Here is a 72,089-nt window from a genome sequence, read left to right on the forward strand (position 1 = left end):
GAATAAGCAAATCATGTTTTTCTTTTTTTTTCCGGACGAAAAAGAGGTGACTGGTTTCTGAGTTACAAATAACGAATTCGATTAAAGTGTAATTTTTTTTAAAAAAAAACAATATAATGTTAATGAAAATAGGTTAATATGCATTTTGATACTTTGAAAACGTTTTAAAATTATATTATTATTAATATTGTTAAATGAATTTTGCTACTTGTATTGTTTTGTTTACCATTTCATTGATAGATGTTGAGCTGACGACAAGTAAATTAAATTGAATGTAGAAAGTAAATGTATTGAAATAAAATTCACATTTAATCTAGAAATTAAATGAAATTTAAATTTAATGCAAAAGTAATACGAAAGTAATTCAAATTACATTTAGAGCTTGTTTGAGAATGATTTTGAGAGTTAATTTGTTGATCGTTAGGAGAAAAGTGGGGTCCACTTGTGAGAGAAGAAGTCAAATATAACGGCTGGAATAGTGAAATAACGATCAAAAAATCAATTTTTTTGGGAGGAAAAATCGCTCCCAAACAGGCCCTTAATCCGCAACGATCTTAAAATTTTTGATGTCATAATCCATGTAAATTTTCTAATAAAATGAGGTAAATTTTATTGAAAAATTTATCGTGTAAAAATAATAAACATTAATGAAATAATTGAAATTTTTAAAGAAAATACGAGTTAGACACCTCTTTTAAAACATATGTTTGACATATATTTGACTATTGTAAATATCCGTTTGGATCATTCAATATGATTACGATATAGTTCTCGAAACGAGCTTCTAGATGACGTAGGCAATTTGTGAATTCGGATAGTATACTGGTGCGAAAGCGTTTATAAAATTCTTGTAATAAGAATTATCTAATAAACTAAGAAAAATATTGGAATAACTTGTTTACATATTGATTTAATAATGATTGAATATATGAAAAGTGTACAATACCCTTATATTTATAGGCAAGATTATTTCCTACTTCTAATAGTATTAGGAAATTGAAGCTATAATTCTAATTAAATAAAAGAAAAAAGTCATGTCACAACTATAATGGAATACTAAAAAGATAAATTCCTAGAAAAAATAAAACATAATTACAGTAGGAAACTATTAATTGTAGTTGTGATGTACAACACTAAACTTGTCCTCGAGTCAGATTGAAGAAAAAGATAATTAATCAACTGGGAGGAAAATACTCAAAAATCTTTGTCACAATCACTGTGTGTGCAAGTGACAATGAAAAGTTTTGACTTTTGGGATTGCTAGTCCCAGTTTGCATATTCTAGGAACCAATTGAAACATTAAAAAATCATTCCTGCCTTGAAAACTCTGTCATTTTTTGCATTAAGGTTCAACCCTGATTCGCGAAACTCCAAACCAAAGCCTGTATGTGTAGATTTTGTCAGGTTTGGAACCAGCTTGGGAGCATCTCTCTCCACCACAACATCTAAACCCTCAACGAAATATGAGTTCTCATCATTTAATACACACAGATTTCATATGGAATCCCCAGCATTGTTAATCTCCTTAAATACGACAACCAATAACTTTTCATCACCAATACTTCCAGTTAACAGTTCACCAGAATCATAATCTTCTGTGTTCATTCTTGAATCCACATAATCCTCAATATTTGACCCAAATTTGTTTGCAATAGTCCCTCCATATCAATTGACCAAATTATCGTGTTCTAGATACTAGAATAAATATCCGACAAAGTAGAAACATCTCTATCGAGATAACAGACCCAAATATCAGATTTCAAAGTTGCCTCCTCATCAGTAACACCACTACCTAATGTTAAACGTTCCAAAACACACCGCAAACTGAATGCATAATTGGCAAATTCTTGTAATTCACCTTCAAATCTGGTTCTCTCTAATGTACTTAGATCTTTAAAAAGATCTGCAATGCTAGAATTATCAAGTGTTCGCTTCATACAATGTGATAACATGAGATTTAAGACATTTGATTTCTTGAGTGGAAAGTTTAATTTCCTCCTTTTTTTGTTGGAAATTTCTGAACTTCAACTTGTTCATCATCGAATTGTAGCTCGATCTTGGAGTTTTCTATTGCAGTTTCTGTTAGAAGTGTGACTCAAATAGGAGTCTAAATTACATTAGATTTCTTACCTTTTTTGGGACTCTTTTAAAATTAGATTTCATACTATAAATACAGGGCTCCTCTTTCAGTATTGTTAAAGCCATTATTGTTGTAATTCTCTCCTTTCATAGATTGAATAAAATAACATTGTTCCTATGCCAATTCTTTTATTTCTTTATTTTAATCTTATTCTTGGGTTATTTGTGATCTTGTTCAATACTTCAATTACAACAAGTGGAATTCATTAAATCTCAATTCCTGCATTATTGGTCAATCGGTCTCAACAAGTGGTATCAGAGCGGGGTTGTTGGTGGATTTTTGGCCTGAAACTGATCGGAAAATCATCTGAAAATTACCAAAAAATCAAAAAACGAATCTATCCAATTTTTCGATTTTCTATCGGATCTATTTTTGCGTTTTCTGGTCAAACCAAAAAGAATTTAGAGAAACGAACACCACCAATGGACTCAGCAGGCAGAAACGGTCCAGAAAAGGTCACGGGTTGCCAGCGCGTTTTCGACCGGTCATCAAGGGTGTAACCCGACGAGGAGAGTGGCGGCGCGTGCGGAGGTTTTCGACGACGGTGTCTTCAGGCAGTTTTCTCCGGACGACGAGACAGACCTTGTGGTGGTGTCCAATTTCAGTTTTGGGCAAAATTGTGGTTCTGGACTATTTTGCCCCTTGCACGTTCGATAGTTTTCAGTTTTTGGTGTTGCAGGTTGCAAGTTCTTCCTGGTTTGATTGAGATTTTTTAGAGATGAATTCGTTGAAGTATGAAATTCCACTATTGGATCGCAATACAAGATTTTCGTTGTGGCAAGTAAAGGTGAGAGTTGTGTTGACGCAGATGGATCTTGATGATACTTTGCTGGGTTTTGATAGGATGCCAGCAAGCTTGTCTATGAAGGAGAAAAAATGGAAGGATCGGAAGGCTTTAGCGCAAATCCAACTTCATTTATCCAACAATTTGCTGCAAGATATTTTAAAGGAAAAGACAGCGGCTGCTTTGTGGCTCAAGTTGGAGCAGTTGTGCATGACGAGCAAACTGACTCTAGAGCAGATGTTGTATTCTCATCGCATGGCGGAAGGAGGGTCACTGCAGGACCACCTTGCTGTGTTCAAGGAGATCGTTGCAGATTTGGAGACGTTGGAGGTAAAATATGATGAAGAGAATCTAGCCTTGGTCCTGTTGTGTTCGCTACCCATTTTTTTCGTTATTTTGTGATACTATTCTGTATAGTCGTGACACGTTATCCATTGAGGAGGTATACGACACCCTGTTCTCAAAAGAGAAGATGGAGTTGTTGGTTGGAGATCTTGTATCTAGGAGTGGGGATGCTCTTGTTACTCATGGTGATCGACGGAGGGGTAGATCGAAGGTGAAGTACAACAATGTGTATTGTTATTACTGCAAAAGGAAAGGACACATCAAGAAAGATTGCGACAAGTTGCAAGGTAAAGGTGATTTACATGCAAATCATGCGGGGCAATCAAGTAATTCGAACGAGACTAATATTGCTGAAAATTTTTGTGATGATGGAGATGTGATGTTGGATGTATCTAACGGGAAATCCAAACCTGAGGAGTGGATTCTGGATTCTGCTTGCTCGTATCATATGTGTCCCAATAGGGCTTTGTTTCAAATATATGAGACGGTGAAGCAAGGTGGAGTTGTCATGGGAAATAACCAATCTTGCCGAGTTGCAGGAATCGGTCGAGTTAGATTGAAACTACAGGATGGAACAGTGATGACACTTGATTAGGTTCGCCATATTCCAGACTTGACAAAGAATCTCATATCACTTAATACCTTGGATGAAAAAGGGTACAAATTTTCTAGTGGAGGTGGAGTCTTGAAGGTTCGAAGGGGTGTCCGGGTTGTACTGGAGGGACGGAGGAAATCCCAGTTGTACATCTTGCAGGGGAGCGCAGAACCAGTTTAGAGACATTTGGACAAGTTTAGTACCGCGGTGGACATTCAATTTGGTACAGTACCTCTTAGGTTTGGCTCTAGGTCAATTAAGAACTTTGCTCAAGGGAGTGTTGGTGATTTCGCTTTGCCACCAATTTTAGCGGGTACACTGTGTTCTTGTAATGCCAATGGACTCATGGAGCATAGGTACAGTTTTGGAGATATCTGTAATGCTTTAGAAATCATTGAAGGTGACAATATTGGCGAGGGACCTTCTGATTGTGCATTTGGTGTGGTTTGTGCTATAGGGTGTGCTTCGACACTGTCCAATGATTTTTAATTCCAAGAGGAATTTTGGGAACCCGGGTTTGGGTTCGAGTGTCGCTTGTGGACGCCGGGCGGGGGAACGTGTTATCGTGGAGAGTTTGGTTATTACGTTGAGGAGATTGGTCAGTTCATTCTGATGCAGACAGATTATTTCTCAAGGTGGAGAAATTTTGGAGCTTTGTTCGTTGCACCGGAATTTGAGTTAAGGTGGAGATTGTTAGAAGTGTGACTCAAATAGGAATCTAAATTGCATTAGATTTCTTACCTTTTTTGGGACTCTTTTAGGGTTAGATTTTATACTATAAATACAGGGCTCCTCTTTCAGTATTGTTAAAGCTATTATTGTTGTAATTCTCTCCTTTCATAGATTAAATAAAATAACATCGTTCCTCTACCAGTTCTTTTGTTACTTTACTTTAATCTTGTTCTTGGGTTATTTGTGATCTTGTTCAATACTTCAATTACAACAAGTGGAATTCATTAAATCTCAATTCCTGCATTATTGGTCAATCGGTCTCAATAGTTTCCACATTCAATGAATTAACAGGTCTCGAATTTTCAACTTGCACATGCTTTTCTTTTTCTGTTTTAGTACCATGGACGATAACATCTTGATTATTTTGAATTACATCTTTTTGAACCTCATCATATGTGTTATGGATCTTTTTCTCTTTGTTTACAGTAGTACTCACAAATTGCTCATCACATGACACCAAAACAATCTTCTTATCGTACCACCAAAACATATACTTGTTATCTCGACTTTTGTAAGGGGCATCTATATTACAATACCATGGTTGTTCGCAAAGTACACGACAATCGTTCATCTCTATCACATTATATATAATCTCATCTTTGTAATATTTTCCCAAAGAGAGTGAAATTTTGCATACATCCATGTTTTGAATTTTTTGCCCGCTTTAAACATGTGAAATTTGATAGGAAGATGAATATTTTTCAATTTTCAAATTTAAAGCTTTCACCAATGCTTTGGACCAAATTCTCATTACTTTCATGATTACTTATCACCTTGTATACTTTATTATTGATGGTGCATCGTGTTCTAAAAATCTTCTTGCACTTCAAATTGGACTCTTTTACATCTTCTCCATAAACTTTCATAGAAACCTTAATAACTTGCATGTATTCAAACTTAGACGGGACTCGAAGAAACTCTCTAGTCACCTGTTGTCGTGTTTTAAGCTTGTTGAAGCAACCAACATTCATAATAGTTAGAGTTTGCAAATTCTTGTCATCTTGCTTCCCCATTGGCTAGTGATTTCTTTCAAGACTTAACGCAGTTAGCATCTGCGTGATGTTGTGAAGAGTTTTGTCGATCCCTTCAATTCATTGTTCAAGTTTGCAGAGCTTCCATTCTTTGTTGACGGTTCGACTGCCATCAGGACCATCGTAGTCATCAGATTAAGGCAATTTCCTTGTTCTGATACCAATTTTGGTGCGAAAGCGTTTATAAAATTCTTGTAATAAGAATTATGTAATAAACTAAGAAGAATATTGGAAAAATATTTTTGATATTAACTGAATAATGATTGATTATATGAAAAGTGTACAAGACCTCTATATTTATAGACAAGATTATTCCCTACTTCTAATAGTATTAGGAAATTGAAACTATAATCCCAGTTAAATAAAAGATAAAAGTCATGTCACAACTATACCAGAAAACTAAAAAGATAAAAAGATACTCCTGAAAAAGATAAAATATAATTGTAATAGGAAACTATTAATTGTAGTTGTAATGCACAACATCATATACGATGACCGACAAATTTTTAAAGTTTAGGTAATATAAAAATTCTCGAAATACTAGTTTGGAACGACTTACTTTGATGCGTTGCAGATTTTGCTATGATTAATCATTTCGCACGCCATTAATGGATGAACAACTAAGCCATGAGCATTTCAAAATGGGTACGTCAAAGTAGGTCGTAAAAGGGTTAAAAACAATTACTTTTCTTGGAAAAAAAAAAAACCCCAAAAATGTAGGGTCATTTGAGCCCGGTCCACCTGTGGGCATGAGGGTTCATAAGTTTTGCCATTTGGGGTCTACTTTGCAGTGGGGTACACCGTTGCCGCCAGAAAGCGGGGAAGACAAGGTTTGGAATCTTTGTGTAAGGTGCACCTTGGAAGAAGCAATAAGAGATTCTATTGCTTTCTTCCTGGGAGTGACGTATTCAAAGGAACTTCCCAAGGTTGCCATGGTGGTCTGTGGATCTTGAGTAACAGGCAGAGGCAATGTTATTATAGAACCTAGGCAAGACTATCTATCTTTGACAATACATGAGCCTTACTTACTGTTTGTGCTAAGCAGTAAGCACAAGCAAAGCTCTCTGAGTACGAGAATGAATGTACCCGTCTTTGTTCTTTCTGGTCATGAAATCAATCGACCTCGTTCATAGCTTTTAAAATGCACATGGAGTGAGCGCCGAATATGACAGTGACTCTTCTACTTCCATCAGTTTATATAGACACTTTCTAAATCATATGCTGTGAAAGAAAGGAGATTCACTTTTGATAATGCTTTCAAGCGTTCTAACTGCCCCTTTGGCTTCCAAGCCCTTGATAGTTTCATATAACGCATTTAATGGAGACATAGGTATTGAATTCCGGTCTTGTCATTCTCAATAATTAAGAATGGTTCTTCTCTACTTGCTGCATCAAAAATCAAATCACAAGCCTTGGATAACAAAAAAGTAGTTCAAGTATGAATTGTAATGTACCTTTAACGGATTTTATGTAAAAAAGAATTTATCCACTAATGTTTCTATGCTCGATCTCTACTTCCTGAAAGGTTGCTCTCTACTGAGCAATCTCCATTCATGCCCAACCAATTGCACACAAGAGAGCCCTTCACACCTCTGTCAAACCAACATTTCATTCTAGGGTGGTCTAGTGATAGCAAATTATTAAGCAATAATGTGCCTACATTTGTTGATACACTTTGTTCACTCGTGATGTAAGCAAGGTACCTTGGGATTAACAATGCCACTAGGAGTCTCTCGACTTTTCTGGTAGAAGGAGAAGTAGAGTGATAATAAGTAGGTGGAAGAGCGCGAAGGGTGGAAGAGCGCGAAGGATGAAAGAGCAGTGTAAGCCCTTAAGGCATGATGGATGAAAAATGCGGTAAAGAATACAAAGAGGAGGAAGGGAGGCTTCTTTCTATTTCTATATTGGTTCATAGGCAGGACAACAAGCCAAGATCTCAATTGACAAATCCATTCCATGTAACTTAGCAAAAGAGAGAGAGACGATGGCAACACACCTCACAGTTTTTCCAATGCCACTTGAGACACTTATCCCCAATTAAGACTTCATCCCAGTCCAGCTAATACGCAAAACAAAACTTAAGGCCATTCTTAGAAAAATCCCGGTTATGTTTGCCTTCACAGCACTGCTGATAAATAGAGACAAATGGTCCAATTCATTCTTGTCTTAGGCATGCCACTTCTCTGGACTTATTAAACGGTAGCACCATCAAAAGGAAAGCCCCTATTAAATTACAGGAAATCTAAACCTTTCTTCTTTACTAAAACGAAAGCCAATAGTCTGTTTCCTGACAGACTAGCAAAAATTATGACAGCCTTCTTTTGACAACGATCCATTATGTTTGTGGAATATATCATTTTAAGGGCTGGAGAAAGGTTTGAGTCAAATAGCATAGAAATAACTTTCCACTTTGGGCATTTCCTTTCCTGCCTGGATCGTTGACACAAGATTATCACACATACTTATAGGAATATATAGTACTTAAATTTAATTTGGTTCTTGCAAACGAATAATCCTCGAGTCCTCTTATTTACCAACCACACAGACAGAACCTTCAACAATCAAACTAAACCATTCGACCAATATTTCTATAATTAATTTATTTCTCTTCCATCTCCACTTGTCTATTTCACCATGAGGATTCCATGACAAGTATTTGGATCCATTATGACATAGTCATCAGGCGCTCGATGGACCTCTTTTATCTTATAAAACCTTTTTTTAGCTTCAAAGATATACTCCCCTAAAAAGCATCAAAGAAGCCACTTTTGAGCTCAATCATATATTAAATGAACAAGAATTATATCCGATACAACATTTTTCTCTTCTTTATAATAAAAAATAAATTAAGATTACAATGTTTACTCTCTGAATTTTATGACACACAAAGCTTTTAAAATGTACTTAAAGTTCCAAATTTTTTTCAGACCATTGATCGCAAATTTGCTACAAATGAGAACATAGACACATTAAGCACATAAACCATTGATCTTGATCCGCACTGTGCTTCAAATAGCATCTTTCTTATGGCAGCTTATTCAACGTCAATACCACAATTTATCTGCGGGATGAATTGCCAGGTGCAATTCAGTTCTCACAGGATGTTAATCACCTTCGCTCGGGTTGAATAGCCTACAGAGCATTTCTTTCAAGTTAATGTCCCCTAGTATTCTACCCTTGGGCCTTGATTGACAACGTTAACACATTTGTCAATAAAGATGTTTTTTAAAAGAGTGGTCGAAAATGGATGGAGAAAGTTTGGCAACACATTGACAAATTGAGAGCCTAAGTTTACGATAGTTTTAATTACAATCAAAATGAATCTCTTTATTGAACACCACAATGTTGGAAAAAATAGTTATGAAATGGGTCAACTTTGAGCCCAAATTTCAGTGGGACCCACCTTTTAATTAATACGGGACCTAGCATATTCACATTCTACTCCGCGAGATGATTAACGTGATATATTTATTTATCGAAAACCATTTAAAATTGAATGAAATATTAAGTGTTAAATTAACCCACATAAACTAAGGATTATGGAAGAATTTGATTTTCCAAACACTTATCCCACATAGGAAAGATAGGAAACTTTGGTGTGATTTATAAGGTGGAAGTTTGGAATTGGGTTTGGGTACCAATAGTCTTTGGAAGGGGGAAGACCTATATCCTATTGGGTTCGGTCATAAACCCACACGCGCGCACTGCCGTCAGGCACGGCACGGCACTGTTGTAAATAATCAAATTCTTGGGTACAATATGAAATTTAAATTTTTGCTTATTCCGGATGTTTTATTTTTTGTTAACGGTCGACTATTAATCGACTTTTTAGAACAGTATGTCTGTTCGGATTTTTGAGGCTTGTCTGAAATGTGATGACTGTTCGAATGGCCACGAACAAGTCTATAAATAGCCAGCCTCTCTACCAAAAAATTTACACCATTTTCATTGCAAACTTTCTGTGCTTTGAATCTCATTTCCCTCTCTCTCGTTCTGATATTGTCTCGAAGTAAAACACACTTCGTTGAGTTCGTTGGAACTCCTACAGATTGCAGTGCTGCTTCCGTAGGAGACGAAAATTCGTTCTATTCTGGGAAACGATTGCTGGACGCCTTTAGCACCATTGAAGGCAGCAAATTCGTTTTAAGGAAATATCGTGAAATCGGTGAGCTCGAATTACCGTTTAGATCCTGTTGATCAATTCTTACATTCAGGTGATTCTGTCGGATTGTTTTCGAAGGAGTAACTTCAAACTCTAGAAACAACAATCTTAAAATGAATTTTTTCTATTATTATTTTGTTTCTGTTTCTACTTCTTCTTACTGTTGATCTTTTGATTGTGTTTCACAAATGGCAACTTCTGGTACCACACTCCCGAATACGACCGGGGAAAAATCAGAAAAGTTTAATGGGTCAGATTTCAAGCTTGGCAACAAAAAATGCTTTTTTATCTGACGACATTAAATCTGGCTAAATTTCTCAAAGAAAACGCGCTTTCATATACCGAGCAAGACAGTGATGCTGAAAAATTGGCTGCGGTTGATGCATGAAAGCATTCTGATTTCTTATACAAAAATTATGTACTTAATGGACTGGATAACACATTATATAATGTGTACTGCAATGCTAAGTTCACAAAAGAATTGTGGGAATCTTTGGACACAAAGTACAAAACCGAGGATGCCGGCACGAAGAAATTTATTGTCGGTCGTTTTTTGGATTATAAAATGGTTGACAACAAGACTGTCATATCCCAAATTCAAGAACTTCAGATTATACTTAGCGACATCCATGCCGAAGGAATGAAACTAAGTGAATCATTTCAAGTTGCTGCACTAATTGAGAAATTACCACCTTCATGGAAGAATTTCAAGAATTACCTAAAGCACAAGCGGAAGGAAATGAAACTTGAAGATATCATTGTCCGATTGAGAATAGAAGAAGACAATCGCAAAACTGAAAAAAGGAATGGTGCATCTAATTCGATGGAATCAAAAGCCAACATTGTAGAAGGAGGCTTCAAGACAAGCAAAAAGAGGAAGCACAATGGGGAAGGACAAATTGGTTCTTCAAAAACAAGTTTAAAGGCAACTGTTACAATTGTGGCAAGGCAGGACATCGATCCAAGGATTGTCGAAAGCCAAAAAATGTGAAGGGAAAAACTAACTAGGTCAATATAACAGAACATGAGAACCTCACTGATAAGGTACAAGACATGAATCTTTCTACGGTCGTCTCTAAATGCAACTTAATTGGAAACACTAAGGAGTGGTGGGTAGATACTGGAGCTACTCGTCACATATGCTCAAACCGCGGGATGTTCTCTACCTACAAAGCAATGGATCATGATGAACATCTTTACATGGGAAACTCGTCATCTTCCAAGGTAGAAGGACATGGGAAGATAGTGCTGAAAATGACAAGTAGAAAAGAGCTCACTCTGAGTGATGTTCTTCATGTGCCCGATATTAGGAAAAACTTAGTATCTGGTTCTCTACTAAGTAAGAACGGGTTTAAGCTAATATTTGTCTCGGACAAATTTGTACTCTCAAAGAATGAAATGTTTGTAGGAAAAGGCTACCTGAATGAGGGGCTCTTTAAATTGAATGTAATGACTGTTGTACCTCCAATTATGAATAAGAATACATCTTCTTCTTACTTTCTTGAGTCATTTAACATTTGGCATGAACGATTAAGACAAACAAGTTATAACACTTTGCGTAGACTAATCAAATTAGATTTATTACCAAAGTGTGATTTAAATCCTAATCACAAATGCGATATATGTGTAGAAGCCAAAATGTCACGTCTACCATTTCGTTCTGTTGAAAGAAGTACCGAACCCCTAGATTTAATTCACACCGACATATGTGATTTAAAATTTGTTCAAACTAGAGGAGGTAATAAGTACTTTATCACTTTTATCGATGATTGTACTCGATATTCTTATGTGTATTTGTTCAAAAGCAAAGACGAAGTAATTGAAGTGTTTAAACACTACAAGTTAGAAGTTGAAAATCAACTTAGCAAAAAGATTAAGGTCATAAGAAGTGATAGAGGTGGTGAATATGATTTACCATTTGAGAAATTCTGTTCGGAACATGGAATTATTTATCAAACTACCGCGCCTTATTCTCCTCAATCTAATGGTATTGCTGAACGCAAGAATGGAACATTGAAGGAGATGATGAATGCTATGTTAATAAGTTCTGGATTACCGCAGAACTTGTGGGGGGAAGCCTTGCTTTCTGCCAACTATATACTTAACAAACTACCACATCAAAAAACGCAAAAGATACCTTATGAAGTATGGAAAGGTCACAAACCTAATTATAAATACTTGAAGGTATGGGGATGTTTGGCTAAGGTAGTAGTTCCTAAACCTAAAAGGGTTAAGATAGGACCTAAAACCATTGATTGTGTATTCATTGGTTATGCCTACCATAGTAATGCGTACAGATTTATGGTATATAAGTCTGAAATACCTGATATGCATGTTAATACAATTATTGAATCAATGGATGCTACATTTTTCGAAAATACTTTTCCTTATAACATGCAAGGTGAATCAAATTCACAAAAGAGATCTCGTGAAAACAAAGAGACTATAGATCAAGAATCTATAAATAAACAACCTAAATGAAGTAAAAGGGCTAGGACGTCAACCTCCTTTGGGCCTGATTTTCTAACATATTTGTTAGAAAATGAACCTCAAAGTTTTAAGAAGGCTATGTCATCAACCGAAGTTTCATATTGGAAAGAAACTGTTCATAGTGAAATTGAATCCATACTACAAAATCATACTTGGGAATTAGTAGACCTCCCTCCCGATAATAAGCCTTTGGGATGTAAATGGATTTTCAAAAGGAAAATGAAAGCAGATGGATCAATTGACAAATATAAAGCAAGACTTGTCGCTAAAGGCTACAAGCAAAAAGAAGGTCTTGATTATTTCGATATCTATTCTCCTGTGACAAGAATCACATCCATACGTATGCTTATTGCAATAGTAGCATTGAATGGTTTGGATATACATCAAATGGATGTTAAAACGGCATTTTTGAATGGGGAATTGGATGAAGAAATTTATATGGAGCAACATGAAGGATTTGTGGCCTCAGGACAAGAAAAGAAAGTGTGTCGACTTGTTAAATCATTGTATGGATTAAAGTAAGCTCCTAAAAAATGGCATGAAAAATTTGACATGGTTATGATGTCAAATGATTTCAAAATTAAAGAGTGTGACAAACGTGTTTATATCAGGAACACTCCAAATGGATATGTCATGATATATTTATATATAGATGACATGTTGATTATGGGTAACAATGATATCATAATTCAAACTACAAAAAGGATGCTAACAAATAAATTTGAAATGAAGGATTTAGGTGTACCCGATGTTATATTAGGAATTAAAATTTTTATAACATCTGATGGTCTCATATTGTCTCAATCACACTACATTGAGAATATTCTTGATAAATTCAAGAAATATAATATTATTCCTATGAAAACACCTATGGATGTTAGTATGCATCTTGTTTCCAATACTGGTGATAATAAGTCTCAATTGGAATACTCTCGTATTATTGGCAGTTTAATGTATGTCATGAATTGCACTCGACTTGATATTACCTATTCAATTAGTAAGCTAAGTCGATATACAAGTAATCTAAGCACTGATCATTGGAAGGCTATTGTTAGAGTTTTAGGGTATTTAAAACATACCCAAAATTTTGGATTGCACTATTCGAGATATCCAGCAGTATTTGAAGGATACTGTGATGCAAATTGGATATCAGATACTAAAAACTCCAAATCAACAAGTGGATATGTCTTTACACTTGGAGGTGCTGCAATATTATGAAAATCTTCAAAACAGACATGTATAGCTAGATCAACAATGAAATCTGAATTCATTGCATTAGACAAAGCCGGAGAAGAAGCCGAATGGTTACGAAACTTTCTAGAAGATATTCCATGTTGGATAAAACCTGTGCCTGCTATATGTATCCATTGCGATAGTCAATCAGCAATTGGTAGGGCACAAAATGCAATGTACAACGGTAAATCTCGACATATACGTCGTAGACACAATACTATTAGACAATTGCTCTCTACAGGCATTATCTCTATAGAGTATGTGAAATCAAAAGAGAATATTGCGGATCCGCTAACTAAAAGTTTAACAAGAGAGCAAGTCAAAAATTCATCGAAGGGGATGGGATTAAAACTAATAAAATAATCAAAAGTTTCCATGGTGGCAACCCAGCCTAGTTGACTGGAGATCCCAAGATCTAGATTCAATGGGACAACCGAACTGTGAAAAACTTAGTATGCACTGGGAAGATTTTACTTCTACCCATTCCTATGATGAGCCAGTGCCCAGCTGCCGCGAAATAGGTTAAGATACGCTTTTAATGATTTCTATATCTTGATTCGTTCAACTAGAGTATAGCAGAATACTCTTTATGGAAATCACCTATGTGAGTGAGAAGGGGCCGCTTCTAAGAAAATTAGGTGAAGATGAATTCTCTAAAAATCACTCATGAACCAGGAGGTGTCCAAGGCCAAAATGGACACAAACATGAGAACCAACTGTGTTCGAAGAAAACTGTGTGACTTCTATTGTCTAGGTTTCCATAAACGGCTGACTGTTCAAAGCAACTTGCTACTGATTGGCTAAGGAAATCCGATAGATTTTACTAGGGAAAGTTCAAAGTCATTGACTACTTATCCCGATGCAGTCTTCTTCAATTTTTTCTTTGAAAAACATATAAGATGTTATCGTTTGAAATAAGACCAACATATTTCATTCATGTGGGGGATTGTTGGAAAAAATGGTTATGAAATGGGTCAACTTTGAACCCAAATTTCAGTGGGACCCACCTTTTAATTAATACAGGACCTAGCATATTCACGTTCTACTCCGCGAGATGATTAATGTGTTATATTTATTTATCGAAAATCATTTAAAATTGAATGAAATATTAAGTGTTAAAGTAACCCACATAAACTAAGGATTATGGAAGAATTTGATTTTCCAAACACTTATCCAACATAGGAAAGTTAGGAAACTTTGGTGTGGTTTATAAGGTGGAAGTTTGGAATTGTGTTTGGGCCCCAAGGGGTACCAATAGTCTTTGGAAGGGGGAAGACCTATATCCTATTGGGTTCGGTCATAAACCCACATGCGCGCACCGCCGCCACTGTCCGTCCGACCGGTCGGCCGACTCGGCTCGGCTCCGCTCGACAGGCCGACTCGGCTCGGCTCGGCTCGACACGGCACGAGCACGAGCACGTGCCCGTGTCCGAGTCCGATCCGGTTCAGTGCGGGTATGGGTGGACCTTTACATTATATTAACTTTTTGGACAAAATTTATTTAAAATTTTGGGCCAAATTGTAAATAATCAAATTCTTGGGTACAATATGAAATTTAAATTTTGGCTTATTCCACGTGTTTTATTTTCTGTTAACAGTCGACTGTGTAAGTCGACTGTTTACCAACCAAACAGTCGACTGTTAGCCGACTTAACAGACACGACTTTTTAGAATAGTATGTCTGTTCAGATTTTTGAGGCTTGTCTGAAAGGTGATGACTGTTCGAATGGCCACGAACAAGTCTATAAATAGCCAGCCTCTCTACCAAAAAATTTACACCATTTTCATTGCAAACTTTCTGTGCTTTAAATCTCATTTCCCTCTCTCTCGTTCTGATATTGTCTCGAAGTAAAACACACTTCGTTGAGTTCGTTGGAACTCCTACAGATTGCAGTGCTGCTTCTGTAGGAGACGAAAATTCGTTCTATCCTAGGAAACGATTGCTGGACGCCTTTAGCACCATTGAAGGCAGCAAATTCGTTTTAAGGAAATATCGTGAAATCGGTGGGCTCGAATTACCGTTTAGATCCTGTTGATCAATTCTTACATTCAGGTGATTTTGTCGGATTGTTTTCGTAAGAGTAACTTCAAACTCTAGAAACAATACACAAAACTACCTATCCAGCAATACTAATTATTACGTACTTCTAAAGGATAAATAGACAAAAAACTACTTGCAATGCTAATGTCATGGGTAGACCGTATATTCCACAATTCAGGAAATCAGATCGATCAAGCTACCAACAATCTTGAGAATTCAAAAGGTAGAACAAGAAAGGAGGATTGTTAAAGATCTTAAAGGGACACTAGTGTGGTACCGACCGAAGACCCTCCGATGGTCAAGTCAGTAAAGTTTGTCAAGAGTTTTTTGAATACTAGATGGAAAGTAAGAAAAAATAGTCCAGAGTAGTATAGATAACCATGTAGGCAGGATTGGCGAGAATTCTACAAGATTTTCTTGTTGGTTGGAGCCGAATCTTATCAGAACTATTCAGTTGAGATATTAATACAGTTTATTGATAACCCCTACTTGATTTGGCAAATCATAGTATGATTGATCTTAAAGATAAATTATTGGAGGTTTCTAATAAACCTGTGGGTCTTGGACTGTGATTCTGATCGATTGGCATAATAAATTGGGCCAAAGGTGGCACATTTGTTAAGTGGATAATTCGTGAGCTGACTTAGGCCGCTTGGGCTAGTGGAATAAATTTTGCTATTATAATTTGTCCCCCACTCTTTAATATAAGAGTCTGCTTGATTACAAAGATAAAATTTGGGTGGAAAGAAAATGAATTCTAGGAAATTGAATTGCCTAGAAATTGTTTTACTGAGGATTGTCAATTTATTGTGTTTGATTGGTATAATTTTTCACGCGAAAAATGTTAAAATAAAAATATTTTTTGGTGTTCGTTTGATTTTTTTTTACATGAAAATTGTCAATTAAAGGGATAAAATTTACTGGTATTGAGAATAGAATTTGTTTCCATTGCCAAAAAAAAAACAAAAAATCCAAGAAAATCATCTATTTTTTGGTGTTCGTTTGACTTTGTTTTATATGAAAATTGTCAATTAAAGGGAAATTTTTTTTACAATAATTCATAGAATTTGTTTTCATTGCCAACCAAATAAAAAAAAATTAAAAATTGCTACAGTAACCGGGAAAATGAATTCTCACCTAGATGGAAAATAAAATATCTATGTGGCAACAAAACCAAGAAAACCAATTCCATGGAAAATAAATGGTATCAAACACCATTAATTGAGTAAAAGATGGAAAATTTATTCCATTTTTCATGGAAAATGATCCAATCAAACACTACCTAAGTTCTAATCGAAATAGGGGATGAACATTGCGTAAAACTTCCAACTACTCAGGACAAGTCTTCATGCTAGCAGTTACGGACTATTTCATGAAGGGGATTGAAGTCGAAGCATTTCTCACAGGTTCGTTATCGTGAAGTTTTCTAACTTTTCTGAAAAAAATGGTTTGGAGTTCCAAAAGAAAAGTCGTCGATATGGGGTCACAATTCATGAGTACTTGATTTCAAAATTTCTGCAAATAATAGGACATCAAGCTGAACTTTTCAACTCTGCAGTATCCTCAAGCCAATTGCCGAGCCGAATCTTCCAACAAGATTATCATGAAGACATTAAAGAAAAGACTATCTGATGCTAAGGGAAAAAGGACAGACGAGTTACATGGAGTGATTTGGTTCTATGGCACCATGTTCAAACATCGACAAACAAAATTTTCATTAGCTTACTATATAAAAGCTATCATACCAGTGGAAATAGACATATCAACATTTCGGTGCGAATGGACAACCGACGAGCAGAATCAAGTTGAATTTTTGATGAGTTAGATCTAGCAGATGAACAAAGGAAGAGAGCAATGGTTCGAACAACTGCATATCAACAAAAGATTGCCCAACACTTCAACCAGCAAGTAAAAGCTAGAACCTTCAAAGAAGTCAAGTGGGTGCTACGAAGAGTATTCCAAAACACTAAAGAAGCTGTGCAAATAATCTTGCAGAGAATTGGGAAAGACCATACCTAATCACAAAAGTGGTTGGACAAGGAGCATCCAAGCTACGCACTTCGAATGGTAAAGATGTCGACAATAACTAGAATGTCATCTATCTTCGCAAATATTATTTCTAAGTCTTCTAAACTCTTTTCAATTCTTGTATTTTCATTCGAAACTCATACTCAGGCATCGGAGAGTCAATAGCATTTCTGCCATCGGTGGTCCTAACCTCTCCATGCTTTTTGGAAAATTGGTAAACAAAATTATGGACGGTCCAAACGAAATTAAACTAAGCATGACACAAATGCCATCCCTTCATCACGGGATATCATCTTTCTTTCATTACATGCTTTGAAATTTTCTTTTTAAATTTTTTACTACCACCAGAATTAACACTAACATAAGCTCGAAGAGCCGATAGCATTTCTGCCAACGACAATCCAAACTTCTCTTTGCATTCAGGAGATATAACCAAATGGGGCAAAATGTATTACTCATCAGGATCAAGAATTATCTCATCAGCTGAAAATTAGGAAGCCTTGAAATTTGGGTCATTAAGATCCTACGCACATTACCAAAAATTATTTCAAATTCTAACGTTGACCGATATCACACGACTTTCATGAGCCATATGGATGAAGATGATCACAAAGCCTCTATCAAGCTATGTGGATAAAAATGACCACACAGTTGTCATCAAGCCATCTGGACAAAGGTTGCCCTACTGGAACCAATCCAAATGAGGACTCAGCTGCTTTCGAGCTAGGATAACCTTAAAGTTAGCCAATGACATTACCTTATTGTGTCCGATGGACTAAACTAATTGAATTCTTTGTAAAAATCTGTTTGTGAGTCTACTCTATCTTTCAAACTGGAAAGTGTTTCAATAAGTTCAATTTTTGTTTAAATATTATGTTCATAAATTTGTACATAATTTTATTGTACTCCGCATGAAATTTCAAGTTTAATATTTGATCAAGAGTTTTTAGACAATCTAGCACACGGCCACAATTAGTTTACATATTACATAATTTTGAAAGACATAAGTTCAAATACGTACTTGCAAAACCTACTACTTAAGACAGACCCGCATACTTAATACGAGAGTTTGAAAGTAAATAGTACCGGAGAAGTACACTTGGAAAATGTACTGCTAAAGGGATTTAAGCCTGACCATCATTGACACCCCAACCCTCATGCTAGACACATCCTCATCTTCGAACTGCTCTTCCATCATATTCTACATAGCAAGCATTTGGCACAACTCAACATACTTAGCAATCGCTTTTTCCACATCCCAACTAACATGTTTGCCTTATTTGTAAACATTCATAATGAAGGCTCTGGTAGTTATCTCAACTTCCAGCTAACAATTCTTAATTCAATCCTCTAAAGAAGCAATTTGATCCCCCCCCCCCCCCAAAATTTTCATTCAAGTTTGCAAGCTCCTTCTTTACTAATTTCTCAGCTAACCCATTATTCAAATTTTCGACTTCTCCACGTAACGAGGCATTTGCATCTTGCAGCGAGCGGACCCTTCTGGCCTGTCTAATGACTTCGTTCTCCTGAAAAATAACACCTTGCAATTCCTAAGTCAACAAAACAAGTTAGGTTAAGTCAATTGGGTTATCCATAATGAAGTGTGCAAAAACATTAAGCCTAGAAAATCTGAGCCATGTCTTCACTTGACCAAGTTGCTCATAACGTGTCTGGTCTTCAGGAAATAGAAGACCTTTACCAAGTGCCACCACCCCTAGGTTAGAGAACGCAGATCAATTGAAAGGAAAAGTAAGCACGATCGAAACATCATCTACCAATGATAGCCTTGGATGACCGCCGAGGAGGAAGTATCAGGCAGCTCGGTCTGACTAAAAAAATCCTTAGATGGGACTAGAGTGTCAACTTTCCCCGTAAAAGTAGAAACCTTTTTCGACCGCTCCTTCGCCCTTCTTCTCTTCAAAGCATCAAGCAAAAATCTTATTACCCTTGATATGATTCGATCTGCAATCTCACAACCAGTCGAATTAAGCGGACTTCACAAAGCTAGGCCATTACCAAGATTTTCATACCTCTCTTCGCCATTATTATAGGGACCATATGTCTTGAAAAATAAGGAATATCTCTTGGTTCTACCGAAGTATGATCTCCCAAGAAATACGAAGATAGGAGAAATTGACAATTCTTCTAATCTTTGGGTATTACGAACATCTTCGAAATACACTCCTTTATTATTAAGCCTCTAGCAGGTTGAGAGTTGATACAATGACCTGCAAGAAAATAGAATAAGAACCTTGAATCATTAAAATATATTGTGAGAAAATAATCTACGAAACTCACCTCGTGATCACGTTGAAGGAAAACAATAATCCTCCGACCAAACCAAATCGCCTAATAGGAGGAAATAAGATCCTTTTCCAGCCCTTATCTCTAGAAGAAAGTCCAACTATCAATCGATCGGTATTTTTCTTTACATTTAAGGAAAAACGACATTTCTCACCAACTGCTCCCTTATGAAATAACTATGCAACAGCTCTGACATGCTAAATGAGACATTGTACCGCTCGACCAGGACTTGGAGGTTTAAGAGCAATCGCAAAGAGTTGAGTATGAGTTCACTATTTGCAATTTCAAAATATTCCAACATTATCTTCACTATTTGAGGAATCGAAAATCGGAAGCCATCTTTAAATGGCAACTCATAGAAAAACATCCAACCGATGACATTCCATGAATCTTTCGTGCAATTGCGGTAGACGAAGGTGAACGGATGTTAGAATATCATTGGCATCCCGAATTCTAATCTAGTCAATCTCCGTCGGTTTGCTTGATATTTTCTTATTAAACATGATATCACTCATGATTGGAAGGCTTTGTTCATAAAAACTATGTCTAGGATCACCACCGTCAAGATCTAGATCAGCCAAACCACTATCAATGCACATACTTTTCGAATCAACTTCATAAGAAGAACAAATCCCAGGATCACTATAAACCCTGCTAGTGTTGGCTCGTCCGGATGATCCAAGCTTGTATAGTCATTTAGTCAATAATTTTCATTCGAATGTGTAGATCTTCTTACACCTCCGATTGGCCAAATTACGGATGGAATTCCATACGGGACATCACAAAAATCACTTCAATCCATTATTTATAAAACCAGCTATTCACCAGTGGTTTCACACTATCATGGATCAAAACTCCATAAACATAGAATCGAAACTAATGCGACTACCGAACAACTTGGAAAGATATTTGAAGAACATTCAAAAAATAAAATATGAACTTGAAAAAGTGAGTCCCAAAATTTCTAAAGCTGCTTGGAGTCAACCCGATAAGCCATATGAGAAGTGAAGAATGAAACTTTTAAATTGTAAAATGGCATGCTAAATGAAGTGAAGAAATGACTCCCTAAATTTGTCCAAAATCAACAACTCGATTGTGCACTCAACCTACTACGTTGAGTGGTAAGTGCATGCATGTACCAAGTGGCATGCATGCTACTTTAGGGGCATTTAGTTTCACACGGCATCATTTGACGTGTGGCAATAGAAGTCGCACGACGAAAGCCATGTGGTCAAAAATAAATAAAATAATACCAAATAATCAAATATTTCAAGCAAAAATCGATACTACAAAATGGCACGACTTGTCCAATTTTTCAAACTATGCTGAACGACTTTCGAGTCATATGGTATCAAAAAAATCGAACTATTTATAATCGAAAATTGATACTAAAAACCAAAATCCAAACAAATTCCAAATAGTCTTTCAAGCTGGACTCCAAGCTTGTATTGTCATTTATAGTCGTGGGTGGAGATCGTTCTAAAATTTTATGGGAGATTATCGTACGCTTGTCGAGTCGAAGTTTTGAAAATTACCGCATGATTCAAAAGTCATGCAACACTTGTGATATTACCGTGTGACGTACCGAGTCATGCAATTTTTTTATACTAATCTTTACTTGAAACCTGTTTGGTTCTTGGTACCGTAGAGCTTGGAAGCCGCGCGATATACTTGGAAGATTACCGCATAGCTCAGCTAGTACCAATTTTTTACTGAAAGCCATTTAAATTTTTGATATTGTACGACTCGAAAGTCGTTTGACATAATGTGAAAAATTACCGAACAATTTTTTTTATCAATTTTCACTTAAAACATTTGATTTTTTTTTTTTGTATTATTTTTTTGGCCGCATGGTTTGGAAGCCGTGTGGCTTCTATTGACACGCGACAAGCGATGCCATGTGGCAAGTAATTCCACTTGGTATTTAGTAGTGCTATATGGTTAAAAATGTCGCAAACGTGGCATGCATGCAGCTTGGTGACATAGCACACCATTAATTGGTGAATAAATTAATAATATAGATATCAGGAATTTCATGATTCACTAATAAATAATAGATCGTGCAATGTACCTCACCTTAGAAGACTAGTCTAATCGGTAAATTTGTTCATCTAAAGGTCGAGTGCACACATTTGGTTGTTGATTTTGAACAAATTTTGAAAGTCGTTTCTCCACTTCGTTTATCGTGCCTCCTTCACAATTTAAAGGTTTCATTCTTCACTTCTCATATGGCTCGAGCTAATTCCAAGTAATTTCAGAGATTTCGGTGAGTCCCTTTCCTATCTTTAAGTTGTTGTTTATTTTTGAATGTTCTCGAGCGTTCTTTGAATATCTTTCCAAGTTTATTGGTGGTTGCATTGATTTTGATTCCATGTTTATTTTGACCCATGATAGAGTAAAACCACTAATAAATAGTTGTTTTTATGAACAATGGATTGGAATGATTTTCATAATGTTTCGTAAAAAATTTCGTTTGATTATTAGCTAACTGGAGGCGTAAGTAGATCTAACTATCCGAGCAAAAACTCTCGGCTAGACAATTATACAAGCTTGGACTGTCCGGACAAGCCAACATTAGCAAGATTTATTGGTGATTCGAGGATTTGTTTCTCTCCTTAATCCGAAAAGTATTTGTATTAATAGTGAACCAGTCGATCCAGGTCTTCAGATCAATCCAGGTCTTGACGATGGCGATCCTAAGCCTAGTCTTTATGAACGTAGTCATGCAAACGCAAGTGATATCATGTTTACTAAAAACACACCAAGCAAACTAACAGAGATCGACTTGATAAGAATTCGTTCAACTCCACCCATCGCGGTTGCTTGAAAGAGTGTCATGGAATGTACATATTATATTTTTTTATGAGTTGCAATTTAAAGATGACTTTCGATCTCCAATTCCACAAATAGTTGAGATGATGTTGCAATATTTTGAAATTGCACTTAATCAACTCATGCCGAACTTTTGGAGATTGACTTAGCTCTCCAAGTCTTGGCCGAGAGACACAATATCTCATTTGGCATGCAAGAGCTGTTGCACGATTACTTCATAAGCGAACATGATGGTCAAAAAGCCGATTTTCCTTAAATGTAAGAAAAATACTGATCAATTAATAACTGGACTTTCTTCTAGAATTAAGGACTAGAGAGGGTCTTACTTTCGCGCGTTGGACGATTGCGTTTGTCCAGAGGATTATTGTTTTCCTTTAATGTGGTCACATGGTGAGTTTCATCGATTATTTCCTCACAATATGTTTTACTGGTTCGAGGTTTTTATTTTATTTTCCTGTAGGTCATTGCATCAACTCGCAACTTGTCGAAGGCCTGATCGTGAAGGAGCGTATTTCGAAGATCTTAGCAATACCAAAAAAATCAGAGGGATTGTCAATTTCTTCTATCTTATGGGACCATACTTCAGTAGAATTAAGAAGTATTCCTTCTGATTTTTCAAGACGTGATCCTTATTATATAATAGCAAAGAGACGTATGAAAATTCTTGGTAATGACCTAGCTTTATGTTGCCCACTTAATTTGATGAATCGAGTGATTGCAAATCGAATCATGTTGTGGGCAATATGATCTTCACTTAATGCTTTGAAGAGGAGAAAAGCGAATGAGAAGTTTAAGAAGGTTTCTTCTTTTACGGGACTAGCTGACACTCTAGTCACATCTAATGATTTTCTCGAGTTAGATCGAGTTGTCTTATGCTTCCTCCCCGACCGTCTACAAGAACCGTCTTCCAGAGCCATCATTGGTAGATGATGATTCAATCGTGCTTACTTTTCCTTCCGATTCATCTGTGTTATGTAACCGGCATATGGTGAAGGTCGTTTATTTCTTGAAGACCGAATACGTTATGAGCAACTTGGTCAAGTGAAGGCACTTGAAAAGACAATATTTCAAAACACAACTTTGTCATAGATACTAAAATTGAGGAAATCGAATCAATCGGGCCACCAACAATCTTGCAGAACTCAAGAAAAGTAGAACAAGAAAGGACCGCTAAAGATAAAGGGACACCGATGTGGTATTGATCGATGACCCTTTGACGACCTAGTCAATAAAGTTTGTCGAGAGAGAGATCAATGTTGAATAGAAAGTAAGAAAAAATAGTTCAGAGTAGTGTAGATTATGATACCTGAATGTTTGACTTACCATGGAATTTATAGGCATAGGATAATCATCTAAACAAGATTGCTAAGGATTCTCCGTGATTTGTGGTTGGCTATAGCTTAATTTGATCAGATCAATTCTATTAAGATATTCAATCTGTTTATGAATAACTCCTACTAGATTTGGTCAAAATCATAGAATGATTCATCTTGAAGAGTAATTATCGAAGGGTTCGCATTGAACTATGGGCCTCAAACCGTATTTCAGACCGATTGGCATCACGAGTTGAACCAAAGGTCGCACTTTTAAGCAAACCGTTTGTGGGTCTCGTTTCATGACTTGGGCCGCTTGAGCTAGTGGAATAATTTTTACATCATGTACTTCCAAAATGTGATGAACCAAAAAGATGTAAATTATTGGAAAATTTGCGACAAATCTCACAACCTAGGTTGCAAAAAGTTGATACCCAACGCACGTTATTGACAAGTGTAGCTCTCGTCCTACGTTGCTTTGTTTTTCGGGTTACCGTCTTTTCGATGCTTTTAGCTTGCAATTGTTCTTCCCGTCAAATTGCCTGGAGAAAGTAGCATTGAGCTACACAAACAAAGCCAAAATAATTTATTAACAAATAAAAAATCGTTGATACCTCGCAGTACAAAATTCAAATTTATTGCAATAAAAGAATGTTTAACTCACTAAATGCTAAAAGCAATTAAACGTGTACATATTTAATGCTAAATAAAACCATGAACTAACTTGCTACAAAATTGATAGGTCACGGACTATACTTGCCATAGGTTGGGTACCTCCATTGCAGTTTTCCCTAAAATATAAACAGAGATCATAAGCAACCACAGCCTGCAAACCTAATTGTAGAAAAATTGAAATTTGACCATGTTCTCAGATTTTAATGCTCATGAATCGAAGCGGTGTGTTAATAGATGCATGTTCAAAGATGTTGATTATCAATGTTTAAACAGTGACTTCAATGTGAAGCAGACATATATGAAGACGATTGGCAGCACATAATTTAAAGACAGACATGAGTGTTATCCAAAAAACAAGCAGCGTTAATCTCAACATAAATGCGGCAGTTGAATGCCTTTTGAATTGCCTTTACTACTGATTTTATTCTGAATAGAACATTATAATGCAGGAATTCTTGTACATAACAAAAGTAAGTTGAAAACCCAAATAAATACAAAAAGTAGAACAGAAATGTAAATGACAGAGCAGGGAAGCTCTAAGAAAAATCTGCATGATACAAGAAGACAGGCAGCGCTGTCTTTTACCGATGAGATTCTTTTATGAACTGTTGAAGGCTGATATGCTATAATTTCAGGGGTCGAAAGTAAAATCAAGTATTTCCCATGAAAAGTGAATAGATAACACATGCAGCTTCATATAACTCAATTAAAAACATAAACCATAGTCACTGAAGAAGCATGCTGCCCTGCATATGAAAATTTTAAATTAACTGCCGAACAAGCTTCCCCTAGACAATGTGAAGGACAGGGCCAGCCTGATATTTTGGGGGCTTTATGCGAATATCAAATTGAGGCCCTATATTTTGAGTCTCCTTGTATAAAGTTTTAGCCTGTTTGATAGAGATTAAGTCCTTATTTGAATCTCATTTTTCATAGAAATACATTATTCAATAGTGATTTGACACAATTTGAACCACACATTTTTCAATAAAATAATATTACACACAAATTCAAAACTTTTCCTTATTTTTTAACCACATTCTCCATCGTAACACTATTTCAAAATGCATTTTTTGAGAAAAATGGGGCTCAAACAACCCTTAAAATCAAATTTTTAGTAGATTTTGATAAAAGTAGATAAAATGTGGTTTTAAAGTTTTGGAACCCATAAAATATGTGGTTAAAATTAATTGTCAATTTTGACTTAAATTAAAATCTAGATTTTAATTGATGTTGTATGATTATTTTCTCACTATAACTATTTCAAATAAAATTGAATATACATTTGAGTGATTTATGTACAAAACTGGAGAATGTAACTGCAAAAGATAGTGTAACAAAACAATGAAAATGATGATCAAATACAAACGAACTTCTAATTTTATATTAATTTATAAGAAATTAACTTAAAATAAGAAGTATCTGAATGAACAAGAACAAAGAATTATTAAATTCAAAGTACTTTCAGCAAATATTTAAAAATATTATTATCATGAGATTAAAACAAAACAATATAATAACAACATATATATTCTGTAATATATGTTTTGAAGATAAGAGAGAAAGAAAGAAAGAAACATGTAAAGCTGTAACAATGGCAACAAGATCAAACCAAATTGCATTGAATTTTCAAAATTTTAATTCAAAGTGAAATAATTTATATCTTGTTAGGTTGAAAAAATAATGATCGTAATTGTTGTAGATGAAATTTGAAAAGACAAATAGACCTTTTATTTGGTTAAAAAAAGAAAATGAATGTTTGGACGATAAAGTGTCAACTTAATTATAAATAGGGAAAGTAATATTTGTGATAAATAAATGTAAGTGATAAGTTTGTTGCTATATATATTTTTTAAAGATTTTTGTATTTTCAATTTTCATTAGTTTTTTATGTTTGCATACGATAATTCTATTTTCAGAATTTCATAAGTATAATTTTCATTTTTTTCAACAATTAACTTTATATAATTTGGGGCCCTCATCAAAGCGAGACCTTAAGCGATCACCTACTTCGTCTATACTCAGGGCCACATTGGAAGGAGAAAATAACTTCAAGTCGGAAACTTCAGTAATAAAGAAGCTCACGTGCTGGCAGTTGCCAAAGTACTTTTATCCAGTCAACAACATAAGACACCAATCGAACATGATCATTGTCCATGTTAAAACAGTTACGACAGATCAAGTTGGAGGGGCATTTGGTTTAAAACCCGAATTATGATAATCACATATAAGCTTACATCCAACTTTAATCTATCCCTACAACTTGACACTTGAAAAACGAAGCAAGTTATTGCTTCTAAAAATCTAAGTACATTAAGGATTGACAGCTGGGATGCAAAAAATGGGATGGATAACACTATCTAAGTTCTAATTTACATCTAGTTTGTAGATTTAGAATAATTACAGCACCATAAATGCAATGAACCTACGTACTAGAAGTAGAAGGTACTGAACATGAACAATCAACAAGGTGATTTCCAATAGATCTTCCCACACCCAAGAGGATGAAAAATTAAGCACTGTCATTTTTAAAGGTAACAATCTTCCAAGAGGTTCTCCTATTCCTACTAAAACGTGTAATTTACGCATTTCCAGCAACCAAAACTTCACTTACGTACATATATGTAGTGCAGATTCCATGATGTCGACGATAAAATGATCAAGAAGAAACAAGCATAGCAGTACTTTTTTTGGGAAATATATGACATCTTGCAATTCAAAATGAGCTGATTATGTGTCTTTTATTTTTGTCTCTATAACCATCTATAGTACTTTCACTCTAGAGGTATTTTGGTAAACTTGTGTTACTCTATAATTGAGTAAACTATATGAATTAGCTTTAGTTTAGGCCGTAATATTAATTATTATGGAACTTTGCCCCCATTTGGCCTTCATTATTTCAAATTTTAATGGGTGGAATAGTAATTTTTTTGGAAAATTGGTAGTTGAAAAAGAAGAAAAGTTTTTGTTTTAAGAGTAATATTATTTTATAGAAGATTGTGTGGCTAAACATAAGAGAAAAATAATAAAAACTAATTTAATTTGTTGGGGGGAGGGGGGAGGGGGGCTTTGATATTCTAAAAGGTGTACAATTGATTCAACAATCAATATAAATAGTTCCCAGTCAAGAAATTGCCCTCTTGGAACTGTAATTAAAGTCTGTCAACTCGTGTAATACTTGACTCAAAGAAGAATTTAGTAATCGAGATTTAAGAGAAATTGTCTTTATATTTTGAAGTGTAATTCCAACTGTGGGTGTGATGCTTTATGATTATAGGATCAATGCCTGGTGTTTTTACTCTACGTTTCTCCTCTTTATTATCTTTTTGTCCAGAAAAATATCCATCAACAACCATTACAATGATTCATTTTCGTGCTCCTGGTTCCAAGGATGTCAAAGCATGAGCTCTTCGACCTATACAACCTTTCCCGCTAAATTCTCCTAGATTTAGGAACCCACTATTCTTCACCAAGCTATCGATCAATTAGACAACTCAAACAAGAGGAATGCCAAGGAAATTAGCTGGTTGCACAAGTCAAAAGTATGTTACTCTGACTGCAGAAAAGTATTTGACGTCAAACATGGTAAGCCTGAGCAGATTCGCAGAACAATTGATAGTACATGGATGGCTTGATCATTAAAAAAAAAAAAAAAAAGGTTGAACCCCGTCCCGCCTCTAGAGCTTTGTGGGGGGGGAAAATTGGGAAATTGTGAGGGAGGTAAATTGCGGAATGTATCTCAGTAGGCCAAGAAACAAGAACTGTCTGTACACTGCGCTTACAAGGAATCCAATTCCATATTTCAGGAATCGAACCCCCACACTGCGACTGTCAGTAAGACGTGAGATAACATCACTCCTGTCATTTGCACCACTGAGCTATGCCCCGGGGGGCGGCTTCATTATTATATAATTATACAGCGGAGAGGTAACATATAATTACAAATGGAGATGTCAAATTAAAGGCTGCAGCATAAAAAATAAAAAAAAGTAATATAATGTGTTATTGTCTGTGCACCTCTCTGTCAAGAGGTTGTACCGAAAATAAACTAGGTAAAATTACAAATGGAGATGTCAAATCAAAGGCTACAGCACCAAAATAAGTTTAAAAAAAAAGTGTTATTGTCTGCACACCTTTCTATCAAGAGGTCATACCAAAAAGAATCCATCTATGAATAAAGAGATCATGATTGCATAAATTCAATTAATGGCAAAAGAACAATAATACCAATTCAATCGAGCAAGTTTGTGACTGTGTAGTCACAAGTTGAGTGCAAAAGCCCCAAACACACTCCAAATTACCATTAAACCTAAAACACAGGACTAGGCTGCGATTAAAAATGCTAGTTGAAGATTTCAACTTGTTTCCGGTTGTGCATTAAAGATGCCTGCAAATGATGAAACAATGATACTACTGAGACTTATTACATGTCAGGCTGTATCAGGAACTTAGTCAATCCAAAGTTTAAGAAACTGCTATTTTGAGGTGGTCACAGAACAAGAAGACAAAGTCATCCAATGGAATATAAATTGTAACAAACAAACAAGAACTCCAAAAATCCATCTATTTTCTCTGGAGTAGAAGCTACTCTTCACATCATCTCCACTAAAACCAACTGAAGCAAAAGAAGATCTTTTGGATATAAAATGGGTCATTGACTTGGAGTCCACAAGGATATGCAGCTGTGCCCAAGTTTCAGGGCCATTTAAGCCAGGTACCTTCATAGACACAACTCGAAACAGAACCATACTAGGATCATGCTCGGACTCAGCTGTTCATTTCTCTGGATACACTATGTCGTCAGCCAAAGTAGGATAGAAAGTTACAAGATCAACAAAGGAAGAGGCATTGGGAACGAAAAGGAAGTGAAGTGTCAAAGTACAAACGATAGTCACGTTGAATGTTCTTTGCCACTGCCATCTGGAAAGTGATCACATCTAAAAGTTCTCCAAGAAAAGACCTGTATTGGGTTTATTTGCATATTTACCAAATGACCTTAACTGATTGCACAACTTCCAGATTTTATCTTGTCCGGTGAAATCATGTATTCATAAAGTAACTCGCCACACTTTATCTTCAAACAGTCATTGTCAAAGTATTCAAGTATTTCAAAGATAATAACTGATAAAACTTAGTTATTGTTGCATTTACAATTGCAGAATCTTACGAAATTAGTCTTGGTTGTGGGCTAGGAAGCATCGATGCAGACACGTCGGCACACAATTTTTTCAAAAATGTACCAACATGACACATCCCACACACACTGATTAATATGATATTAAGTTTTTTATATCACTTTTATATTCTAAAGTAAATGATTTATTTTTTTAATTCGACATATCAACGTGTCGGCTATGTATCCATTAGCCTGTTGACAATATGTATAACTATTACAAAAACAAAAAAAATATTTCGGTCACACCATAGCATTTTCAACTCATGTCGACGTCGTGTAGGTGTCCGACACAACGTATCTCCCAACATGTCGGCAAAGTGTTAGCGACGAGTCCAACTGTACAAAACCAAAAACTAAGTCATACACACCAACTGATGTTTCCAACACGTCGGACAACAACTCACCAACGCCCCGATGATGCCAGTGCATTCCATCTCTCTCTAGTAATTCTAGATTATCCAAAATAAGTTCATAAGTTGAAATATATAGTTCCTACAGGAATAAGGAATAATAGAAGTACAAAAACTAGAATAATTTTTTGATTAAAAGAAGAATTCGGTACAAAAAATTTAGGAGCTACGAAAACCTTTTAGATTGGTGCCCTTTCTTCTACTTGAAATGAAAAGCCTAGCATTCTTCCTCTTTCTCCATTAGTTTTTTTAAATTTACTATTTCCAGGAGCTGTTGATGGGGATGCAAAAAAACCATTAATTTTTCTTCTCTTGATATCTCTAGGATCTTCAAGCTTACCCATTAATACCCATTATAAACCTCTACAAATCCAGAAGCCCCAATGTTGGCCTACATCATTCCTATATATGCATATATGTGAATCAGTGTATACATGCATACCCCATACAAATCTATATCCTGCGAATGGCCACAGTAACACAAAAGTAACAATTAAATCTTACTTTTGCGATGGTTAGGGGCAGGTGCGTAGCCCGATGGGACAAAAAAAAATTTATACTGGGATGATACATAGAAAAAAAAATCACAAAAAAAAAAATAATAAATAAATAACTTACCTAAAAAGACTAAATGGGCTGGGGCAGGCCTGGGCTTTAGAGGTCACCATCTTAATCAAACTGTAATAGTTCAATTCCCCTCCACTATGGTGAGGTGAGGCAAGCCTTAGTTCAGTGATATGCCATTAAATACCACTAGTCTCTAGCCCAGGTGAGAACAATCACTAGTTACCTACTTCCTCCAGCCTTTCACTATGAACCGAAAGAACACTTAACAAATGTAGTAGATATTGATTCTAAATGAAAGTAGGAAACAACTTACTATGATTAAGTTTCTTCCAGGACAATTTTGACCTGGGATCTCATATCAATAAAATAGAAAGGCCACTGAAAGATGTCCTTTTCCTATTCATAATTTCAAGCTTTCAACATTATGCAAAGATATATAATCGTAGGTCCTTAGCCTAGTATATATCAGAAGAATCTGAAATTCAATGAGCCAATTGCATGATTATAAAGAATATCAAGTAAAACATCATATCTGGTTTTCTTTTTTTTTTTCTGAAAGTAGCATTATATCTGTTATCCTAATGAAACTATGAAACGTCTAGTTATTCCACTATCCCAGAATTATAAGAAATTTACAGAAACCTAAAGCAATTAAGTAAAAATTACCTCATTTCATCTGCGAGCAATCAATGTAGTTAAAAGGTAGTCCAACAGCTCATAAATCAATCATCAATCATCAACCCTTAAGATAGGCAACACAAGATAGACAGGAAAACTATATGAGCATCATAATTATCAATCACCACCATCACCAATTCGAATTGCGCTGCTATGAAATACCACATATTCACGCAAATAATCATGATAATTAACTCGGTGTGACACGGACAGCAAAACTCAAGTTTTATGATGAGAAGCTAAACTGACCTAAGGAAAAACACAATCACAACCAATTTAATTAAATACCAAATAAGCCAGGCGAGTAATCATGATAACTGACTCAGCGAGTTCGAACAGCTAAAATCAAATTTTATTCAGACACAGCAAACTGACCTAAGGACAACCATCATTAAAATCGCACGCACGCACGCACAAGGACACACATCTAGATCTGACTAAAATTAAAAAGTCGTCGAAAGTTACAGGATATGGAATCGGTCATTTTAAGATTTAACATCCTCCAATGCTTTGTTGCTATAATTTTCAAGGGCGATACTCTTCCCATCGCCAGAGGCGATTACCGGCTGCTGTCTGATGACGCTGGAAAAATTCGTAGACATATTCGAGTAAAGACCGAGTACTTTCGAAATATTCCCGTTAATTTCCTTAATCAAATCAACGTTTTTCGCCAAATTATCAGGAGTCTTCGACTGGTGATTCTCGTTCACCTGTTGAATCAAAACACGGTTTTGATTTAACACAGTTTGTACCTCGTTGAAGCCCTTGCTCAAAATCTCCCATGCTTCCACGTCGCCGCTCGCTTCTCCTTCGCCGTCCTCGTTCTCACCTCCGCTGCCGTTGTAGCGGTGGTTCGGGCGATTGGCGGCGGCTTCAATTTGGAAATCGTCGTCCATGATCGAGGATGAATCGTGTTTGTCATTTCATACGTTTATTTTTGCATTTACATTTTTTATAGTACATATTTTTTTTCTTTTTTTTAATTAATTTATTGCGTTAAAGAAAAGGGGAAATGCCAATCAAGGCCGTTGTGTGAATAAAATAACAACCGCCTCCGGCCTCCACAAAGACTGCGGATTTTTCGATTACATTATTAAAAGTTACTTTTTAGTTTTTTAATAAAAAAAAATTAATATTCGTGTTCGAGGAGATAAGTAACTTAAAAAAATAATTTCAATTTTTTTAAAATCAAATTTAATTTACTTTTAAACACAATCAAATACTTTAAAAAGCCGATGAGGCATGACGAAAAGATACATGATTTTTACCCATTTAATATATTTTTTTCATAAACCTGCTACCCTTTCTTTATCATAGACTTTCTTCTTCAAATACAATTCAAAATTGCCCTCTCGACCTAACCTAACTGATTTGATTCCACTAAAATGATCAAAAGCAATTGAAAAAATATTTTGGTTACTTGTGTGCATATTTTCGACCTGAAAAAAACATGATCACAAAATCTAATTTAAAGTAATGTTGACAAATTTTAATGGTCTTATATATCTTATGAAAATGCCATGTGTAAAAAAAGGTAATTAACACAAAAGGTTACTATCTTTTCAATGTTATTGTACAAAACATCCTTGTTCTGTATTTTTTTGACATTTTCACTATTATTTTCACATTTCATTTAAATTAAAAAATAATAATAATAATAAACAAATTACAATCTTACTCCTAAAATTTTCAGAAACTTACAGATAACCCTACCAAAAATAACTTCAGCTTCGTGGAGCTGCCGCCATCCATCTCAGCAACCACCATCCAACTGTTGCCTAAAACACTAGAGCTCACACCACAAACAACTGCCATCAACCCCTAATTACTTTTTCATAAATAAATTGAACAAACAACAAATTTATATGACTAAAATCAATCAAAAACACAGCTTATAGCAAGCGCAACACACTGCCTTTATCCATCAATTTTGACACCGATTGTGATTCCTATCGCCGCGGACCACTCATTCTAATATGCGCAAAATTTTTCCGGCCAATTATTGCACAATAAAAAAATTGAAAGCCATTGTTGTATATCAAGATGAGAGGCGCCTTGATAAGTGTAGTCGATTGGTATGTTGGGAATGACATGGGTCTTGTCGGAACGAGTGGTGGTGTCAGTATTTGCATTCCCGAGTTGGATATTTTAGCTTGTAATTTCGACCAAATCTATTGGCATGAAGATTGGATATTCGATGGCATGTGTAGAGGAAATTGTAAGCTTTCCGATGATATGAAGGTTTGATGGTTTGAACGATTGTTGGCCTGAGTTTTTTAGCTCATAAGGTGACAATCCCATTTTGGGGTGAAAGACACGAAGGACAAGTAGAGAAGTGAGAACAAGTATTTTTTTTATTTTTTTTTTGGGGGAATATTTTAATATTTTATTTCAACTCATTTGCACTTTTTAAAAGGTTTAGAAGTAAAATTACAATTTGTTCTTTCTTTTTCTTTTTTTTTATTTAAATAAGAGGGTACATTGATTATTTTACGTTAAAAACTGATGAAAATGACGATTTTCGCAATGAAAGAGTGAACGTTTTGCACAATAACATTTAAAATAGAGACATTTTTTACTAAATACCAGTGCAAAAATATTCTAAAAACAGAATTTTTAGGGGGTGAAAGACACGAAGGAGAAGTAGAGAAGTGAGAACAAGTATTTTTTTTATTTTTTTTTTGGGGGAATATTTTAATATTTTATTTCAACTCATTTGCACTTTTTAAAAGGTTTAGAAGTAAAATTACAATTTGTTCTTTCTTTTTCTTTTTTTTTTATTTAAATAAGAGGGTACATTGATTATTTTACGTTAAAAACTGATAAAAATGACGATTTTCGCAATGAAAGAATGAACGTTTTGCACAATAACATTTAAAATAGAGACATTTTTTACTAAATACCAGTGCAAAAATATTCTAAAAACAGAATTTTTAAGAAACTATAAATTTTCAAACTTGTAAATTTCTTCAATAGATTAATTGTGTCCAACGGTATCTAACAAGCATCCTAAACATGCCCTCAACATAAAATTCATTTTTCGCAATAGATAAGGGAGGGAAAAAAAAGGAGGGATAAGCCTCCTATCCCGGGCCGTCGCGACAGACCCGGGGGGGGCATGTGCTTCTAGCAAATCCCAAGGAAATGGAAAGTCAAACATTGAACTGGTCAGTTGACCATTTTTCATCCCGGTTTTTTATGTTAAACAATAACCGGACCGCCCTCGGGGCCGGTCCAGTTTTCTCAACACTCGTTTCAACAAGAACACAGGTAAGGAATATAAAGTAGGCTTTTAAGTTTTAAGTTTACAACTGACAGTGCATAATATACAGCATGGACCTGCACTCACTCGATTATCTATAAAGTCAGCTACAACCTTTAGCTAATTAATGGACAAGATCAAGTGACTTTTCCAGCAAAGAGTAATCAAGAACTACGTAAATTATCAGTGCCAATTTCCCAGCAGTCGAAAAATTAGCATCCTTCCTAAAGATGGCGAACAGTGGTTACTCGCCATCGCTATCATGATCTAGGAAATTAAAATTCGACCTTCCGTCGAGCCTTATGATAAGTGTTCCACTATTTTCTTCACGCCATGTGATACCTTCTTTCTGTAGGAGACCAATGACCTACAATGGAACCCCCTTTAGCTCAAGTACTGACAAAAAATTAATCAAATCAAGTGATTAAACTTGAGGTAATAATCCCGAAACTTTTTAGTGCATGTTTGGTAGGAAGGATTGCATAGAAATGGACACAATAATAATAATAATAATAATAATAATAATAATAATAATAATAATAATAAATCATATATATATATGGAGTACTTAACATAAGCTAAGCACCGGTGCCCATTGGATCATTTCCCTATTTAAGTGTCATCAGTGCTTAACATAAGCTAAGCACCGGTGCCCATTAGATCATTTCCCTATTTAAAGCCCATTCATAAATATTTCTTACCAAACATACACTTAAGATGAAGCAAAGTCAATAAATTATATTATAGATGTGGTACCCAGATTGGTCAAAAATCTTTTTAAGTTAGTTTCACAGACTCTGGCTAGCGAAAAACTTCTAAGAAAAGTATCACTTACTTTCTAAAAAGGTAAATTTTGTTAGTTATATAAAAAAATAAAAATAAATAAAAAGAAACTTCAAAATTGTTTTTGGCAAAAGTAACTATACATCTTTCCAAGCTCAGCCAAACATGCTCTAAACAGTGACAGCAGAAATACATAGGTTTTGACACATACTGAATTTTTGAGCTTTGATCTGCCAACACCATGTCTTCCACATCCTGTGATAACCCTGAATAACCGCACAGCTGCAGAAGAAAAAGATAAATTCAGAAATTAAGACCATGATTAATAATTCAGCACATAATTTTTTTTCAAATATGGTAATTTTTCTACGTTACAGGCTGCACTGATTCTTACAACGCACACATGCTCCGAATAATAGGTGGAGTTTCAAAAGCCTCATTGCTTGTTTAATATGCTGTCCATGCAGATCAATTGTTATTGTGTTCTCTATGTTCCTGTTTCTGCAGTACAAGGGATAGGTCAGGTAACAACAAACAATAAACAAATTCGTTATGCTTAATACTGTGGCTCACCTTGCAGTAAATATATCTTGACTAGCCTTTTCATCTGCTTCTTGAGCCATTTTATTGTGCAACCTTCCCTGGAAACATTAAGAGATAAAGTTGGTCATGTCACCATTCTTCGTAAGAGTCTTTCAACTACATCAATAATCCTAACAAATCAATTATATTGTATTGAACCACTTAATATAAAAGCTTAAGCTGTTAAATAAGCAACACGTATATGACTTAAATATTGTCTTCAACACACCCCCTCACATGACATGGTATTCAATTTTTTTCCATTAAAGCTTGACAAGTGCACAATTTCATCAAATAGGTGTGATGAGACTTGAATCTAACATGTATATCATTAAATATTGTCTTCCACACACACCCCTCGTGTGCAAAATTCATCAAATGGTGTAGTGGGACTGAACCCAGGACCTTTGTCTACTTGATACCATGTGAAGCTTAAGCGGTTATATAATGCAACATGTATATCAGTTAAATATTATCTTCAATATATATCTACTGCATATCCAGTCAAAAGCTTGCAAAAAGTTACATGACCGAACCATGAATTCAGATCATCAAACTACACTTAAAAAAAAAAAAAAAAAAAAAAAAAAAAAAAAAAAAAAAAAAAAAAAAACCTAGAAGAATCTAATCATCGAAACAAGATCTTGCAGCATGTTTGGTTGTGCTTACAAGTCAAACTTACTTTTAAGTTAATTATTGCCAGACATTAATTTTTTTTACTTTTTCAACAACAAAATTTCTGTTACGAACCAGGATTGCATTTGCAAACGAACGAACAAACAAACAAAGATGGAAACCAAACAAGGACACTACTCAACAAGTAATAGATTACAGCAGAACCTCCCAGATATATACCTGCTCAGAGAGATAAGATGCATATCCCCTCTCCCCATTTGTAAATGCTGTTGCAGCCTGCAGCAATAAGTGCCTTCTCAGACTTACAAGCCCAAAAACCATAAAATCAATAGCGTGTACAAGTACAAATTCTTAAAACTAGGAAGACAACACAAGTGTACACTACCTTCTGATAATAAGAATTCATGGACTCCCAGTGCTGCTTCGCAGTTACTCTGAACGCCTGATATTCATCTCCTTTAGCTACATTTTAAGATAAGTTAAACGTAGTGAAGAGATTAATATGATCTAATGCATTAACCGAGCCAAAATATTGAGAGTGATTCGAATTTAAGAAGAAAATTTAAGAGAGAGAATAAAATTTCAAGTACTAATTTTCAATTGACCAGGGAAAAGAAATTTGAAGCAGCTGCAACTGTCGCATAATTCGTGACGCAAACAAAACCAGCTTCATCCATTGAATTTCACCCAAAAGATGGCAAACATTTCATCGTAATGTAGCATTTGCATGATAACACAAAAAATAGAAAATACTCATGCAACACAAGATTTCAGATATGAATTGACGCAAAGTTATTGACATGTATCTTTAAGACACCAGAAACTGAAGAGATAGATGCAGAACACACAATGAGCAAAGAACTAACTGATAATTGAATCAGCATAATCAAAATCATTTTATGGGAAAAACACGACAGTAAAGTTGAAATATGCATAAGAACATTACAAACCATGGAGACACTGCCCTTGTTCACCACCATCAGGTTCCAACCTTTGTCCCAGGGATGCCATTTTCTTTACCACGTTCCTCCAGTTCATGGTGTTAGGTTCATGTTCAGCGTTCTTGGGAGTGGGCATATTAAATAAAGATTTTAACACTTCCTGCGGAAGTTCTGATTCTGAGTTTCCAGTCTCCTTCAAACAGTGAGATTCACAAGCTGCAGAAACTTCAGAAAGATTCCTGAAAACACAGAAGATGGTCGATCAATATAACATTTCCAGGTTTAATTTCATCTTACACTATCCTTTGTGAAAATATATGTTCCATTTGCATATTGAAAGTTGGAACTTGTCCATAGAAGCGTAAGAGCTCTTAAGGTAACAACTTTCACTTCACCTCAAGATCAGACCACCAAGAAAAGCTAAATACTATCTTAGGTGTCTGTTTCACATTGATTATTGTGCTCTCTATCTTCTAGACAACATATATATTAGCACACAGTGCTCTTAATTTTCCTCCACGGTATTTCCCCTGAAGAGGAAGGATGGAAAAATGTATTTGACAGAATATTTCTTATTTCCGAGTTTATGGGCCTTCATGTTAGAAACCAGTATGGAATTTGTCATCTTGCAAGCAAAAAAGAGATACTTTGACAATGAAAAGTGCAAAAGAACTTCATGTATATTCCCCTTGGGTAACAAACAAAAGCTTAACATTCTGATGCAATATGCAATAAGTCTTCTGAAATTGCTTAGACTTATGATTGAGCTGTAATATTGAATATACACTATCACTCTGACAATTATTATATTCTAAAAGTTGATAAGCTATAACAGATCATTACATCATTTTTGGTACCCAACTTGCCGCATCCTAGAACAAATTATTTATTTATAAAAGACAAGATTGGGAGCAACTAATTGGCTTTCTCCTACACTTTGTGGGATTCTAAGAAAGCCCGCAAGTTACTCTCAAACATGCTCACAGTCCTGTAGTTATAAGAGAAAAATCCACTGATACATTCCAAGAATGTTCATGAATGACTTAACATTGAAGGGTTACGCATCCAAGGATATTCAAGATTGTAAAGCGCACCAGAGAATTTTAGAAAGTAAAACTTTGATTGGTACAAATTTTGGAAGATTCAGAATAAACTAGCTTTCAGTTAAAAAGGGAAAAAAAAACATTTACATCATTATCATATACAAGCTAATTGGATAGTTTATTCTTCTAGAATATATTTGACATTAATTTAAGCAGAATCTTTCAACAGACAACACGATTCAACACTTCCAGCAGAAGTTTAAAATACCATCCTCGTAAGAATTAAACATTTAACAGCCACGATACTATCTTAGAGTCGTCTTCAAATGAAAGGATAAGTAATATATAGTTGGTTACAGGTACATGGCCAACCCAAGAACGTGAGTGACCCAATCTCACCAAAGCAATTTCTATGGTTCACAAAATATTAAAGAAAAAAATTATATAAAAGGATTTCCACAAGAGTTTACTCAGTTGAAGTCCTCCATTGTTTATGGAAGTCCATAGAGGAACTTCACATAAACGTTTCCACCTAACTTCCTTCACTGTTAATTAATGGGACATCTTTAGTTGGCAATGTGAAATGTGATTTCAAAGTAGGTAGTAATCAAAAAAATGACGAGATTATCAGTGAAACTATAGGTATGGTTCATGTTTTACAATGTAAGTGCCAGAAATATTTATGAAATGAATGTACAGTTCCATCTTTATTGAGTGCAGAAAGAACAATGTTCACAATTTATTCAGTAAGTTCTCACATTCATTTTCTGAGTATGTTAACTCAATGCTTTTGATTAGAAATATAAAGATCCCCTCAACCATTTCTCTGTTCCAACAAATAGACATATATTTCAGAACTGTTTTTTATCCAGATCCTCTTAGTGCAGTGAAATGAAAGTCTAATGGCAAAGGGAACTTAGGTCCTTTCATCCTGACGAATAGGTGCATGTCTGAATGACTAATAATTAAACTGAATTACCTGAAAAGATTCGCAGCACTCCATACATTATCTTGAACTTCAATTTCAGATGGATGAAAAGTTGAGTTCGATGTCCCATCAGAAAGCTGCAGGGACATTAAAATAAACTAAGATAATTTTACTTTTGAAAATCAGTTTACACCCATAATTAACAATTTTTAGGCAGGCTTGTCATATAAATGAATATTAATCCATATATCCAACAAATCAGAACAAAGAACAGAAAAATGCGCTATGACATATTATTGCATTATGACATGAACACCGAGATCACAGGTTCCCCTGTCTTAGTTTGGTTTACCGACCACGCCAACTAATCATTTCAAGATAAACTATAGAGCAAGTACCAGAAAACACGTCATCAATAGCAAGGTACTGTAGGTAGTCTTTGTGGGATGGAGCAGAAGAGGAAAAAGGAGAAAACTATAGGACACAATAGCAAAAACCATCAAAATGATTCAACCAAGGAACAGACAGAAATGGATGAAATTAAACTGCAACATACACTGCCATTTGATTCCAGATGAAACTGAGTATCTTCTCCGTCATTAGAATCATAACAACATTTGGATTGTTTACTTGACGAACCAGATAATTCAAGTAGTACATCTAAAGCCTGTAAAAGGTAGAGAAAGTATGAAACATTAATATGGAATAAAATTTCCAAACTAAAGTCAAACTAAAATAACTCTCTTTTGCCCAACAGGTTTAGAAGAATTTAGTAGTAGCTTTGTACCTCAAGCATTATACTGTAACAATAACATAATGGAACAAAAGAATATTGATAAGCATTTTTTAATTTTAGAAAGAAAAAAAGAGTTAGCTGCCAAAAATATTTATGGATAACTCAAAGTCAATACCCACCAAAAACATTTGAAATCCCTCTGTGAAGAGCGTGTAAACTATTTATCTGTACATCATTTTACCCACGGTTACTCTGATTCTATTTCAGACTTGAGAGGAAGGTCTATATTAGGGGGCAAGGTCAGCGGAATTGAAAGTTAGATTAACCGTTGACTTCAAGATTGTAGACAGCAAGACTAACCATGAGTAAAATCATCAACTCGAATTGATGACAAAAAAAATAAATAAATAAAGACTAATGTTTCTCAAGATTTTGGTGAAGTTGAAGTTGAGAATGGATTGAACTTCTGGTTGCTGGCTTAGTTTCGAGATAGGTAGTCATCAATAGGAGAAAAAAGGAAGGCGACATAGCGGCAGATCATTATGATGGATACAGCAATGAGGATATTTAGCATTTGTAGCAGGGGTGTATATCTTTGAAAGGTGAATCATTTCTATAAGACTAATGCAATTTGCAAACGCTTACTGCAGTAGTCGCCCAAAGTGGCGTACATGTGACGGTAATGACTTGATACATTAATGTGATAGTTTTTTATTATCTTATATGACAAATCACTAACTGTCACATATATGTCACGTAGTGCGACTATGGAGTGAACAACTGCAAATAGCTTTATTCTTTCTACTAGTAGTAATCTTGGAGAAAAGAGACAAAAATGTACTTTTCGTTTGGGTAGTGACTTTAAATTGACCCATACTATAATGAAAAGCTAGACAATGGTTTCGAAAAAACTGAAAAGAGAATGCTCATTAAGATGAGCAACCATTGTATGGCATACAAAGTTTTAGTAGTTTTACATTTAAATTTTAAAGTAAAGGAAGATTGAAGAAGGTAAATTTACTGCCCTTACCTTCTCAAAGTCATAGCCACATTGACCTGTCAAAGAAAAGGTAATTTCAAGTCATATACAATCCTCAAGAAACCACCACACTGAAATCATACTATTTATTAAAGTATATCGGTTTCCATAACAATGCATTGAAGAATAGAAAAAAAAAAAAACAAATAATAGCATATAACCCACAAAGGACATCTCTAACGACACCCAAGTTCAACTCGCACTCAGATCCAAGCATCGAGCACAAGAACTGCTCTTTGTCCTCCCTGCTCCAGCTCTCCTCGTGAAAACGCTTCCACTTCAGTGAACTCTTATTTGGAGTAGACCTCACATAGTCTTTTCCCAACATCGTTGCCACCGTTCCTGCAGTAGCCACAACTTTCTTCGACCTGACCTTACTATTCAGCTTAAACCCTTCCTGAACACAATCATTTGCCTGCACAAACAACTCCGATGCACTCGAACTCGAGCTCGTATCCAGACTGTAATTCCCACTAGAACTCGAGCTTGTATCCATGTTGTAATTTGCACTTGAGCTTGAGCAACTCGTGCTGTGATCCTCCGCCACTGCGCTCCCTACCACACTGGCAAGGATTTGTGCAGCCCTGTTTGGATCCACGTTCGCTTCGTTGTAAGCGTAAGCAGTTTTTTCTAGCGAAACAGAAGCAAAAGTCTCCGTTAAATTTTTCAGGACCCTACCAACATTCTCGTTAGAACTTTCGCTTGATGCAGCAGGGCTTTTTGCTTTCTCCTTTTTTGAAACTTTTGATCCCTTTTTCTTCTTTGATTGCTTCATTCTTAAGTAAATGCTAGAGTATTTGTACAAATCTCTCTCTAAGAATATCTGACTTAGCCCAATTTTTCAGCCCAAAAAATGAAATTTTGACCCTTTTTTCAATTACTATTTATATCTAGAACTACTAATACAACAAGAAATCGTATAGATCAGATCTTTCATTCAATCTATAGCAGAAGACCAAATGAAATAACGATCTAGAGGCGTTGTTAAACAGGGTTCCTAATACAGGGGAGAAATAACCTAATCCTTCTATAAAAGTGAAGCCCTAAATCAGAAAAATCATATGCAGAAAGAATTTCCAAAATTAGGGTTCACCTAATCCTTCAATAAAAATTAAACCCTTAAATCGGAAAAATCATATGCAAAAAGGAATTCCGAAATCATGGTTAGATTTAGAATAATTCGAATACCGGAAACCCTAATTGAAACAGAAATCACGAAAGTCCAAGAAAAGATTTCCGAAAAAATGCAGAATTTGATTGGGGCAGTATTTAAAATAGAAATAGACAAAGGTGTCAATTTCAGCGGGGACAACTATATTCATGGATTTTATGAGAAACACGAATATTGTGGCACCATTTTCTCCACGAATATTGCAATTGGATTGATATTCTTGAAATTGATGATCCAATTTCATATGAAGTATAAGCTTTATTGCCATTCATTAAGATGAGTTTTTTTCTTATTCAGAAAAAAAAATTTTAAAATAGTAATTTTTTGAAAAACTCGTGGTTAAAAAGTAGAAAAATATTTTAAATTTATGTACAAAATATTTTATTTTATGAATACGTGATTAAAAATGAATTTAAGAAAAAAGAGTTTAATTTAATGAATGTCCAATAGGAGCTAACTTTTCTGTCCAATTCAATTCTAGTCTAACTCTTGTTCGAGATCCATTTTAGCCCATGTTTGGTAGTCATTATTTAATGAATATAATGTTTTGAATAATATTTTTTAATAGAATGTGTAGTTAAAAAATAGAAAATTTTTTAACTTATGTGGGGAATATTTGATCGTGTAAATATGTGGTTGAAAATAACTATGTAAAAAAAGCATTTTTCAATAATGGTTGTCAAAGAGGGGTTTAATTTGTTTTAATGAAAAATGTATTCTAGAATAGTGATATGTTTTAAGAATGTGTGAATAAAAAAAAAGGGAGGAAAAATTTTAAGTTAGCGTGTAATATTATTTTATTAAAAATATATAGTTTAAAAGGAAAGATAAAAAAATATAAATAAATTGTAATATAGCCCAAAAATGAGCTAAAAATGGTTTTCACATGATTTGAAACGAATCTTTGTCCATGACATGACAACATTAGGAAAAGTCAAATTTTAAGCAGTACACACCATAGTATTCACCACTCATTTGATTTACACTCAAGACTCTTAAGGTTTGCTGATGCGAACCCGATTAACACGGACGCTATTGAACCCACACGTTATTGAACCGAATCCCAAGAAATCCAAAAATCGAGGTTTTGGACTTAACCCACAATATTGGAACCAAACAACCAATAATATATAAAATTATTGATCTCTTGATTACGCAAGATTAATGAATTTCACTCGAAATTTTGGATCTGACCCAATAATTACAAACCAAACAATCAATACAGTCACTTGGACATGCCGACATGTTGGTTACAAATAATTATAAAATCATAACCCGATTTGTTAAACGCCACAAGATGGTTAATCTTGATAAATTCGATTTTTGCCCATGGAAGAACAAAGTTTTGAAGCAAAAGTTCCGAGAGAGAAAAGTCTCAATTTAATTCATCAAAGTTTTAATAAAAATACAATGAAAGAAATAATTTATTTATACTAAAAACCTAAAATATAAAATATGGAAAAATATAATTAAATCTCCTAAAAATATAAAGTTACCAAAAAACTATGAATTTTAATGGAAATAAAATTTCACGTGAAATGAAAGATTTTCTTCCAAATTTATTTCTATGGGGCTACTCCGAATCATATTAGACCATCTCTCTTCGAAAGGATTCGTCCTTGAATCTTGATCCAAGTTGTAACCCTTCTCTCCACTCAATGCAAAAAAATGAAATGTTTCGTCTCCTCTCGGATGTACTTTGGACCTCTTTTGAACTCGAACCCGTTGCCTTCGATTGTAAATCCAATCACCTTCACCTGGATCAAAGTGTGCTCGCCTTGACTGCTTAATCTTGCAAGTTGGAACTGCTCCAATAACAACTCCATTTGATGAATAACCATGCATCTTCCTTGTTTTACTTGGCCCAAGCACTTGAAACAGTGTTTTTTCCAATGTACCAATGTTGTTCTTCAGTTCATCTTCCTCAATCAACTCTCTGCATATATAATTCCTCCGGTGCCTTTGAAACTCTGTCATCTCCTTGAGAATCACAAGGTCAATTTTCAATAGATAAGGGAAATACAACAGATGTAGTACCAATTGATGTTCAATTTCTGGGATGGGTGGTGTTCCAATGTGATCATTTTCTGGGATTAAATTTTCGGTAACCTACAAAAATGAATTCGCCAAACTAGGGAGGGAATTGTTAGTTTGCACTAAAGCTTCTTCAACTTCACGCTCCTCTTCACTTTGGCTTACTTCCAACTCTCATTTTTCCTCCAAAGACTCTTCTCCACTTTTCTCTTATGGCTCTATTTCTTCTTTCAGATTTTCGCTCTAGATTTTCCTTTCACTCTCTCGTGACCCTTCTCCCTTCTTAGCACAATCAACTACCTCACTATTTTCTCTCTTTCTCTTTTGTTCCTCCATCAAGTCATGAATTTTCGAGAATTCAAGTTTATAATCCAACCCAGTCCTCTTGCTTGATGTACCACCAACACCCTTCACAACATATGTTTTCTCTCCCCTTGAATACTCAACCCCATCAACAAGAATTCTAAATCGCCTTTCAAGCCTATCCATTCTATTTCATGTATCCTCCATCTTCACCAGCATCCTCTCAAATCCCTGAAACAACTTTTCAGACATGTTGAATTAAATTCCAATTGGGATGTGTGAGAATTGAAACTCAAAGACTCAGAAGGAATTGAATGGGACAACCTTTGATTGGAAATATATAAATTCAAGAAAGTAGTTCTTGAATTGGATTTGTACCGACAAAACTAGAATTTTTTATTCAAAGAAATTAGTAATTAAATTTTGGAATAATTTTGTTTGACACAATTTTTTTCTCGGGTGAACAGTACCGTCCCGTACGGAATGAACAGTACCATGAATAGTAAAAAAATTCGAGTTTTTTTTTCCTCTTTGGATAGAAAATTCAACTATGACTCTGACGCAATAAATAGAAGTTGATTTGGACGCAAATTGAATCCAAAAAAACTTTTGAAATTTTTTTCTGGATCAAAGACTCTAAATAACAAAAGACACAAAGAACCTGAAGAATACCAAAATTGAGGAGGAAAACAAAACAAGACTCAAAAATAAAAAGAAAAACATATAACCTTGATTTTGGAGCCTAGGCTCTGATACAAAATGATGCGAAGTGGGTTAGCACGGACGCTATCGAACCCACAGGATATTGAACTGGATCCCAAGAAAGTCAAGAATCGAGGTTTTGGACTTAACCCACAATATTGGAACCAAGCAACCAATAATATATAAAATTATTGACCTCTTGATTATGCAAGATTAATGAATTTAACTCGAAATTTTGGATTTGAACCAATAATTACGAACCAAACAACCAACACAATCACATGAACATGCCGACCTTTTGGTTACAAATAATTAAAAAATCATAACCCGATTCGTTGAACGCCACAAGATGGTTAATCTTGATAAATTCAATTTTTGCCCATGGAAGAACAAAGTTTTGAAGCAAAAGTTTCGAGAGAGAAAAGTCTCAATTTAATTAATCAAAGCCTTAATGAAAATACAATGAAAGAAATAACCTATTTATACTAAAAACCTAAAATATAAAATATGGAAAAATATAATTAAACCTCCTAAAAATATAAAGTTACCAAAAAAACTATGAATTCTAATGGAAATAAAATTTCTCGTTAAAAGAAAAATTTTTCTTCCAAATTTATTTCTATGGGGCCCACCCCAAATCATATCACTTGCTAACTATATTGCTTGTGTCCTTATTTTTTTTAATCAAAACTCTATTTTTAATAATTTATTAACTATTACATCTCGTCTTCGATAGCAATTTTCGTCTAAAAAATAAGATACTCATCAGATTTAAATACCCTACCCATATAACCATTTTTTTCACACAGCAACAACTCTTGCATTCTTTTATACTTTTATTCTACAATCTACATTCTACCTTCAATTTCATACTTCATTATTTCTCTACATATTACAATTTCCAATCAATTATTTACTTAGTATAAAAATTACAATACATATTCTCTATATTATATTTTATACGCATTCTCATTACAATTTATATTTCTACAATTATTCAATTTCTACATAGTCATTCAACATTTCATCTTCATTCAAATTCTTATATTATTAATTCATCACAAATGGATCAACAATCATTTGTTCAAAACTTGTTTAGTGTTGTGATGAATCACCTATGATGTCATAAAGTCAATTTTATAATCAATTTTTGGGTCTCAAATCTCAATAATGTAACCATTCTCAAAATTTATTTCAAATTTGGATACTCATGAAAGTAGTAATTCAATTGATTTGGATGACCCAAAATGGAATAGGCGGATCTAGATATTTTTAATGCAAGTGGAAAGTGAAAGAGGACAAAGGGGCAAAATGTTGAGCAAAACTTATTCATGAAATTATTTCTTTCGATTTAAAACTACCGCAAATGTACGATTTTTTAACAAGTAATACAGTGGAATATTGAGTTCTGAATATCATCTCATAAAGATTGAGTAGGTCAACGTTATTTATAGTAGTTTTAACCGAAATAAAATTATCAAAATTGAAATTTTAACCTAAGAAAACCCTAATTTAGCAAAACCTTAATTATAGAAAACCCTAATTTCGCTAAAATGATCGTTGAATAAATTAAAAACACAAAATGATGTATTTAAATGAATTGTAATGCAATATTATGGTTGGAACGCAAGTTGATTTTACTCAATGAAATTTTAAATGCATTAGAATCGCGAATTCCCATGCAATGATCACCTTAAACTCTAGTTTCACAATATGACAACACGATTGAATTATTGCAGAATCAATGCTCCTAAATCTATCCAATATTCTTTCTCGAGCAATATTAAACATATTTTCATATACCGCCAGCCTATATTTCTATGACAGATGCATATATATATAAGAATGCACGTGTTTTTATGAGCATTTAACGATTCACGCAAAGCATAGGGGTATATCTCTATCCCCTATCGGACCCCTACGATGATTTATACATTATCGAATCTATTTCCCTTCTCTCGGATGCAAGAAAAAAATCATCACACATCACATAATTACATGCACTTAATTATGGAAGCAAGTAATGTATATAAATTATTCAAATAATAAAAAAACGCGTTTTAATGTCTACTTGCAAAACTAGAAATTAAAAGATCATATTACATGGTTCATCGATCTCCTAGTACAAGAATATTTAGCCTAACATGTAGAAAATAAAAGAATACATGATTTCTTGAAGATAAAACATCACCGGGTTATGAATTCACGTGAAATCTCGATGATCTTCGTAAAATCCTTCGTTACTTTCGCCCAAAATCTTCTACGAAATGTGTTTTTGTTTCCTCCCAATACGTTCTCCCCTGAAATTTGATGAGTCTAGGTTTTTACATTGTGTCCAAATCGAGTTCCAAAAGAGTTTTAACAAAAACAGAAAACTGCAGCGTCGGTCACCGAATTTTGTCTATTGGACCGCATAGGTACTACCTATGCGACTGCATAGAAGTAAAAATCTTGGCATATCAAGTTTCAATCATCATGCATGCGACCGCATAGAAGTAATACTCGTGGTCGCATAGAAGCATTTTTTCAAAGATATTCATTTTGGTCCTTAAACTTTCTTTTTTTCCATTTTGACCTCGTTTCTTCCTTCTTCTCATTCTATCGACTAATATTAACCTCCAATTGGTACTTGGATTTATAAAACTCTCGATTGCTCCCTCAGTTCATCTTTTGAATAATTGCATTTTAGCCCCTAGACTTTCATTTTCTTTGTTCTTGTCCTTTTTTTGTCTTTCTTCCTCTGATCATCAAATATTAACCTTGAGTTATTACTTAGCTTGTTTGCATTCTCGATTCGCCTTTAAGTTCCACTTTTGGATATTTACGCTTTGGTCCTTAAACTTTCACTTTGCTTCATTTTTGTCTTTTTCGCTTCTTTTTCTCTTAAATTCCACCATGTCCATCAATATAACCTAAAAAACATGAATTAAATGAAATTAAGCCACATTTCAAACACTTTCTCGTATTTAAGTCATGTTTGTGAGCTAAATAAGTGTGTAAAAACACACTTATCAAATCTCCCAAACTTGAACTATTGTTTGTCCTTAAACGGTATAGTGACTTTACTATAAACAAACATGGCTTAATAATATGTCGTATCTTAGGACTGGAACTTAGTATTTGGCACCTGGAAAAAAAAATTTCAACAGTGCACAAATGAAATCAACCTTTACCATGTTAAGTGTATACTTACGTGTGTGGGTGAACTCATGCTAATACATCAAGTTCATGATAGAGTTAGTCCCGACCCAGAGTGGTCAATTATGTCATCACTTCGCTCGAGAGATACACAACTCCCCACACTTATTCTTTTCACTCAATTATCTTGGGGTTGTGTTTTAAAATTACGATTTTAATTAACTGTATTCATTGCCCTCTCTTAGTTTGGACAGATCTCACTATCATAAGTTCACATGTCAACAAGTGAATGCTTTCCTAGAATTGATTCCTTCAACACTTAAGATTAAACTAAATTACTCATATCGCCTCAGAGGTGTAATTTTATCAATCAAATGTCCAAAGGCTTCATCCATTTTTATTTTTTTATACCATCTTCTCATTTGCTTTCTATATAACTCTTATAACGAGTTTTTGACCAATGACTCCCAGGCCAGTTGGCCTTAGGACACCAGATTTTACGTCCATGCACACTTATTCACTAGAGTTATAAAAGCTCGATCAGATGACTTTTTATTAACCTCTTCCCCTTTTGCTTTTTATATGACCCCTGTAACGAGTTTTGGGTCGATGACTCCCAAACCAGTTGATTTTAGGGCACTAGATTTTGAAGTATCCTTACAAGCTTACTTGCTCGAGTCATAAAGGCATGAAAAAAGGTGTCCTATTTTCGTAACTTAGATTTATGCCCTTTATTATTTTTCTAGACATTTGGTCTCTAACATCAACCCCTAATTTAAGACTTTCACCTGATCTTCATCTCACATGTCTAGGCAATCCATATAACAAAATTCACGCACGGAGCCCCTACTTATCTAAAATATTTCCTTATAATTGCTCAATCATCTCCAAACTGTCTTAAGGTGGTTAGTATTGATCTCAGTAGAGGGTTATTATTCTTCTATTACCTTGCATTAAAAATTCCAATCACTAACTCAACATAGGGTTATTATTCTTCCATTACCTTGTGTCAAAAATATCAATCACTAACTCAACATGTACATCATGAGTGGCGTGTATAAAGAGTGTCATGTACTACACCAACAAGTATCGGTTAATATATTCAACACCATATCCACAATTTCTAACTTATACTAGTCCCATGATCACATCATAGCCGACAAGGCTATTAAGCCCACACAAGCATGCAAGGAATGAAATACAGCATAGAGATATAAAATCCATTAATCACTCATCAAACACATAATATGCAACCATTAAACAACAGTGTTGATGGATTGTGAGAAATTTAAAATAGATTCCATGCTTATAGTTTAGTTCAAATTATGCCACCACCCCTAAATTTATACATTACATTGTCCTTAATGCGAAAAGTAAAAGTTTAAATGGAAAAATTTTTAAGGACAAGTACACATAAAAAACATCAAAATGGGTTAAACAGGACTCCCCTGATCACTGTGGTAGTGGTGACGGAAGGTTAGGTCCTGCAGTGTCATCTCCTGGTGGTGAAGAGAGATGGGACAAGATCTGCCTCAATAGCTCTGATTGTTGGATCTGCTCGGCTTGCGTAGCTCTCATCAAATTACTCTGCTCCCTAGCCTCTATCTCCATGCTGCGTATCCGATCCCACGTCTTATCAACCCTCAGTTGTATACCATCCGCTCGGCCCACATACATATTTAGGCGACTATTAATGGTGTCAACCTCTCTTCTCGCTGCTTGTGCTTCTCTCCTAATGTCCATCGTGAAATTTCTAGAAGTGAAGACATCACTTTGTATCCTTTGTACATCGGTGGTCATGGCCTCAAACGCCTGCTGAAGGCTTTGGATATCTCTGTTGGAACCAATCATGGTGGCGAAGATCTGTCTCAACAACTGTGTATCCATGACAACCAGTAGTGGAGGAGCTTGTGGCATCTCCATGTCTGGATCTGCCTGTCTCGTCGCGGCATATTGCTGTCTACTTCGCTCATTTTCTGCTTTTTCCTGGTGCTTTATCCTGGCTCTATCCTAAACCTCCAGTGTAGTGTGCTTGATGAAAGGGCTAGGCTTCTTAGGTGCTTCCCCTGATGGGATGGTGACACTTGCAGCTTTGCATATGTTGCTAATGTGGCTAGGAAAAATCAAAGAACTATGCCTATCTTCCCAAACACCCACATTATATATTTGATCATAGCAAAGTGTGGCAAGATCTATCTCATTTTCCCAAACCAAGTGATATATAAAATCGGCCATGGGATCTGTAAAAGTTTTTTGATACGAGGTCGGCTTAATGTTATGACACATAAACAACTACAAGATGGCTATGGACGGTGTCAGTTCAATTTGTTGTCATTCAGTGGTGGGGAGTGGCCAAGCATTCTCTCACCCCAGTATGATCTCTGCCACTTCATTCCAATTAAACTCTCTCGGGATGGGGGTTATGTTGTTCCAAGTAAGCTAATAGAAGTCATGGATAACTTTTGGTGAAAACATGATCCATTGTTCCCTAACCCACGTCTGATGTAGATGGTCAGAGCCCGGTGTGTCAATTTCTACATTGAAATTTGAATAAAACTCTCCAACCAAGCTTACATATATGGGGTATGGTCGTTCCACTATTTTCTCCCATCCACAATTTTCGACCAGGGTAACCAGTTCAAAATCGAGGAAGTCATCTAACTTCACTGGACACTCCAGGATCATTGTCCACTGACTTACGATGTTTGTATAGCAGGCTGCAGTCTCGGGATTTACAAATCTTTGAATGCCCCCTTCAAGCTCTCTAGTGTGTGCCGTCCCACATGATGAACCTACCTTTTCCTTCCCTTTTGAAATTCTTTTTGGCGGCATCCTTCAAAACATACCAGTTTCAATTTAGACCATCAAGTATAATAGAGTAGTAAGAAAGCAAGAAATATCAAACATGAAGCACAAAAACCCGTCCAAACTTGCTTCAAGACGCATGTATAACATACTAGTGTGTAGTATTCAAGAAATTAAATTTAAGATAATATCAATATTGCAAAAATAAGAAAAACCAACAAAATTAGGCCCAAACATGCACTTTATGAAATTTTGACCCATGACTGAGTGAAGACTTTCACCCCGGGCATCATCGAGAAATATCAAAATTTTCCTAGGCAATTTTTGGTCATATGAAAGTATTCAATTTGTTCTAGTACATATTCAAATTTCAAGTTGATCGGAGGTCGTTAGGTTAGGTAAATGAAAGGGCCAAGTGGGTGACGTAGGCTGCCGTGACCTAATCATGTTGTGCCTACGTGTGTGCAATTGGGTTGATAGGGGTTTTCCACTCAATTTCCATAGGCATTTATCACAACACGCAATTCAATTTCAATATCAATTATCTAAATTGCAAACTTCATAAAAATGAATATTATGACATATCACTTAGGCAATTCATCGAACAAATTGTGTGCATAATGAAATTTTCTTAACTTTGGCAATTGGTTCTATATAATCTAGCCCCCTTTTTCACAAATCAATCACAAACATAACAAAAATACCCAATCTCCATCAAATACCCAACAATAGAGCAAATGAAATCCCCAATTTTGAAATTGATGGCACGGGGTGTAGAAAACTTACCTTGCAAAATTGTAGTGGTTTGGAACAATGAATACCACTACTAAGTTAATACAAGATGATGTTGTGCAGTGACTATGGGTCTTGTGCTAGAGGTGGTAGTTGAGATGTTTGGGAGAGAGCTGTGAGTTGAGAGATTTAGGAAAGAGTCGTGTGTTTGATAGAGGGAAGGTGTGTTTTTGTGGGTTTTCACGTGTGTTTGTTACTTATAAAACTAAATAATTTTTTTGTTACTTTATGCGACCGCATAGAATAATGGTGTGCGGTTATATAGAGTAATTGGTCAGGCCCTGACCCAATACATACGACCACACCATCTGTGCGATCACATAGACCACGTGGTGGCACCAAAAAAAATAAATCTTTTTTTGAACAAAAATAAAGAGTATGCACCTAAAAAAATTTTGAAAAATATATTCAACTCCACAAACACGACTTTGATCAAAAATGTCCCAAAACGTGGTTTTCGATGGTAAAATGATCCGACCTCTCACATATTCGAAAAATTTTGAAAATATTTTAACCAACATAGGATATGTGCCAGCCATAGATTTAATTCAAAAATCAATTTTTGATTTAAAATCACACAATAAATTCGATTTTTTTTGGAAAAAAAACTTTGTGCCTCGAAATGCGTGAGTTTCACACTTAGTCAACCAAAACAACTTAAATCAATCCTAACTCGTGTTTGATGCATAGGGCTTCGTGCGTGTAGTGTTTAGACTATTTTGATATGCATAGATGATCGATGACCTACTGACTAAAAATGTAAGCGTGTAATTGAAAAATTCCTAAGCTAATGCTAAAAGCAAAATAAATCAAAATGATACAGTAGGTTGCCTCCCACTCAGCACTAGGTTATAGTTGATAGCTCGACTTTCCTACTTCTGCTTCAATTAGGTGTCTCGAGTTAAATGGTAGACTTTTGCTTGGAGAAGTCACTGCCCCAGTAGTGTTTAGCATTTGCCCATTAAATGTGAATGTAACTTTTGTTTCATGGCTAACCTGTATGGCTCCATAAGGTAAAATCTTTATGATAATATATGGACTCGACCACCTTGATCTCAATTTTCTCGAGAAAAGCTTGAGTCTCGAGTTATATAATAGAACTTTCTGCTCCACTTTGAACTCTCGCCTCTGAATGTGTAAGTCATGCCACTTTTTGGTGCATTTTTTTGTAAAGATTTGAGTTTTCATAAGCTTCCATCCTGAATTCATCTAACTCATTAAACTGCAATAACTAGTTTTTACTGGTGACCTTCAAATCCATGTTTAATTTTTTTATAGCCCAGTATGCATGGTGTTCTATCTCTAATGGGAGGTGGCACGCTTTCCCAAAAACTAGACGACATGGAGACATGCTTATTAGGGTCTTGAATGCTGTTCTATATACCCACAATGTATCGTCCAGGTTTTTAGATCAGTCTTTTTGGGGAGAATTCACTGTAATCTCAAGTATTCTCTTCATCAGCCAATTGGACACTTCAACTTGCTCGCTGGTCTGTGCATGATATGGGGTTGCTACACGGTGTTTAACGTCATATTTACTCAACAACTGTTCAAATTAGCGATTACAGAAGTGTTTGCTCCCGTCATTGATTATTATCCGCGGTGTACCATATACTACAGCCAATAATTCCTTCTAGTGGTCGCATAGTTGATTTGGGCATCATTCAGTGTTCTGCTTGCATAATAAATCACATGAAAGACCTTATTTTTTCGTTGTTCCAATACTTCACCCACGACATGATCACTGGGGTCACACATTAGTTCAAAGGGTAATTCCCAATTAGGTGGTACAATTATCGATGCTAACATGAGTTTCTCCTTCAAAGTGTTGAAAGCTGTCAGGCATTCCTCATTAAATTCAAATGGCACGTTTTTCATCAGTTGGTTGTATATTGGCTTAATGATTTTTGAAAATTCTTGATAAATATCCTATAGAACCCGGCATGTCCTAAGAAATTGCAAACCCCTTTAACTGATGTTGGCAGCGATAGCTTCTCAATGATCAGAATTTTTGCTTTGTTCACCTCAATTCCTTTCGCTGAGACTCGATGCCCAAGTACAATCCCTTCTTGCACTATAAAGTGGCATTTCTCCCAGTTCAATACCAAATTAATTTCCCTGCATCTTTGTAAGATCATATTTAGGTGCTGCAAGCATTCAACAAATGAAGACCCAAAAACTCAGAAATCGTCCATAAAGACTCTATGAATCTTTCAATCATATAGGAGAATATTGTCATCGTGTATCTCTGAAATGTGGCTGGAACGTTGTAAAGACTGAAGGGCATCCTGCGGTATGCAAAAGTGCCATAAGGGCAAGTGAAGGTTGTTTCCTCTTGGTCATCTGGTGCCACAGGTATCTGATTGTAACCTGAATAGCCATCGAGGAAGCAGTAATCTGAGTGGCCCATCAATCTTTTTAGTATCTAATCAATAAATGGAAGGGAAAAGTGATATTTTCTTGTAGCTGCATTGAATTTCTGGTAGTCGATTCAGACTCTCTATCTCGTCACTGTTCTGGTCGGTATTAGCTCATTTTTCTCATTTGGCACCACTGTGATTCCACATTTCTTTGGCACCACCTGAACTGGGCTGGTCCATGTACTGTCTGATATCGGATATATGATTCCTACATCTAGAAGCTTGAGTACCTCTACTCTGACCACTTCCTTTATGTTTGGGTTTAACCTCCTTTGACTCTCTGTGGTTGGTTGGAAATTCTTCTCCATGAGAATCTTATACATACATTGTAAAGGGTCGATCCCTTTGATATCTACTATCGTCCATCTAATTGCTATTTTATTATCCCTGAGTACCCTAAGTAGTTTCTCATCTTCCACCTCACTAACTGTGTTTGAGATGATGACCGGGAGTGTATAAGACTCCCCCAAGTATGCATATCTGAAAAGTGATGGCAACTGCTTGAGTTCTAATTTTGGTGGCTGTTGAATGGATGGTCGTGGGCCCTATCCCAAGCTCCTAAAAATGCCTTCTACGTGTATAAGGTAGGTTGGCATCCAAAAACCTTGCACATGTTTCCATCTCTACGGAATCGAAAATGTGTTGACTGAGAGTATGCAATGCAAGCTTCATAAGCATCTGATAGATTGTGTAGCAAAAATGAATCTTGAACCACCTTGTCAATCATGTCAATTTAGAAGCAACCATTTGACTATGTAGGTAGTTTCATCGCCTTGAAGACATTAAATGAAATATATTCTTCTCTCAATCTCAACTGTTGCCAAGAATGGTTTGCCCAGTATCAACAGGATGTCCTTGTCTTCTTCCATGTCCAAGATAAGAAAATTCACAGGGAATATGAATTTTTCAACCTTGATAAGCATGTCCTTTATTATTCCCTGGGATGTGTCAATGACCTGTCAGCCAGTTGCAGTGTCACCATAGTCGCCTTAGCCTCTCCCGAGCCAAGTTTCCTAAAAACAGATAGAGGCATTAGATTAATACTTGAACCTAAATCACATAGAGCTTTATCAAAGTAAACTTCACCAATAGTGCAAGGAATGGTAGATTTCCCTGGATCTTTCAATTTCGGTAAAAGCTTCTTCTGAATTCTGGCGCTGCATTCCTCAGTTAGCATGACCGTCTTGTGTTCTTCCAGCTTGCATTTATTTGATAGGATGTCCTTTAGAAATTTTGCATAGCTAGGCATCTGGACTAATACTTCGGCAAATGAGATGTTTATGTGGAGCTTCTTCAAAACTTTGAGAAACTTCTTATATTGCTGCTCCAATTTCTGTTTTTTAGCCTCTGTGGGAATGGGATGGGAGACTCATGAGGGTTAACGGGTTCCTGTTGCTTTATCTTGTGATTTTCCTACTCCTTCAGTTGGGATATATTCATTTATCTGTTTGTTATTCTCCATAGTCTCTTCTACGGCAGGAGATGTTGTTTTTTAATTCACTCCCTACTTTTTGACATGTACCTTAGGTAGCTGCCTTCTACTTCGAGTTGTAATTTCCTTAACATGTTCTTTCGGGTTTATTTCCATGTTACTTGGCAAACTGCCTAGTGCTCAAATCAGTCAAAGCAACGGCCATCTGTCCCATTTGAGTCTCTAGATTTTTTATAGCTGCATTCTGGTCTTGAAAAGTGGCCTCGATTTTTCTCATGAATTGATTATTAGCCTCCATGTACTAATTTGTCTTCTCCATGAATTTACCAAACATCTCTTCCAGTTGAGGCTTTTTCTCTTGCTGCTAATACTGACCCTATTGTCTATTTTGATTTTGGTTGCTATTAGGGTGCCTTTTCCAACTCGGATTGTATGTTTTCCCAAATGAATTGTTCCGTTGGTGTTGTCCACATTAAGTAAAATCTGCTTGCTCTATTTCTTGTACCAAGATTGGGCACTCTGCTATTACATGTTTAGCTCCGCATTCCTCACAATGGGCGTTCTTCGACTGTGTTGCATTAGCTGATTGTGACACGTTTTCTACCTTGTGAAATAATGAGTCAATTTTGGCAGACAAGGCAGAATATACCTCCACTTTATAAACTCTCGGTGTCCTCTTCTGAACTGCTCATTCTGATGTCCACATAGCTGAAGTAGTAGCCATTGTCTCGAATAGTTTTAGTACTTCATCAATTGTTTTTGTGGATAGTGATCCGTTAGATGACAAGTTGACCATGCTCTTGAAGGCTAGAAGTAATCCCGCATAAAAGTATTGGACTTAGAGTCCCTTGCTAATTCCATGATGTGGACACTTCCGCAACATATTTTTAAACCTATTCCAGGTTTCATCAAAGTTCTCTGAGTCGCCTTGACGGAAAACAGATATGTCATGCATGAGCTTTACAGTCAGGGCGGGCGGGAAGAACTTGGTGCAAAATTTCTGAGCTAGATCAATCCATGTAGTAAGGCTGGCAATTGGTTGCAAATCTAGCCATTCAATTGCCTTGTCGCGTAGTGTATGTGGGAACAAACTTAGTGTGAGTGCATTGTTCGAGATTCCTTGATATCTGACGTATTGGCACATCTCCAAAAAGCAAAAAACGTGCGTATATAGATTCTCTTCAGTTCTTCCATAGAATTGATGTCCGTTTTGAAACAATTGTATCACATTGATCTTGAATTGGAAGTTAGGCTGCCCAAACGATGGATACACAATACTCGACTGGCTTTGAATTATCTTAGGGGTCATGAAATCTCCTACAAGCATATCGCTTTCATCCGTTGCCCCTCCTTCATTAGCTTGAAACATGGGATTGTTCTGTACATTAGTCATTTGTTGTTATGCTTCTCTGTTTTCTCACTGCATTCGATATAAAGTTCGTTCAATTTCTGGATCGTCTGAGATCAGGTCTCCTTCAGTAGACCATAACATGCAAATCTACAAGAATAATAAATAGAAATGCATAGATACTATAATAAAGCAGATAACTAAATAAAATAAAATCAAGTAAAATGAAATAGAATAAAATAAAAAAATGCAAATATTAATGTTCAAATTAGTGCCAGTGTAAATAAAATTTAACAAATACTTAATCCCCGACAACGAGCCAAAAATTTGTTCACGAAATTATTTCTTTCAATTTAAAACTACTGCAAGTGCACAGTTCATTAACAAGTAATAAAGTGGAATATTGAGTTCCAAAAATGAGTAGTTCAATTTTATCTACAGTAGCCTTAACCAAAACGAAATTATCAAAATTGAAGTTTTAACCTAAGAAAACCCTAATTTAGCAAAACTCTAATTATAGAAAACCCTAATTTCGCTAAAATGATTGTCGAATAAATTAAAAAAACAAAATAATGTATTTAAATAAATTGTATAAATGAATTGTAATACAATATGATGGTTGGAACGCAAGTTTATTTAACTCAATGAAATTTTAAATGCACTAGAATCACGAATTCTCATGCAATGATCACCTTAAACCCCAGTTTCACAATATAACAACATGATTAAATTATTGAAGAATCAATACTTTTAAATCTATCCAATATTCTCTCTCGAGCAATATTAAACTTATTCTCATATACCACCAGCTTATATCTCTATGACAGATGTATATATATATAAGAATGCACATGGTTTTATGAGCATTTAACGATTCACGCAAAGCATAGGGGTATATCTCTATCCCCTATCGGACCCCTACGATGATTTATACCTATCGAATCTATTTCCCTTATCTTGAATGCAAGAAATAAATCATCACATAATTACGTGCACTTAATTATGAAGAAAGTAATGTATATAAATCATTCAAATAATAAAAAATGTGTTTTAATGTCGAATTGCAAAACTAGAAATTAAAAGATCACATTACATGATTCATCGATCTCCCAGTACAAGAATATTTAGCCTAGCATGGAGAAAATAAAAGAATACATGGTTTCTTGAAGATAAAATATCACCGGGTCATGAATTCGCGTTAAATCTTGATGATCTTCATGAAATCCTTCGTTACTTTCGCTCAAAAATCTTCTCCAAGATGTATTTTTGTTGTATTTTTGTTGCCTCCCTATGGGTTCTCCCTTGAAATCTGACAAGTCTAGGTTTTTATATCGCGTCCAAATCGAGTTTCAAAAAAGTTTTAACGAAAATAGGGAAGTGTAGTATCGATCCCCAAATTTTGTGTATGCGACTGCATAGGTATAACCTATGCGACCGCATAGAAGTAAAAATTTTATAAGTAATACTTGTGGTCGCAGAGAAGCATTTTTTCAAAGATATTCATTTTGGTCCTTAAACTTTCTTTTCTTCCATTTTGGCTTCATTTCTTCATTCTTCTCATTCCATCGACCAATACTAACCTCCAATTGGTACTTGGCTCAATCAAACCCTCGATTGCTCCCTTGGTTCATCTTTTGGATAATTGCATTTTAGTTCCTAGACTTCTGTTTTTCTTCATTCTTTTCTTTCTTCCTCTGATCGTCCTATATTAACCCTGAGTTGTTACTTAGCTTGTCTGCATTCTCGATTCGCCTTTAAGTTCAACTTTTGGATATTTGCATTTTGGTCCTTGAACTTTCACTTTGCTTCATTTTTGTCCTTTTCGCTTCTTTTTCTTGTGAATTCTATCATGTCCATCAATATAACCTACAAAACATGAATTAAACAAAATTAAGCCACATTTCAAATACTTTGCTCGTAGTTAAGTCATGTTTGTGAACTAAAAACACACTTATCAGATCACTTTAACTTGATTTCAACTGATCGTATTGTCGACAAAGTTGCAGAGTTTAGAACAGTATGTAAATACTGTCAAACACGATTGTCGTAGCAAAAGGGTCTCGATACCACCCACCTCAACCGTCGCTACGGTAAATGTGCAGTCAAACATGGGCTTGTTGATTGTTCTCAAACATAACTACAATTTGATTATTCAACCGTCGATTCTGCTTTTACTACACTTAGCACATGAATATATTCGGAGGACAAAGTTTTAATAGGAATGGTTGAGCTCATTGTCGTTATTCAATGGCCTCTAGCAATAATGGAAAACCAATATTTCATCTCTCAGAAGAAAAAAAATCTCCAATTGAATTACGTTGAGGTAAGTATAAATACTCTTCGTTTCGATATAATAGAATATTTCATTATTACAAAGAAACAATTGATTGCTGATTTGCAAAAATATAGCCTTGTTATATTTTTTTAACTTCAAATTTATGAAAGTGATTAGCAAAAGAGGTTATATAGATACAATTGCACATTATATAGACCCACTTTGACATATGCACAAAAAAATTATTGCTTTTAAAATAATTGAATTCCCTCACAACCCTAATAATATTAGAGAACATCATGCGAGGATAAAATTCGTTCATTTACGTTTGACAATGCTAGTGTTAGCCCCTATTTGATTATCATTCTTTGGCCACAAAAATGAAAAATATGACCGTTATCCATCACATCAAGCCAACATATTTGATTTTCTATCTCTTTTATGGTTCTAAAACATCTATATTTCTTATTCTCATTCTTACAAAAATGACAATCAAACAGGGCCTTAATATGCCAGTTGTTGATAAGATGTGTGGGGGTATTGCAATATGTTGTATGTGGTTATTTATTTAATGTTCGTAGTGTGTGTCATATTTTTTAATTTAACCGTGCAAGATGATTTGAAACATATTAAGAATGAAACTTAAAGAATTAAGGATGCACATGTGCGAGTGTGTGTATTGAGGAATTTTTTACTAACTTTGAAGCAACGAATATGATAACATGTTAGTGACGTAGAATATCGATGGAATCTGACTTATTTATTATTAAAATCATGTAAAGAATATGAACTTTTAATAACTGAATTTTACAACAATAGACATATAAAACGATGATGACATTATTTTGAATTAATTTGATTGGAATTTTGCTTTTAAAATTAAAAAAATTTTGACAAATTTTTCTGCTCTACAAATATTTTATGGAATTAAAAGTTTACAAAATATTGGGAAGACTTGCCTATACTATTTCCTTTGGCATGCATGATGGACCCCAATACAATTTTTCAAGTACTAAATACGTAATTGATTAAATTTCAAAAGCTTTAACTTTTAACACACCCATTATTTACAGAAATTTAGAACAAACTTTATACGAAACGTATGATTTATATGCATAGCAAATGGGTGTAAATATTAGTCAGACTCCCTCAGCACCTACTTATCCTGCTAATTTTGAAGAAGACAAAGCTAAAATATTAAAATTATTTGAAGACACTAACACGTATAGATGTAATGCAATAGGTTCTTTTAGTATGTCTAGCGCATGTAATCAGACATCGGACGTAATTCCAAATTCATTGCCTATTGAATTACTTGATTAATTTAATCATCATATGCCTAGTAATGTAGCAATTAGAAAAAAGTTCAGAAGAAGTAATTGATTTCTGGCGAGAGTACGAACGAACGATAATGGCTAGTTGTATTTATGATTGTAAAAGATCTATTAACACCTTTGATTAACTGTAGTTTTAGAGTCTACTTTTAATGCATATAAGAGGGTTCTGTCCGAGGAGGGTTCTGGCCAGTTCAATTAATTTAAAACCTCTGATATTACTCACGGGAGAATAATCAAATACCTGAATGCATCTTATGTACCATCTTGATTTATTTATTTATTATTTTTTCCTGCTACTATGACTTTGAAGTTTGTAGTGAGAATGTAAAAGCATCGCTTTCGGGAGAAAAATAGTAATAATGATAGAAGTAATCCATGATGAACAAGATATGTCATGCTTGAGTCCCATTATATTAGAATTCATTTTTTAAAACTCAATTTTAACTACACATTCATCCAATAAAATGATTTTACACGTAAATTTAATATTTTTTTCGACTTTTTAACCAACGTGCATTTTCCAAAAAAATCATTACTACGAAATTTATTTTTCCTAAAAAATGGGACTCAAACACTGCGATACTGACATTTGACAAATGAATCCAAGTACAGCTTGGAAGTAAAACATTTTTACAGCAGCGCTTCAGAGCTCGAGATTAAATTTTGGGTTTGGCTTGAGGGCCGAGGTGGCAAGGGGCCCGTCAAATTCAAATCAGGGGCCAAGTTCTAGAGCCAATCCGGGGATAAATCTTGGGAGTTCTAGCATTTTCTTTTAATTTTTTGCAACTCATAAATGCATGAATCCCTATAGAGTGCAGGCTATATGTAGACTAAAGAATAAGCCCAACAGATTCCAACTATAATGATAATGACATTGAACTTATAATTATGGTACACAAATAGGCCCATGGACAGATTAAAAAATGGAGGGACGTGTGTCGTCACATGATTGGACAGTTTGAAAAATAAACAAAATATTTAAATAGGTGCTGTCAACCTAGTCTGTTCATTTTTTGTCCGTCTCTGAATCTGTTCAAACATCATTATTCCTCAAATTACTACTACATTAAAATGGTTCATTCTGGACATCAGAGTAGTACGTTTATGTATCCTACATTAAAAGTATAATATCAAATAGAATCATTAACATAAATTCAAAAATAGAATATAATTCTTCCATTTTCAAAGTCGTCTTCATAGATTACAATGCCTGAATGTATTTGCTCTAATGATGTCCCTTCCATTATTTGTTTTGTCTTTAGTTGAAGAAGGTATACTATGAATATTCCAAGAATATAAAAGATTCAAAAGTATTTAATAAGGATAAATATTAGAGAATGGACTCAAGGTGATAGATTTTATTTAATTTATTCTTGTCTATTTAAATACATTTACATTAGGTCAAAAATATTGATTTTTTCTATTTTTAGATGTATAGATATATAAAAATTGTGGATGAAATAGCGAATTTCAAAACTATTCTTTATCTCAAAATTAACATCTTCATCACAATCTACACGTTGATTCTCAAATTCAAATCAAGCAAAAACCCTAAGGCACCGTTTGATCGGGTTTCAATTCTATTTTCCATGGAATTCTTATTCCACGTTTCCCTTATTTTGTTGTTTGATAGGTTTTATTTTTCTTAGAATTCAAATTCTTTGTTTCTCTTGAAATCTAAAATTTTCCATGAATTCAAGGAATTCCAATTCTTACCATTTTGGTGGGAATTCCAATTCTCACCATTTGGGTGAGAATTAGAATTCTTGGTTACTGTAGCATTTTTTAAAAAAAAATTCGAATATATATATATATATTTTGGCAATGGAAACAAATTTTAAAAATTACTGTAAAAAAAATATTTTCCTTCAATTGACAATTTCTATATAAAACAAAGTCAAACAAACACCAAAAGATAGATGATTTTCTTGAATTTTTTTGTTGGCAATAGAAACAAATTTCATCCATAATACCAGTAAATTATATCCCTTTAATCGACAATTTTTATATAAAACAAAGTCAAATGAACAAAAAAAAAACACTTTTATTTCAACATTTTTCACGTGGAAAAATATGCCAATCAAACAAAATATTTTACAATTCATTGGAAATTTTTTTTTTAGACAATTCGATTCTCTGAATTTCGGTTTCTTTCCACCCAAATTCCATCTTTGTAATCATATAGACCCTAGCTTCTAAAGGTAGCTTATAATTTACTTAGAAATAATTTACTTTTACTTATTTGTTCCAACTCTTCATGCTCCTATCTAGCAAGTCAACTTGAATTTGAGAAACTAAAAAATTGTGGTGGGCATTAGTTTGATATCTATGTAGCTATATGCAGTTTCATTCGAAGCATCGAACCAATGAAATGATGGTTGCTATCTTTTGTGTCATAATTCTAATTTTGAGAAAACATCGTTATATGTCAATAAATGATTACGAGAACACTATATGTTGTTTTGATGGCCAGCAACCTTAGATCTAGCGAATGGAATCAGAGAGCTAGAATGAGAATTGAAACTTACTAATGTACCTACCATTTTGGATAAATTGATGTCATTACAACCTCTTAACGTCTTGCACGATCAATTATGTATTAATAATAACTAATTATATATATTTTCTACTGAAGACATAAATTACAAGCTACAAACTAGCTTTAAAAAAATGGAAAATGATAAAATTAATTCAATAAATACATTTTTGAAAATGGCTTAATCTAAACGAAATTTATAAGAGTCGTGATCGGACCCAACAATGATTAGAAAAATCTACAATTCTAAAATGACAACAATAGAAATTATTTAGGTGAAGATACCAATATTTTGATTGATATAGTCTAATAGTCACAAATTTGTAGAGATATAGGACCACCTACTATTGCCATTTCTCAGGAATGAAGGAGATTAAAAAATGAAAAACAAATATTATATGGTTAAGGGGATGTAAACGAGCTGGGCCAAGCCGGTTCGCGAGCCTAAAGTTTTGGCTCGGGTTCGGCCCAATTAAAATGGTCGAGCTTTTTTGCGGACTTTTTCCAGTCCAAGCCGAGTAGGCTCGTTTTCTCCCCCCTTTTTTTCTCTTTTTTCTCCCTATAACTGCTGCCTTGAAGGCAGTCTCAAAATTATTATTATTATTTTTTAAACTCGCGAGCTCACGGGCCGGCTCGGGCAAAGCCCGTGTCCCCAAAATGGGGTTCGGCCCGAGCCAGCGAGCCCGATTGTCATCCCTAATTAAGATCATATTTGTTGCAATTTCATTTAATGTCTACCGTTATTTGGAGGAATTTTCTTAAAATCATTCAGAATCTAATAAAATTTGAGGATTTTTGGAATTTTTAAGTTTGTGGCTTATTTTTTATTTGAATAATGTTATCTACTTAAACATGCGATATTATGTGATAGATCCAATTAAAAGTGAAATTAAATGATTCATTTAATTGTACACTTCATTTAATGACATTTAATGCCACCTAATTTGGTGTCATAGTATCGGTGGTGCTAAATAACATTAATTTTTTTTTCATTTTCCAAATTAGTAGTCTTAAAATGTGTTTGATTGCAAGCATTTGATAAGAGTGTAAAATACAGTATTTTCCCCTCTTAATTATTGCATTCGTGTGATTATTTGATAGAAAATGTATTTAATAGAAAATGTGCTCATTATACTTATGTTTTGATTCAGGTTGCATTTTGGTAGAAAATGTGAAAATTGGGAGAAAAAGAGCGAAAAAGGACCGAAGTGGAAGAAAATAAAAGTTCGGAGACTAGAGTGCAAATACTCCAAACTTGTGTCTAACCTTAGGATGAAGATTCAAAAGTGTTAGAAATTAAATGGATGAGAAAAGAAGTCAAAAGGATGAAATATCATCAAAGTTTGATCACACATCAATTCCCAATCGAAAAAATTTATGCACCAATTTTTAACCTCATATTGGGATCCATTTTTGACATATCAAACGATTGAATTAGAAGATGACATCTGAAGAAACGTTGTAGTTCTTTGAGTTGAATTTTCAACGCAATTTGAATCATCTCAATCAAATATCGAGGCAGAAAATTATGACCAAAATACTAAAAGTTGTCTCGCAAAAAAATCGGAACAACCACACGGTTGCATGGTTCACTTCCGAGGTGAAAATTCCAGTTTCCTAATTTGAGTCCAAAACTTATGGAAACATATCTCCTACGCGATTTTATGACCCTAGGTCATCCCAAAATGCCGTTATTCATCTCCACACCAATTTTCTTTGGTTTTTAGGCTCAATAATTCCATAGAGAACTAAAATCTTTGGTGAAGCCATGAAGGATCTCGATCGGATTTGGTTATTTTTGTATCTCTTCATTCATGTAACATGCTTCTTCATTGACAAATGCTTCTACGATTTAGATTTCTTCTTTATATTTATACTTTTGAAGTTTATTAAACTTTTATTAAATTGTTCATGGATTCAATTATTTGTTTTTCCATTGAATGACTAAAATATTGGTTGAGATTAAATTTCAATTGATTTATTGACGTGATTTGATTACTGCTCTATGCTTAAGGTATATTGTTATTTCTTGAATCTTGTTTCAATAAATAAGCGTGGAATATGTTCGTAGGAAATCTGAGTTCCACGATTACATGTGAGATTAAATTGATCTAAGTTTCTTGCTTATATAAAGTCGAATTATTTACTTCATTATGCTTAATGCAAATGGACGTTTCTTAATGTCATTTCAATGAGCAAATGTGTTATAGAAAGCTTAGATTTGAGTAAAATGCATGAATAATTGATGTTGATAGATCCAATCTGAAAGAGTAAATTTTGGTACTTCACTAATCGAATACATAGATATTTAATTCTCATTTCAAATTGATAAAGTATTTTCACACAATCCACGAAAACTCTAGTTTGTTTAATCCTTTAAACAATTCGTCCATCTCCCTGTAAAATCGACACCCCAAAGCTGTAGTACAACTACCATGTTATACTTCAGGCATAATCAGCATTGAACTTATACTATAAGTTATTTGCAAAGAAATTATCAATAAAATGCGTATGATTGATTTTATTTTCAATTTTGAAAATGTTATACTTGTCAATTTTTTATTGATAGGTAGATGAGAGAGAAAGAGTAAGTGGATTACTCGGAAATTAAAAACCCTCCCCCTAAAAATAATAATTTCCTTGTTTTCAAGGAAAATATGGTCGTATCACGAAAAGTAGGAAAATATTTTTCATGGAAAAATATCAATCTAACAATAGAAAAATAAAAATTTTGGTAAAAAATGACATTTTTAATGAAAATATTGGCAATTAAACTCACCTTTATAGTTATCATTTTTTCCTATTTTCTTATTTTGAAATGAATATAATTTTACATCAAATTGGCAACTAAATTAAACCATATATTTTATATTCAGACATATTTAGCCCCTATTTGATGGTGATTGTTGACCTCGCGAAATGGACCTTCCACGTGGCCAATCATGAGTCAATCCACGTATTCCTCCCTGCGCACAATAACAAATGGTCAGAAGCACACGGTCGGAACCAGCGGGGTGATGACGGTCGCATACACTCCGATAATAAAGTTAATGGGCAGTGAAACGGTGTCGAAATTGTGCAAGAGTGGGGAAGAGAAACACTCTACTTTTATGTGGATAGCTAAGTTTTGTACGAGTTTCATTACCTTTGCCTCTTACCAAACCTTAGATATTTATAGATGAGGGGCATCGTTGGATGTGGGATACGTGTATACATTTGACGGTCTGAGGCGTTCGCTCGTAAGCATCAATAAGCCGCATCTAGAGTGTGTAGGTAATTAATTCCTCTGAGTTAATTTGACATAAAGTTGATACGTCACATCAATCAACCCATGGAGATGAGGGGATCCTGACAAAGATATATCTTTGAAATTGACGGCGGAGAGCTGTTGAAGAGGCGCCTCAAAGTATCCCACGCTTCAGCATTTAGAGATACTTCGGACGCCTTGGCAGATTCACTTGGTGATCAGTATGTGAACTTTAAGTTAGGTCGAGTCTCATATCACTTCAAAAGCACTTCGGAGGGACACATAGCACCTGGTTGAGGAGTGGGCGCGATGTACCAAAGTGGTTTGGTAAGGAACATAACAGTGGTCCTCCCAAGTTCAGGGATAAATATTTATATCATTCGTGGACTTGTTTGTCCGGTTGTGTATGAGTTGAGAGAGTAGGTTCTACCGAAGTCCTAACCCCATAGGGGAAACGAGCAGAGTGGTAGAAGCCTTTGTGAACTAAAATGCGTTGTTAGCCTAGACGATGAGGGTAGTGGGCCATCCTGGTTAAAAGGTCGATCTGTGAACAGTCAATCCTCAACTGATGCGTAGGAAATTGTGATGCTGGCTTTAGGCGAAGCTTGTTGACGGAGCTCATCTATGATCGGTGCATTGACCTGCAGGGGACGACACTTTGAGAGATGGCTTGGAGCTTTGTAAAGCTTTTGTAGCTTTGCAACTGAGACGATGACCCACAGGGGACTCCGTCTGAGGAGAGGAAGCTTTGTGAAGCTGATAGGAGAGCTATCTTCGACCGATACGTTGACCCACAGGAGACGACGCTTGAGAGATGGCTTGAAGATTTGTAAAGCTTTTGCAACTCTGCGACCGAAGCGATGACCCACATGAGACTCCATCTGGGGAGGGTTGAAGCTTTGTAAAGCTGATAGGAGAGCTCATCTTCGATCGATGCGTTGACCCACAGGGGACAACACTTGGGAGATGGCTTGAAGCTTTGTGAAGCTTTTGTAGCTTTGCGACTGAGGTGATGACCCACATGGGACTCCTCTGGAGAGAGTTGAAGCTTTGTAAAGCTGATAGGAGAGCTCATCTTCAACCGATGCGTAGACCCACTGGGGACGACGCTTGGGAGATGGTTTAGCTCTACAAAGATATTCGAAATCTAATTCAAAGCGTGCACTTGAAATCTTAAAGCGACGGCTGTCGCCTATTTCCAATGAGACATGGATGTGATGCCTATTCCCAGAAAAGGTTGTTGTGGCTAATTATGACAAACAGCTGTTGTAATTCAAGGCGACGCGTTTGGGCTTACGTGGGAGTCACAGATAGATCTTAGGCGTTGATAAAATTTGACATTTCGTTTCAATGCTTTAGATTTAGCGATGCGATCCATGGCCTAGATTAATAGCATTTGAATTGGATGGTCGAGATCATGTGAGGCTCCTTATAAAAGGACGTGTTGTTGCCATTCAAAGATTTTCACCTTTGCGAAAATCAAAATCTCTTATTGGTGATTTCCAGCGAAATTTTTCTTGCGACTTAAAGCTTTTTTGGTGGCATTTCAGCATTTTCCAAACTCTCTAGTGACTTCCCAAGATTCCATTCCTTATTTTTTCAGCGTAAAAGCCAACTTTCAGTCGACCTTCATAAGTATTCTAAGCTTTATTTGCCTTTAATCATAAAAAATGGTCTCTGAGGATAGTGGGTGTTCTGGAGGGGGACCTGGAGGTTCTAAGGGTGGTTGAGCCCATTTTGACCAGTTCTGCCAAAATATTCGAGGCGATAATAGGGAAAAAGAATATCTGTCGACCACCAGATAGTCTTTTAGATACATTAGAGTGTTAGAGGGCATCTGACTACCCTTCAAAATTGAAAACATCCGACCTGGCTTAACTTAGGACCGAATACAGAATTTCAGATAGTGTAGGTCTAATACTATTGGGGTCAGATGAGCGAGCCTACTACCCCAGGCCAGGGTGTATGGCTATTAGCAAAGCCATCATTAAGGTGGGGCTTAGATTACCTGTTTACCTCTTCTTTAGATATGTGTTGAGGTCCTATGATCTAGCCCCAACCCACTTAAACCCAAACCCCTGAAGCCAAATAGTGGGTCCGTGGATGCTGTTGAAGGAGGTATCTTACGGGGTGGAAATGCCCTTCTCTGTCTTCCAAACCATGTACATACCCAAGGTTGCAACGAGGGACGATAAGATGAAGGGGTGGTATTACTTGACCTCCTTGGGACTTATACTCCATTCGTGCTCGATCTATCAAGCTCCATCAAGAAATGGAAGAGTTCGGGGAGATGGGACACGATAGAAGGTGACCCCCTGGCACCTCTCACCATCCCCACCAAATATTCCACATTTAGTGAGTACTAGCACTTCACATCTAAATGTTTATTCACTTCAATTCAGAATATAACTCATTGTTCTTACAGGTCCTCTTCCTCTGTGTAAGTTGTCCATCGAGGATTTTGATACGATTTTTATCGTGTACCAACTACCTTCCAAAAACAAGTCCTATAACAAGCTGATAAGGAAGAACATTCACTTTGTCACACATGAATTAATGGCTTCCCAAGGTGAGTGTTCTAAAGTGTAATTATCATTGCGAGTAGCCGAAGTGTTCATACATTGACTAATCTGTTGTGTTTTGTTCTAGATGACTTCAATAAGAAGAGGCCTCTAAAGCTGGACTTTAAAACCATCCAAAGATGAAGGCTGAGGCGAGGGCCTTGAAGACCTTCTCTTCGACCTATAAAAAACAAATGGAGGACTTGCCGACATCCAACAAGAAGCTACCTCGTGCCAAGGAAGAGGGAGGGGAAGAGGGAAAACCCTTGCTGAAGAAGGGAAAAAAGGTGGCTAGGCCTTCAAGTGCTCTAATAGTGGCGAGGACGGCTACTAGGCAGAAGATGATCCCCACAGGGGTCGTGATATGGGAGAGATCTGCCCCTCTGCCAAAGGCTATCGTCGACTAGCCTCCACTTCTACTATCGCAGTGGCTCCTACTCCGACTATTCCCACTACTGATCGTCCTGTTGAGCAGGAGAGGAGGAAAATGGCTCGCCTGGCCAAGGAGCAAGACTTTTTAGGCTGCACGTTGGATGAGCCCGTAAAAGAGGTCTTGGAGGCTCTTTTTCTAGAGACTACTATTGTGGCCCAGGTCCATTGCAAGTACTGGACCGAGGTCTGGAGAGATCACACTTTCTCTTGCACTACCGAAGACCTAGAGGCTGCAAACAATGCCTGCATCGCCAGAGCCTTGAGCACCAGTGTCCAGCTGGAGGGCCTAGTGAAGGACCTGAGGGTGAAGAACATCGACCTAGCCCAAAAGTTGGAAAAGGCCTCGCTCTATGGTGATGAGGTGAGGGAGGCTCGAGCCAAAGCATAAGAGGTCGAGAGGGTGAAAGTGGAGGCAGAGGCAAAGACGGTGAAAGCTTAGGCCACGTCAGAGCAGCAGAAGAAAGAAATGTATGAAACTGAATGCGAAGTCATTGCTCTGACGAGACGGATCGATCATGCTAACGAACATTACCGCTTCATAGTAAAGGCCCTTGACGCCTCAAATAAGGAGAAAACCTAACTGGGGCGGCGGGTGGAGGCCCAAGTCGAAGAGATGACTCTGTCAAAACAGAGGCGAAAACTATTGCGGAGTTAGCCGTGCAGCACTTTATTGATCACTTTGAAGAGCACGGGCTGTATGATACCTTCGCCAATTATTGGGCCTCGTGGAACGCCCAAGCTATGTTATAGCACCTTAGGGAGGTCTATCCAAACTTGAACATTTCGATTATGGAGTAAGAGTTCGGTGGGCCTACAGGGGGTCATCCTGACATAGCCACTGCCGAGGAGACTACAGCTGCTCCATAGAAGACGGAAGTGGAAACAGGGACCATAGTGCCAGTGGAGTAGGATTTCTTTTGTATCTTGTAATGGCTTCGGCCCACCACTTGTAATTACTTTGGACATCAATGAAATTGAATATTTTTTGCAAGTGTCGTGACTTCTGTTCTTTATTTGTGTTGAACTGCTTGTAATTGCATCATTATAATTGGATGAATACTTAAGAATCAAACCTACTTGCCAATAGTAACTAATCAAAGTACACAATGATTAATCTGCAGGGCATAATGACGAACTGAGGTACCATTAGTAATTTGAACTTAACATTATCAACTAAGGCAATTTCGGCACTTAGTCAGATAGGAATAAGTTACAGTGGATCATATAACATAACCAATTCAACGTAGACATCTATTGGTAGTACTTTCTCAAGTTTCGATGTTCCATTGATGAGGCATCATTTTTCTTGCCATGTCTTCAATATGATAAGTTCTGGGTCGAGATTCATTGATGATGCGGTAAGGGCCTTCCCAATTCGGCCCAAACACTTCGGAGCCTGTTGGCTTTGATGATGGAAACACCCTTCTGAGTACCAGGTCGCCCAAACGTAGAGTTCGGTTCCTAACGTTTGAGTTGTAATAGTGGGTCATCTTCCTTTGAAACATGGCTAGTTTGGCTTGGGATGCATCCCTCCTTTCTTCTAGGAAGTGGAGTTCCAATACTCGTGTTTCATCATTGCTGATCTCATTAAAGTGTATGCAAAGATGCGAGAAGACTCCAACCTCGACTAGACTCATGGCTTCGGCTCTGTAGGTCATGGAGAAAGGGATTTCTCCTATCACAGTTGGACTAATAGTGCTAATGGCCCAGAAGACATGGGAAAGCTCATCGACCTATGCTCCTTTTGAGGCGTCAAGCTTTCTTTTCAAGGTTTGCTTGATAGTCTTATTTACTGCCTCAACTTGCCCATTTGCTTGAGGGTGATGGGGTGTCGAGAATTCTTTCCTTATATCCAGATCGTTGCATAGCTCTCACATCTTCATATTGTTGAACTGCCTTTCGTTGTCGGACAGTATGAAGTGGAAAATGCCGAACCTGCAAATAATATGCTTCCAGACAAACCTTGTAGTGTCCACCCCGATTATTTTAGCTAGAGGTTCAGCTTCGACCCACTTGCTGAAGTAATCGATAGCGACAATGACAAAGGTCATGCTTCCTCTTCATTTTGGG

At 35.6% G+C, this 72,089-nt stretch overlaps 2 protein-coding genes across 11 annotated transcripts; both read right to left on the reverse strand.

Moving 5' to 3' along the window:
• Positions 1-28,420: 28,420 nt before the first annotated feature.
• On the reverse strand, positions 28,421-32,485 carry LOC111369689 (protein EARLY FLOWERING 4-like). 9 transcript variants are annotated; one of them, XR_002698222.1, is made up of 4 exons: positions 32,002-32,485; positions 30,910-31,600; positions 29,592-30,330; positions 28,877-29,497 (listed from the first exon to the last, which is right to left on the reverse strand). XR_002698222.1 is itself a non-coding variant. In XM_022991294.1 (2 exons), exon 1 carries the CDS (start codon positions 32,430-32,432, stop codon positions 32,022-32,024), a length of 411 nt encoding a protein of 136 aa, XP_022847062.1. In that variant the 5' UTR covers positions 32,433-32,479; the 3' UTR covers positions 31,525-31,600; positions 32,002-32,021. The 9 variants fall into 9 exon arrangements, 1 of the variants encoding a protein (XP_022847062.1); XR_002698225.1 differs by lacking the exons at positions 28,877-29,497; positions 29,592-30,330 and adding an exon at positions 28,421-28,670 and having other exon boundaries at positions 31,525-31,600; positions 32,002-32,480; XR_002698220.1 differs by having other exon boundaries at positions 28,877-30,217; positions 32,002-32,483.
• A 2,322-nt stretch (positions 32,486-34,807) lies between these two features.
• Positions 34,808-42,898, reverse strand: LOC111369690 (SMR domain-containing protein At5g58720). Of its 2 annotated transcripts, none has more exons than XM_022991295.1 (11): positions 41,652-42,897; positions 41,478-41,503; positions 40,268-40,378; positions 39,763-39,848; positions 37,750-37,979; positions 37,185-37,261; positions 37,019-37,075; positions 36,155-36,222; positions 35,976-36,082; positions 35,793-35,863; positions 34,808-35,165 (listed from the first exon to the last, which is right to left on the reverse strand). In XM_022991295.1, the coding sequence occupies exons 1-11, from the start codon at positions 42,259-42,261 to the stop codon at positions 35,043-35,045; spliced, it is 1,566 nt and encodes a 521-aa protein (XP_022847063.1). In that variant the 5' UTR covers positions 42,262-42,897; the 3' UTR covers positions 34,808-35,042. The 2 variants fall into 2 exon arrangements, with proteins under 2 accessions (XP_022847063.1, XP_022847064.1); XM_022991296.1 differs by having other exon boundaries at positions 35,066-35,194; positions 41,652-42,898.
• Positions 42,899-72,089: the final 29,191 nt, after the last annotated feature.

Source organism: Olea europaea, chromosome 20, assembly GCF_002742605.1.
Source record: "Olea europaea var. sylvestris chromosome 20, O_europaea_v1, whole genome shotgun sequence".
Taxonomy (NCBI): Eukaryota; Viridiplantae; Streptophyta; class Magnoliopsida; order Lamiales; family Oleaceae; genus Olea; species Olea europaea.

What these genes read in the sequence shown, in the direction of transcription:
- LOC111369689 (XM_022991294.1), bottom strand. Translation starts at nt 32,432, where the DNA reads ATGGACGACGATTTCCAAATTGAAGCCGCCGCCAATCGCCCGAACCAC.
- LOC111369690 (XM_022991295.1), bottom strand. Translation starts at nt 42,261, where the DNA reads ATGAAGCAATCAAAGAAGAAAAAGGGATCAAAAGTTTCAAAAAAGGAG. An exon ending in ACAAGGGCAGTGTCTCCATG is followed by an intron (nt 37,262 to 37,749) that starts GTTTGTAATGTT and finishes CTTAAAATGTAG; the next exon opens with CTAAAGGAGATGAATATCAG. An exon ending in CAAGATATATTTACTGCAAG is followed by an intron (nt 36,083 to 36,154) that starts GTGAGCCACAGT and finishes CTTGTACTGCAG; the next exon opens with AAACAGGAACATAGAGAACA.